General features: G+C 42.3%; 2 protein-coding genes across 24 annotated transcripts in view; both read right to left on the bottom strand.

The window, feature by feature from the left end:
* ARPP19 (cAMP regulated phosphoprotein 19) overlaps positions 1 to 390 on the bottom strand; it is a 12,378-nt gene extending 11,988 nt beyond the window's left edge. Inside the window, exon 1 of the mRNA XM_055809170.1 lies at positions 140 to 390. Within this exon, the coding sequence (XP_055665145.1) occupies positions 140 to 184 (45 nt within the window). The 5' untranslated portion in view covers positions 185 to 390. The remainder of the gene's footprint in view (positions 1 to 139) is intronic.
* A 4,192-nt stretch (positions 391 to 4,582) lies between these two features.
* ATOSA (atos homolog A) lies at positions 4,583 to 52,910 on the bottom strand. 23 transcript variants are annotated; one of them, XM_055809056.1, is made up of 15 exons: positions 52,061 to 52,910; positions 34,290 to 34,423; positions 33,276 to 33,372; positions 29,729 to 29,816; positions 21,484 to 21,668; positions 20,437 to 20,639; positions 19,862 to 19,987; positions 17,742 to 19,593; positions 17,124 to 17,240; positions 16,091 to 16,170; positions 15,192 to 15,300; positions 14,189 to 14,347; positions 12,239 to 12,307; positions 11,174 to 11,373; positions 4,583 to 5,828 (listed from the first exon to the last, which is right to left on the bottom strand). In XM_055809056.1, the coding sequence occupies exons 3-15, from the start codon at positions 33,288 to 33,290 to the stop codon at positions 5,675 to 5,677; spliced, it is 3,357 nt and encodes a 1,118-aa protein (XP_055665031.1). In that variant the 5' UTR covers positions 33,291 to 33,372; positions 34,290 to 34,423; positions 52,061 to 52,910; the 3' UTR covers positions 4,583 to 5,674. The 23 variants fall into 23 exon arrangements, with proteins under 23 accessions (XP_055665031.1, XP_055665025.1, XP_055665039.1 ...); XM_055809050.1 differs by lacking the exon at positions 52,061 to 52,910 and adding an exon at positions 40,810 to 40,902; XM_055809064.1 differs by lacking the exon at positions 52,061 to 52,910 and adding an exon at positions 40,810 to 40,902 and having other exon boundaries at positions 29,738 to 29,816.
* Positions 52,911 to 55,534: the final 2,624 nt, after the last annotated feature.

Raw genomic sequence — 55,534 nt, 5'->3', positions numbered from 1 at the left:
GGCGGCCCGCCAGGCTCCCCCGGCGGAGAGAGGGAGAGGCCCGGCCGCGGCTCCCCCGCTCCGCCTCAGCGCGCAGATGGAGGCGGGAGAAGCCCCGCGGGCCTCCTCCCGCTGCTCGGCGGGGCCGCCGGCCACCCACCTTCTGCTCCTCGGCCGAGGCGGGCTCGGGACTCTCGGCAGACATGGCGCCGCGGCAGCACGACGGCGGGGAGAGGGCAGCCGAGGGAGGCGCGACCGCCGCTCCTCCGCGCAGCGCAGCGCTGCCACCACCTCCCGCACAAGATGGCGGCCGCTCGCACGACGGCGCGCCGGCGGGACCAGACTTCCTCCGCGCTCAGCCTGCCCGCGGCGCAGCCGCGCTCCCAGCGCCGCCCCCGCCCCCTGGCGTCACGGCCGCCGCTGGGCGCTGCGGGGCGGCGGGTCTCGGCTCCGGGGCCCTCCTGGAGACCCGGGCCCGGCGGGCCCCGGCGGAGGGCGGCCGCCTGCGCTCGAAGCACAAAGGCTGACGCTGGCAGAGGCCCGCCCGCCGCCCCGGGGCACGGCCGCGCCCCAGCGGGCAGCCCGGGTGCGGCTACCACAGGCCGGGCCCGCACCGCCGACCGCACCCAGGCCCCGCCGCGGCCTGCGCGGCCCGCCCGGCCCCGGGGTGAGGGGGAACGGCCTTTGCTGCGTAGCGGCCGCTGGCTCGTGTGGCTGCTCCCACGGGTGACACGGGGAGCCGAACCCTCGGGGCTTTGCTTGGGATCTGCTTGGAATCCCAGATGCCAGCTGACAGGACGGGAGGGCTCAGTCCGTTGGAAGTTCTTAATGGCCTGGTATCGAGTTATGGGAAGTATTTGCTTCCCTCATCTACTTTTCACTGCATGGTTCTTGGCAGTACGATCACCTCTGTCGGGCTCCCTGGGGGCTTCAAGAACACGCAGGAGGGGTTTCAACAGCGCGCCAGTAGCAAACCTTCAGGGGTCCCAAATACAGGGCTTGTGAGAACACCAGGGCATAGCTTTTACTTACTAGTCCGTTCAATGGATGTACATTTCCACTTATTCAGCACAAAATGCCTTCTCCTAGCACCTTACACCGCTCTCCTGTGGTCCTGAGCTCCAGCCCTCCCATGCAGTGTGTATAACTGGCTCGCTGGTGGCGGTGAGCCGCCTTGGGCACGGCTCAGCAAGGGCGGCAAGGACAAGCCTGGGGTGGTAAAGGTCCAGAACGCAGGCCGCGACAGGTCAGGAAAGCCTCTCAATCAAAACAAGCTGTAAAATCAAGGATTTTGCCACAGCCAAATTTTACGCGTTGCTTACAACCAGCAGTTGTAAGCATTTTTTTGAGCAACTGAGTGATTTGTCCAGAGACCAGCATGGTGTAGTAGCAGGGAACACAAGGAACGCGCGTATCCCTTGTTCAGAAGGGGACAGAGCAGGGCAGATTGCACAGGAAAGTCATAGAAAGCACTAATAAGTACTTTCTTCCTAATGATAGAAAAAGCAATGATAAGAGTGGGTGTGCCACATTTGCCTCTAGCAAAATCAGGGAGAAATAGTCCAAAGGTGTGAAAAAGAGCAACGCATAGGAGATCATAAAAAGGATGAACTTCATAGATTTTGAAAGGAAGCAGGACAACAAAGCAGTGACAGCAGACAAGAATGCAAACTTCAGGAATTTCTTCCGAATCTCTTAGGAAATAGATGTGAGGGAAAACACAGTTTTGACAATTCAGCAGTTCCTTAATGACATTATTTCTTTAAGGGAATAAATGTAAATGATACAATACAAAGGAAGGATGGGAAGTAAATTAAGAACCTCAGGAAAAGCACAAGGTCTTCAATGGCCTCAAATACAAGAAAGCAGCATACAGAAACTAGGTCAGTGTTTTTAAGGATGCACATCTAAAGCAGATCATGAAGACAAAGGGGCAAGGAATCATTACTGGAAATTACTGAACAAACCTTGTAAAGACCAAAGGATTTAATCGTTCTTTTGTTCAATCTGGCATGACCAAGATAGCTAGTCTAACAGAGCATAACCTCAAGCTGGAATAAGGAAGGATAGGTTTATAGGATACTCGATTCAGGGTTTCTTTGCTCATCTGGTAAGTATTTCCAATTATCCTTGAGCATTTAGAGAACTGACTGAAGCAATCTCCAGGTAATTTAGTGGTCATCTATACAGAAGCCTGTAGAAAACCAGTGGGTTTGCAGGAGACTGATAGTTTGGCCACTTTTCTGAATTTAAATAGGAGTATGGGGAGGACAGAATACAAGCTATATAATTAAACTGTCTAATCAATAATTACCTGAGAAATCATCTAAAATAAGCACTCAAAGGAAACTGAGTAGCTAGACATAAATTCACAATTAAGAATAAGGGTTTCACACAATCTTGTTTCCTTTAACCAAAAAGTGGAGAAGTGGGTGAAGGTGGCTGCAGTTCCAGACACCTTCTGGCATTAATAAGGCTTCGGACACCCCCCCATGCAAATCAGGGAAACTTAAATAGATGAAACTTTAATGTGGTAGATTCAAGTTTTGATGGAAATGGATATCAAACAGCAATGCTGTGTTTAGTAGTATTTCACAAAGTGCTTCCCAGGGCCAATCCTGCTCAGCATTTTCACTGGTGACCCAGATAATGTAGTTTATAAATAAATAAATAAACTTTATTAATAATAGCAGACTGCCTTGAGTAAGAGAAGCTACACAAGCACTAGAAAATAATTGCAATTCAGATTCAAGCAGAAGATCAGACGCAAAATCTTGGGTAGTGAGAGAATGAAGTTCAATAACGACACATGCAGGAAAGCTACCATACTGGGAACAAGCAGGTAGGGCACCTCTGTTATAGTGGGTAACAAGACAAATGCAAGTCAACATCTCCAGATACTGAAACCCCAAGCATTATAATGGGATGTATGAAGAGGACTTTCATCCATCAGTTATCAACCAGTCTAACTGGCAGAGGGGGGCCCTGCTTGGGATGCTGTGTCCAGCTTGAGGCAATTGAAGACAGATTCAGACCAAAAGAAGAAAGCAAAGAGACAGAATGATTAGCGGTGCAGAAAATAAAAAGTCTGAGGCAAGGCTGACCGAACAGCCTGGGGTTGTCTTAGATATAGAAAACAAGACTGAGAAGGGGAATAACAAGAACTAAATTGGGTTTTTTTGCATATAGTGAAGAGGCCAGGTAGTACTTGACTTCAGCTGCAGCAAGATTTAATTGGGCATTATAAATAGCTTTCTCATTATAAGTATAGTTTAACACTGAGAGAGATAATACTTTGAGCGTCCATCACTGGAGGCCCTCATAAACCACTCAAACATTTCTCAAAAATAATTCTGTACGGTTGAGCCTATTGAGGAGTAAAGAGAAGAACCAAATGACCTCTCAAAAATTAGTCTCATTTCTCAACCTACTTGTAGAAGGTCATGTAGAAATCAGTTCATACTTTATGAACATTCAGCATTTCTCCACGTGTATCCCTAATGGAAAGTGTTTTATCTCAGATCAAGCTGTCAATGGACAAAGACAGTTAAATCAAAGTTGTGCATGGATAAGCTAAGGTCACTTTCATTCTGAATCCATACAGGGACTAAGTGCAGTTCAACTATTTAAGTCAATACAGATTTATTTCCTAGACATGATGTGTAATGACCACATATTCAAAATCCACACTTCTTTGCTGTTCAAAACAAATTAATATATTACTCTGAAGGGAGAAAAGAATGGCTTGAAGAAGTCATTTAAAGTTACCAAGATACAAACTTACAAACATTGCATATTATCAGTGCAGAATAAAAGGTTAATCTACTACAGGTGAATTGTGACTGTTCACTAGAAGTGTGTCCTTTTCTCATCCTTTTTTTCACCCAGTACACAAGCAAATGTGCACCATGACACAAATAAGTACTTTGAGGATACATGCTGTTTGCTTAGGACTCAATAGTAGCCACAAAGAAACTAGGACACAGTCTCATTACACTAGTCTAGATCCTAGTTCTGTACACAGTAAAACTGCAGTTGCATTTGACTTCTGTTACAAAAAAGAAACCTTTTCTTGGTTTTACAGGGCACACAAATGACTAGAAAATGCAAACAATCTCTTCCTGTACAGTTTTTCCAAAGTCTCTATAAAATAAATGCTAGCTATAACTTTTGAAAACCTAGTGTAACAGAGTGGAAAATACTGCAGAAGTGGGGAACAGACTCAGTAATATCTGAGCTTTGCCCTTTTGTAGCAACAGTTATTTGAATATACAAGATAGCTGATACGTATCATCTGGAAAGTCTGGTCTCCCTTACTTTCCCTGGCAGACCTCCTAGAGATTTCATGATACACTGACTTCTCGTATATTCAGCACTGCCCTTAGATAAGATGCACGTTCATTCTTTCTGAACAGCCTTCATCAGATAAGCACGTTATACCCCCAAATATGAAGGTCACCTTTCATATTACTGACACTCTGAAAACCTACAGGGATGTAAAGAAAAAAAAAACATATAAGCCAAGGTAAAACAATTGAGAAACTCTGAAATCTTTGGCAGATACTGTAATGCTTCATTTTCATTATTAAATATATACCTCAAATATAATGAAATGCTTCTAACTTTATTTCTCTCAGATACACAGTTTAACACTTAGCATAAACTGTTTAGCTGACTGTTTTGCTTGAGGAATACACATAAGTATTGGAAAATATTTGCCCATGTAGCATTTTCTAGCAAAACTTCCAATGGCCACCTAGTGGCCTAAATGGAATTGACCTATTAAAAATATTTAAGATTACATGAAGATCCTCCTTATCTAAAAAACAAAACAAAAAGTACAAGTTTCATAGAATTTGCATATATTTAAGATATAAATACTAATTTGCTTGCACAGTACATCCTTTAACACAATCTGAGAAATTAAAATGGGGGGGGTGTGAATTTTATGTGAGGAAAAAATAGTAACAGAAAGCAAAATCAAAAGTGGCCCTTAAGGAAAGAAAGAAACTGAGGCAGCAAAATATGAATCGAACCAATGATCTCAATGCATGAATAAGTAAATAAATAATCTGCATTACTGTCACAAGTGTTACTAAATCTGTGAGAAAAAATGGTAAAGGGTACCCCTGAAGAGAAAAAAAAAAGAAAGCTAAATGCTTGCATAGTATGAAATGTTATGGAAATTCACCTGTTGACCCCATTTTCAATAACTTAAATGAGTATCAGTTAAAACATCACACAGATTAAAGACATCTTTATATATTTCAGATTTCAATATTAATGCCAAAAATACATAGTATGATTTTACATAGGATTTATGCTACATTAGAACACTAAAGACAAACATCACTTGAGTATTAAATGAAACATTAAATATTAAATAACTGAAAAATAAAATAAAAAGTGTAAACACTAAACTAACTTGGGAATTTGCTATTGCAACACATCCAATGAAGTGGTTTTAAACAGTACAAAAAGATTACATTTAAGTATGTTTCCAGTCTACTTGGAATACACAAAGCTCATTCCAGAAACCTTTTAAAAACTGGTCCAGGATTACATAAGAACCTTCTCTCTCTCGAGCGCTATTTTCATTCCTTTACAGACTTAACTTTATACTGTCATCTCTACCAGTCTTTGCTCACAAGGAGTAATCAACAGTAAAATGAATACTTTAGTTTGCCATTGTTTGCTAGCATCTTGGTGAAAACTGAGGATTTGTTGGAGATTCAGTGTAAGATTTGAGTTCATATGCAGCGCCGCTATCAACTTCCATGGATTTCCGAGAGAATAGGAGCCTTACATCTCTGTGGAGGTAGATCTTTCCAGATTTAGAACTCTGGAACCTGAAAAGATATGAATATCTGTATTATCTAAACTAAAGATTACTCTTCAATTATTATTGAATAAAATGTGTACCTTTTCTTTCAGAGATTAAGGCCAAAAACATTTGAACATACAAAATTATTCAGTTAAAATGGAAGAACGAACAACCTAGCCTTTCCAATCTACTTTGTTTCCTTTGGAATGTAATGGGTTTGTTCCTAATCACCAATGTCGTGGCACAGCTTTGGAAGCGGCTTGGAATATTCGAAGTTCACACTGCAGTTCTGTACATCGAAGATTCAAGTTCTTGGCAATCTAGAATGGCAAAAAGTGCTCTTCAGTGAGCACTCCCAAAAATGCCCACCCAAGGGTGGCCTAAGCACAGGCAAAAGGGAAGGTTCAAATATCAACAAAGGCATATATACATATCAAATGTGTTTCGGTGCTAGCTGTCATACAGACAGATTGCATTGCTCCCTTCATGAATGTATCGGTAAGAAGTTTGCTACTGCTTTATACCACACGCCAAATTTTAAGTCCAACTTGAAAAGCAGTAGGTATAGGGATCTCTGCAAGGAGATCAAAAAAAGTTTTTTGCACAGAATATAGGGCCATTTCAAAGCGACTGTAGTTCACTGGCTCAGTCGCCAAAGCAAACAGCAGCCAATTCCCAGGCCGATTTATCTTTTATGCTGCGGCTAAACAGCCTAATTCAGGTCCTCCAAACCTGCCAGGAATGTGCCAGTTCCACTTTGCCTGACATTTAACAACTATATATAGAGAGACAAGATCTGCATTTGAGATAACTGTGTTCTATAGTCTTCATCTGGCAGAACTCCTTTAATTTCCTTCCCTCAACCAGGAAAGACAGGAGAGTCTAAGGAGCATTTCTTACGGCAACTGAACTTAATGTCACTATCACTGAGCCACGGTAAGGGACAAAAGCTATTCCTACTCTAACAGAAACAGAAAAGCTATTGCTGTTGTAATTACAAAACGATACCATTGCAAATGCTGAGACAGCAGGGCACGCTGTATTATCACATGCATTACAATTTGCACAGATTTTTAATGAGCATTTACTCACTGACCCCACTGAAGCAAAAGCAGTATCTCTAGAATAAACCTAGCCATAATCAGACAGAAATTCTGAGAGGCAGGAGAAAGACAACTACAGAAGATCCATCAAGGTTTCATCATCTAGGGCAGGCAGGTTGTAGAAATGGATTCTGTGCCACTGCTTTGTTCAGATGAGCGATGCAGAATAGCCTGTAGTCATCCTCACTGCCAGACAAAGGAAAATTCTGCTCCTAGATACAGCTGTCAAGGGCATTAAATGTGGCGGGGTCCAGCAGAACGCTCCTATACTGGCTCCTACAGAGCTCCCATCCGTCAGTATTTATTTGCTCAGTGCTGTCAGTGCAAAAGCCCTTTCCCTGGTAGGCAAAGGGGAAAAGATTCGATCTTATGACTGGAGGATAGCACAAGAAAGAAGAACGAAAGAGGCGAGGAACGACCTGAACACCACAAACAGTTAATTTGGCATGTAGCTCGTAAGACATTTTAAAAAGAAAAATTTCATGGAAGGATCTTCTGCAGCAAAAGTATGATTTATATTAATTCATATAGAACAGACAGATCTAGGTATCAAAGCACCATCATAAAGTAGAGCTCAATTCCCATTTTACACACAGATCTATCAGAAAATAATTAACAAGGTCTGTTTTTAAACTTCTCAAGCTCACTATTTTCTTGTAGTGAGAATCCTGCAAGACTCCCTTTGCCCAGTAAATAACTCTTCCCTCTAATGTGACATTTCTGAGCATGACATTTCACACTGGTTGAAGGAGGGCAAGCGGGAGACAGCAACAGAGCTGAAGAGACTCTTCTTACCTCTGCTTCCATGACCCAATTTTTTCCTTTGAGAAATGTTTATTTTTACTAACTGGGATTTAGAAATGTTGCTTTTCACACATGCAAATACATTGGAATAATCAAGAGACAACCATTACATACACCCTGGCAGGGTGATGTGGAGTGGCCAGCACGGGACCAGCTCCAGATCTGTGGCAGCTCCAGTAGTTTTGTGTAAAGGAATCAAGAAAAACACAGAGGTCTCTAACAGATGGTGTCCTAGGAACAGTAACAATAGACAAATACAGGAAGGCTTAAACAAACAAATATCAGATGAGCTAGAAAGCCTGGTAAAGAAAGTGACAAACATTACTGAAAAAATTACAAATACAAGCACAAAACGTATAGATTTTATAGGCCATAAAAATTGACAAAGAGAGTAAGCCACAGGAACAGGATACAGCAGGATGATCACAAAAACATATGTAGCAAGGTATGTTTTGCAAGTGGAAAAGACCATACAACACAATCTATAAAATCTGCAAGTAAAATCACTAGGGCAAGGATACAAATTTCTAGATCAGGAAAAATGCTGAGAGATCGGAAAGATCAAGAAATAACTAGTAAATCAGTAATAGCAGGCGTCTCCAGGTTCCACCAATAAGTGTATCATATGCCACATTTTTTAAAAAGTTTCTCAATACCTTGAGGAATCACTACTTTTAACAACCAGTTTCAAGTTTACTCTCCACCTAGCCTTCAGTAACAACCCGTTTTGCTGTTAAGCAACAATTACGCTCCCTGCAATTAAAAGAGGCATTATGTCAGTAACTAAAGCTGTTGACCAAGCATTAAAAACTTGAAAAATGCTGAGCTGTGGGCAGGTTAACTGGTTAATTGCCTTTTACAGGTAGGGGTGCCAGAATTTGACCTAGAAACCAACGGAGGGTCGTCACCTTCTGAACTCTGGGAATAAACGAGGCATGAGCAGAGCTGGACTCACAGCTCTTATGCTCATGAAGATTTAATCACAACACAAAAACCATTGCTTCACATGCAACAAAAAAGTTAAGTCATTTCTGGAAGATGCTTGGGGGATAAACTGCAGGTGCAACTCTTGATCTTCCTATATGTGAATAACTTTTGCTGCCCACCACAGCTACATTTGACATCGCGATACTGTACCTGTGGGTACCAATGTGGTTTCGATGGCATATCGATCAGCATCTCAAACATACAAAACTGTACACAGTAGGTCTGACACTTTTAAAGAGTCGTGTAGAAAATCTGGCTGCCAATGTCAAGTTCCAGGCCTATGCAAGCATTTTTGCCGAATTACCACTTGAAAAGAAGCTTTCATAACGTGAGTGCTGACAACTGTGATTAAGGCCTTGTAAGCAGATGCGACCACAATGCAGCTTACTGGTGGTGATTTCATTTGTTTTTTGGAGCAAAATTTCAACATGTAGGCTTAAGATGCTTGTTTTCAACAACTATTGCAACTAAAAGTGAACATTGTTCTAAGCCAACTAGAGTAACAAAAAAATTAATCTTCCCGATTTAAATATTTTCAGTTTATTTATAAGTTTTCAGTAAAACAGGTTTGAGGAAGCATTGCTGCTTTTAACAATGAAGATTTGAAACCAACTCACATATGAATTAATATACTACTAAAACTTTCTAAGCTCTCCTAATTAAAATCCATCTTTAGTAAAGAAGGCTATTACTAAACCGACAATTGAGTCTTTTGTAAAATCTGAAGTACTCTGTATAACGAACCACAAGACAGATCAACATAAGCTATGGTAATGTTTCAAGGAGTTTTGCCATTCTTCCATTATGAGAAAAGGACCCACTGTTTGGGTTCACCTTGAAGAAAAAACCTTCTGACACACTCTGCAGGTATTCTCTTTCCAAATTTCTAATTACACATTATAAATCCATGAGTTGATCCCTACCAGAGGTTTGAAAGCTGAGCTAAACGAAATTGTACAGGTATTTCAAAGCATCAGAACTGCTACATTCCTGCCTCTCAGCAGGTGTCAGAAACTGGAAGCTCATAAAAGACGACTTCTAGCTATGAAAGACAACAGAGAAGAAAGCAAGTTTGCCTTCAAATAGAAGTAATTATGGGGTCTGTCTACAAAAAAGTTTGCAAACTACATTAAAGCAGAAACTGAAAGAGGACACAAGTCTACTGCTCGTCATGCCTGTACACCAGACCCAGTTGGCCAGATTTCTGCCCACCTCTGCAGCTGATGCCTGTGTCCCCAGTTCCTCTTTCAGGTAGATGAACATTACAAATGTACAGAACCTTTTATTTGGGCTACACACTCTTGCAGAATGTACCCCGCAAGAAAAAATTTAGGAAGTGGTTAAGTTAGACATGGCACATTAGTGTGGCCTGAACGGATGAATTTCAATCCAGGCTAAAATTTGCAATGAAAACATAGTTTAACAGCCTCATTGTGATGATATTTTCACACTCCAGTAAACCATCACACATTTTTTATGACTGTCAACTTTCATTTAACAGTAAAGCTGGAATCACTGCTTTAGACAAAGTTGTGTTTCAAAAGTCTGCTGGGTAGAAATCAATGCTGCTAAACAGGGAAAATAATATGTACCAGAAGTAATTCTACAAGTTAAAAAGTGTAAGAGATTTGATTTTGTTCTGCTTGCTCGCTTCAGAATGTCAGCCACTGTTGGGTTTGCCAGTTTGGGTTTGCTGCAATGAAAGCACTGGGTCGGCACGTATGTGGGTTTGTTTACTACAACAATGCAGGCAAAGGTCTGCAAACTGCAGGAGGACAGAGTACATATATCATTCCTCCTTTGCTTCAAACTGCTGTCTCCAGAACATCCCCAGAGCAGCAGCACAGTATCTGGTTTCAGGCAGTGCTTCGTAAATCATTTAAGGAAGATTGTGTGAATATTTTATGAAGTGAAAGGCATTATCAGCGGTATTGCATCATGAAACAGGCATTTACATTTTTACCACTAAACACTGTATTTTTAGGAGGAATGCTTTTCATGTCGCAAGCTATTCTGGTGAAGAGGCATGTGTGTAGGACACTGGACACCTTCTCTACAGTGATCCTTAGTTTTGGCTTTCGCCCATGCAACATCCACACTCGCTATTTCCTGTAACCTCAAGAAGTACGTTGATCCAGCCAGAACTAAATCTCTCTTGCTAAGAAAAGAATTAAGCTTTACAAGGCTACACAAAATACTTCAATGCCAAGAAAAAGCTTTAATATTTTAACTTGGTTTCTCCCAAGCAGAATCCAAATTATTTATTAGCTCTTCTTCCTCTACTGTCTATCTTAAAGACCAAGTTAAAAGCATTCTTTTTTTAATAAAAAGTCTGTATACAGAAAGGCTGGCTGGGAAAGAAATCTTGAGATAAATTTGGGCATGTGCTTGACTTCTGTGGTTTTGGTTGGTTGGTTTTGGATTGTTTTTATCTGTTTTGTTGTGCTGGGTTCTTTTTTGAATCCAAGGAGCTTACCTCAGATGTATGAGGTAGCGTAGTAGCCTTTCTTCAGTCTGTTGACTATTTTCTTTATTGACAGTTCTCTTGATTTCTCGTCTCACAGGAACAGAAAAAGTTCTTTGCCGTAGGAATGTTTGATGATTAGCTGGCATTTCTCGCAAGTCATAGATCACCACAAACATCTTCACCACAGTTTTGTTAGGGTTAAATAAGGTCTGAAAAGACAGTTCAATACAATACTCTTTAGAAATGAAAAATTAAAAAAAAAAAAAAAACAAACCACAAAACACCAAATAAAAAACCAAACCCCACCTGCCAAAACAGTCACTGTCCTCCACTTTGTTCCAGTGCCATACAGAAACATTTATGTAAAAAGATTGTGCAGTTTTTCTGGTTTTCAACATTTCAGCTACTAGAAATTCCCATATTTAAATATAATACTAAACACAGCCTAATCTTAATGAAACACTATAGTATATAACCACTGTTACTTTACTAATCTGCATCCCCTTTTTTGTTTATTTTTCCAGTCAGCTTTTTGTTTACACTGTTTTCTAGACACAATATGCTCATAGGAAGCACAGTGGTGGACTCCACTTTTAAACCTGAAACTACCAATATGTTACCCCGGGTTGGGTTTCTTTTAAAAGAAAGGAGAAGACTGTTAGTTCTAAGCTGTGATTTACTTTCTGATTTTATTACAAAGAACAGATGAGGTCAAAAATCTTACGAGATTTAGATACAACTGAGTATTCAATCTTAATCCCTTTAGAAGGACTCCAGAATTAACACTGTAGCCTAATTACTTCCCCATTACTTCTTCAAAGCCATGATGCCCTCAACTATTCTGAATCTTCAGTAACTGATTTTAAGTCTCTTCACAGCACAGATGGGTTCAAAAGGTTGGGAGTCTCTTTTGTCCCACAAATTACACAAGATTTAACTTTGAATAACTTTACTACCTACGGAGATGCACATTTCCACTGATAGCTTCATGCTCATCTCCAATAACCTCACCGCCTCTGCATGACTTTCTTGGCATCAGTGGTTTCAAGTCACCCTTATCTGCTGAGTACGTACCACTTGTATTGTTCCTGAAGGCGGTACCCGATAACCCCTTTTACCAAGGGACTCTAAAGTAATTACACCCTAGGAAAAGAAGGCACACATTTAATTCACAGGGAGAGTTACATACAAATGCAAACGTTCTATTCCTATAATTCTATCTATTTGAAAAACAATCAGTAATGTATATATAAAAACTAAACCCAGAAGTCAACACATTTAAGATGCAGTTAAAAATCAGCAGCAGGGGCCTTACAGATACTTTGTCAGATCATTAAAAGCTGGGCAATAAGGGGTATGTTCTTCTCTTTAAACAAGAGCCAAGTTTCTGTATCTTTAAACTAACAGTTTGGGAGCTACGGCAAAACACAGCTTTCTTTTCAAAACTGCTCGTAAGTTAAAATGGAAGATTTGCCTCCTCCTTTCCATTTTTACATCACCTACAATTGCACCAATAATACTCCAAATCTCACAGAACAATTTATGCTTTTCAAAGGCAGCAGATGCACTTAATCTTCGCTTCTAATCCAAACTTTTACGATGACATCTGCTTTTGTACCAGCTGTAATCTACAGATGGGAGCATCCCACGCAGCGCTGTATGTAACACAGCTGAGGCCACCCACCCTGATGGTACTGCCCTAGAGCACATGTTCGATTCACCTGCAGCGCACAACTGTTGTACCCCACTGCGCTGGGCTTAAAAAAAAAAAAAAAAAAAAATTCAAAAACCCAAAACCAAACAAACACCAAAAAAAAAGCTCCCAGAGCAGAGAAACTAGCTATACAAACAGAAACAATGTTTCTGATGATGAAGGCACTATACAAATGTCTATTAATCCTGGGAGACTCAGCCGTAAAAGCATGCTTAGACCATGTGGAAAAGCCTGAAACAATGAAACCCAGCTAGGAAAACAAGCAATGCTACTTTAACCATTTGAGGAACATCAGAATCCCTTCAAGCTCCTGGAAAATCACATGAAATAATCTAGAAAGATTGAAAGCAAAACAACAGATACCTCTTTGCAGTGGTTCAGAAGAGACATATACAAGTTCAAACTCTATTAATCAACTTGCAAAGCCATGTCATTTTCTGAATACTTTTAAATTAAAACAGAAAGTCAGAAATATGGCAAGTTCTATGAATTTAAAATCTAAATCTTGGGATAATCAGATGTTCACTGCTTTACTTTCATGTTTAAACTGACTATTTAGCATACTTTAGACATACACATATGAAAACCTCTAAAAATTAGATTTGTCACCCAGGTAACACTGTTCCTTAACAGTCCTTCAGAACACACCTAGCCATCTGATTCAGTGCTAGCATACAAGACACCTTTTCCTGGTTACAAGGAAGCACTCTGAAACATCCAAAAATTGTGCTGTCACTGTAGAAATGTGGAACAGAACCAGCACGCAGATACCCAGAACACAAACACCGCGTTGATGCAAACATCAGCAAACCACGCAGCTTATGTGAGCACCGTGTGTCACGCTAGCTCAGCCAACACCTGCTTTAACAGGAAGGGCTGAATAACTTTGGAGTCTAAGGTCTCCATCAGCAGTTGTACCTTGGCCTGCACCTAAGGCACTGGCAGAGTGGTTAGCTGCCCAGGGCAGCTGCTTGTTGAGACAACAAAATGTATCCCATTAAGCCCAGCTATTGCCTCACTGCCTATTTTCAGTTAGATAAAGAGATATCTGGCAGGGGTTGATCAGTCCAGCATGGAGGGAGACAAGTACGTTCCATATCCCAAGACAAGAGCAGCTGGATGGTGGGGCAGTGCAATGGGAGGAAAAGCACTAGGTAGGGATAGAAGGGAACAGGAGAGTTCCATGATAAGCAGTTGAAAATAATCAGGTCCCTGCAAATCCCTGCTTCCTGACCCTCTACTCACCAAGCTCTTGTTCTTCACCTCTACCTATCAGAACTTGTTTAAAATAAACCCAACCACACACCTACCATGTAAGGAGAGGGTGCATTATCATCTGAAACACTGTAGAATGACACTTCAACTGGCAGAGTCATGTGCGTGGGACAAAAGACTCCACTTGCTCCCACTTCCGCTGTGAAACCTTCCACGACGCCAAGCGGGTCTAAGCGAAAATTCAGGACAGATTCCTGAAAAACAAAACACATACAGCTTCGTTTGGGAAAGCCTCAAATAAAACACAGCAAAACTAAGCAGCAAACAAGGAAAACTTATATAAGAACTTGGGTCTTTTGTAAGGTGACCTGTCAAAAATCAACACTGAAGCAAAAATTATGATGAACAGCAGAACATTCAGCAAGATGACAACGGTTTAAGAGAAAGCATCATCCAAATCCAGTCATCACTCTACTGAAACTGGTGCAAATGCCCACAGAGAATTTTACTGCAGCAGGATCTATGCATGATTTTCCTTGAGATATACTATCTGAAAAAATAAGTCTAGAATCTGTAACTTTCCTCAACATATTCACCCCCATATTTCACAAATATTGAGCACAACACAATCCATTCATGCACTAGCTATTAGTTATTGATAGCTGATAAGCTACGTGAAGTGAAAAGCTGGAGGCTATGCTTCAAACACATTCTGTTTACTACACTGATTTAACACTGCTTTTGTGACACATTAAGTAGACTTTAAGAGCAAAAATGTAAATCCTTTTTTCTAGGTATATGTTATGAACATGAACAATTACAGGTTGTTAGATCTCATTTATGTCAACAGAACTCCTCCTAACCTGACCACAGTGGGAAATAAAAGTTCTAAGCAATTCATTGTATCTGAACCTGAGACCGATGATGTCTGGGGCATGAAATGTGCCTTTCAGCTGGAAATTAAAACAAATTTTATTCAATTTAATTATGAACTTTTACATTGTGATCAGGCTGGAATTATTCACAGTAATGCACTTTTAAAAGCAGTACAGTAGAATACTAAAAATACCCACAAGAATTCTAGAGAATATGCAATACCTCAAAGTTTCCCAGAAGGCTAAGACTTGTTACTGGTGGAGCACTAGAACTTAGAATTGGTTTCCCATGGCTCTCTGGATCACTGTCTCTGTTTATACATTGTTGTGGGCTATTAAAAAAAAAAAAGATAGAATAAACATAAAGGCTAAAACCGTTTGCCTTTTTTTTCTGGGTATAAACAGCTCTATAAAGAATCGTTTACTTACTGTATTACAAAATGTCCTAAAGAAGTAACAGTTGAACATCACTTGCTAATGCTTTAGCAGAACGTTTTCTAGTAATGTAAAACTTCTGAAAGTTTTTTCAGTTAACAAGGGATAAATAAAGACAATAAGAATTTAGGTTGTTCATTAATTCCATTAGCAGGAATCAAAGTATCAGATTGTTTTCTCTAGTACGCAGATATTTTTGTCTCATACCATGAAGTTTCCAACATCAAACCACCCTACTAAAAGCTGTTTATCTTGTGTGTACTAATGTATAAAAGGTCATGGTTGGTCCCTTTTAAATGTTAAGTGCTCTGAACAAGTTAAGGCAAAATGTTTAACCTGTTCAACACCACAAACAAAGCATAACACAAAAAACCCACTGATCTGAAGAAGAATCAACTATTACTATCTGTTCTTTTTGAAAATTCAAGGGTATTTTTACAGCATACCTAGCCCTGCACAGGACAGAGTTCATGCTGGCAGCAGCTGTCATACCATGGTTATGGCCCAGAGCTAACCTGGACACTCCTGGGGCAACTCGGCTGCCAATACGTATTTAAAAAAAAAAAGGGTTTTTTTGAAAGGCACCCAATTTTTGGCTTTGCCAACATGCTTTGTTGTTGCATACAGGTATGTATATACATTATGTTTCCCCCAAAATTCTTAATAATTCTGGTAAATAAAACATACCTTCTTGCAGACAAACATTTCAACTGCAGCAGTGATGAATCCAGATCAAAGCACCCAGACTGCGTTTTTCTTTGAGGAACCTCAAGAGGCAAAGAAGATGCTAATTTGAAAACTGTACCACTAGTGAGGACAATTTTGCCAAGTGAGCACAAGTTTGCCAAGAATTTGCATTACATTACAAAATTACAAAAACAAAGCAGAAGAGAGTAATTCCTGTACATTCTAAACCTAGTGAAGAAAATTCTAAAATTATTAATGACAAGACTGTAAATTTTGATTAACAGCAAGTACTTAAATAAAGGCTCATTCGAGAGGCTGATGTCTCTTTGGAATAGTCCAGAGCGCTACTAATAAACAGGCTGTAACAACTTCTATCCAAGTTTCCCGAAAATATGATGGCCTTTACAAGCGCTGAAGAGTAAAACACATCACGTATTAATTACAGAACATCACTACTTCAGTAGTTTTTACTGTGACTGCCTTTTTCTTTAAAACTCCCAACAACCTACCAAGAACTGTAACATTCCCCAATGTCTTTCTGTCTTACACAGCATCTGTGTTTCACTTAGTGACATCTCTGATTGCTGAAGAATATCCAGTACAAACCGGTCACAGAAACAAAAGCTTTGGAATAATAGGCAATCAGGTATTAATAATTCACACAAAACCTCTTAAGTGACAAAATATATTAGCTTAAACTTAAAACACTAATCTCCAAACTTCTTTCTTTTGTGGCTCTAAAATAGCACCAAAGCATTTTTTTGCCGTAGATTTTTCTAATGTCGCCTTTTGTTAACCTTGACAGGATCTCAACAACTAGTTCTAATATTTTCGTTTCCAAAATTATTGTCCAATTTCATCTGAGTGTGAACTCTCAAATGTCTACTTGCAAGAGTATTCGCTCTGACACTGAAAGTAAACACACACACCCCCCACCTAGGTAATTTGCCAAATTTTTTACCATACACAGACACTAAACAAAATGCTTCCTTTGTCAGTCAAAAGGTAAGTTGTAATTTCAACAGTAACTTACAGGACTTGAAAGCAGAGGCAATCCAGTTCTTGGATGAAAAGCCTTGGTTGAAGTTCCATCCAAGGATCGAAAATTATGTTTCCGCCATATATTTGTGTGTTTTAGAGATGGTGCTCTCTGTCAGCAAAATAAATTTACTCAAGATATCAATGGGATATTTCAATGACCTACCACAGTAACGCTTTGCTTGCTCTAACAAAGACGACTTCTGAACCAGGTGGATCTGCATCACACCGGGATATTATGAAACATTCAGTGTAAATTCCCCTTGACTCAAACCTACAATCACACAAACTGCTCACTAAAGATCACATACCATATAAACACAGCAGTGTCTGAATAAAGCGACAGGGTGCCTAACTGCCTATGGAAACTGTCCTTCATAATGCTATCACCGTGAGCAGAATAAGACAATGTTCTCCTCAATGTTAAATTTATAATTAAGAAGGTATGGGGGAGGCACTACCAGCCAAACGTTACTGCAGACCAAGAAGACAATAGTAACATGCGGCTTCATACAAAGTCAGGCTTGAATTCCTCTTCATATTGGTCCTTAGGAGACACAGCACAAGCTATCTAAGCGCAGCTAAGAATTCGTCTTTTCCTCTGTGTATTTACCTGTACATCTGGGTTCTTCAGCCGCTCACACTTAACTATGCAGTCTTCTGTAGGTTTCTTCTGACAAGTGCTTTGGAAATCGAGGCTTATTGGGTCCTCATTCTCATCGTGTGCAGTTTTTGTTTTATCTTGTTTGCTTTTGTTTTTGAAACTGTCATGGTCTTTATTTAAATAATTTTCAATACTAATAAGCTGAGTATTTTGCTCATAAATATTTGGTTTTTTTGAGTCTTTATCTAAACACTTGAGCTCATTTTTGTGCAAAGAGTCAGATACCTGCATCACAGTTGCTTTTTTTGTACCTTCAAGTATTCTGCATTTATCTACCTGTAAATTGTTAAAACTGTCTATGCCATTGTTCTCACTAACAACTGTTCTTTCTTTTAGTTTATTTGTGCGAATCTGTTCATCAATGCTGCTCAAATTTGAACACTGTTTAATTCTGTTGGTTATCTGGTCTTTCTGTGCATAACCAGAACTTATCATTTCCAATTTATCTGGCAATTCAGATTTATTTTCTTTAACACACGATGATGATGTATGAATGTTAGTAAATGCATGAGAAGTTTTATTTGAAGTCTGATGAAATGCATTTCGGACAGCTTCACTGGGTTTTGCTAAAACCAATTTTCTTCTTGCTTGGAGTTTCAGAGAAGCCTTCAATTCTCCATCAAACCTAGAAGGACTGATTGGAGTATCAGGTGTCTTCATCCTTGATTTACTGCTGTCTTCTAACAAAGAAAAATCAGATCTAGCAAAAGAAACAGAAGATGATTCCTTGCCTTTCTTCAGCAAATTTTCACCTTCATATGTACTTCGGAAAACTTTGGAAGTAACAGGGCTAGTCTCATGCACTTTGAATGGACGTCCAGTGACATGAGAAGTAGCTGGATCACAATGAATCAAGTGTTGGGCAATCCTTGCTATCACCTCCTGCCGCTCCTGGAGCAGAGAATCGATCAGGGGATTACTCTCTCCTGCCAAATGACGGCCACAGTGGTTCACTGGAACACGGGCATCGAGCAGACTGATCTCTGGTACCGCTCTCGTTTTGCCTTCACCACCATCTTCTTGTACTGCATTGTCTAAGCTGGCAACAGAAACTGGGGAGGCTTCCTTGCCTTTCCTTGGCAAGTTTTCGTCTTCGTAGGTACTCCGAAAAGCTTTTGGTGTAGCTGAGCCGTTCTCATGTATGTTGAACGGGCGTCCAGCAACAACCGGTGAAGTAGCCGGATCACAGTGAATCAAGTGCTGAGCAATCCTCGCGATGACCTCTTGTCGCTCTTGAAGTAAAGAGCCTATCAAAGGATTGGTTTCTCCTGTGGGCTGGTGAGCGCAGTGACTATTTGAACCACGGGAATCAACTAGAGAAAAGGATTTAAAAGTTCTCACAGGTGTTTCACGAGATTTTGTCTTATTGTCCGCTGTAGCATTATAGCCCTGAACTTTAGGCTGTGACGCCCCAAAGTCAGATCCAAGTCCAGTAGATGGATAAAGTTTTAAATTTCTGATAGATGTAGTAAACTCAGTTGTCTTTTTTCCATTAAGTAGGCCTTCAGGTGTCATTGTCCATGTCTGTTTCCCACAGAAGCGCTGTGGACTGGAGGTACTGCATTGCTGTGCCACACTGGAATCGCTGCGCTGATGTAACTTACGCTCTTGCATTCGCTTTTCGTAAAAGCTAAGGTTCGTGTGAATACTACAGGTCAAAACCGGGTAATTCGATTGTCTGGGCAAGGACTGGACGCTGACTCTCAAGGCCACATTGTGAGAAACATTAGGAACAGGAAAGACATGCTCAGTCGGTGTCTGGGAGAATGTCCATTGCAAGTCCACATCTGCAGCGCTCACCCTGAAACAATACAGAAGGGCATTTACAGAAACATTTAAGTGAAGAGTCTTAATTATCTACTTCATCACAAATGTCTAAGAAAAAGCACTAGCGACACCAGCAACTGCTGTACTTTGTGAAGTATATGGATCCTATATAACTGTCACAGCACTAGGCCAACAGCATGGCACTTCCTGAGAGCACAGAAAAACAGAAGGGAAAAAGGTTTTAAGACAAGTTGAAACAACCTACAAAGAACAAACGAGGGTTTTTTCCACCCCAGACGCACCTGTACAGAATGTTTCGGGGAACAGCACCATGTGAAACGCTCAGCCACGCACTTAGCTGAGAGAAGAAAACAAAAGAGCGAACAGCCAATAAAAGGGTCTTCTCTTCAATAAATCGATCTCCACTCCTAAAACGTATTAAGAGAAACACATGGGTGTTGGTAAGAATATACACAGAGAACGGTTAGAACTAAAACTAGGACATTATCAGATCTTCGTTCTGAAAATAAAGCACAGCTCAATCAAGCAAAACAAATTCCTCAAACATTTCGATGATTACAGAGCCTGATTTGTTTTTATCCACATAATAATTTACACAATTTAACATAAATAACGTGTAAAAATGACCATTTTCAGCTAGGAGCATTTCATACTCTGCATTGTTCAATGTTCACTGCAGAAACTATGAGTAGAGGACTAAGATTAAAAGATGCTTCAATTTCACTGGCAAATAGTGGTTTTCTTAAATCAGTCCCCAAGGCAATGGGCCAGTTCAAAACCACTAACTGGTTACTTCAAGGACTTTAATATGACAAGATTCCCGCAACTATCAGCTTAACCCTAACATCCAACTTACTGTCGAGGAACTGGCTCCAAAATCCACCTTTCTAACAGCAATGCATCTTGTTTGATTGCAGGATCATTTAAATCATTCCCCTCGGTGGTGGGCCCTTCATCGCTATAGCAACAGTCTGGAAGTAGCATCACTTCTACCATGACTGGAATATTGTTCTTCCACAGTAGCATAACCTCAGATCTGGTTCGCCTGGCTTGACGACACTGTGGGAAAGAAAAAATGTCAACATAAGCAAGCCATAAAAATCCTAGCCAGATTTAGATCTACCTTAAAAACATGTTCCAAAGTACTGGAAAAGGGTAAGGGTCAAATTCTGTAAACTAGGTTTCACCAAATCAGAGATAAGATTCCAGAGCTATTAAATGAAAAATAATTAACAAATCCTTTATGGCTGCCATTTGAGCAGCTTCTGTAGAAAGTTAAACGAGCTCATAAATGAGCACTATACTTTGCTACTTTGTACCACTCTCAAGTCATCCTCTTGGATAGACAAACTCAAGCGGTATCTTTGTAAATTCTGTGTCTTGGAACGGGCTAATTTCTGTATGAATAATAACTTAAATTCACACAGCACTTAGGAACTTCTACTTGAGATGGGATTCTCCAGCCTTACTCCCAGATGGGCTAGATTTGATGTGCTTGTGGTTTTTGGACCACTAACTTTTCAAGAAAACCTGGAAAAGCAAGAAGTTCGGCAAGTTAGCCTAGATTTTTTTTAAAAAAAATAAACCAAAAACGAAACCCGAGACCAAGAATGCTAAGTATAGCACTCTCCATTTGCATAATAAAGACTCAAATAGGTACTGCATTCAGGTAGTCATGCAGAATTTCATGTTGAAGGATAAAAGGCTTAATGATCTCTCATTTTAAGGATGTATCTATTATTAGTACAATACTGAATTACATACTAATTTGAATGCAGGACTGACAGAAATAAATTGCTATTCATGCTTAACTGTGAATCTGCCACGGGGTTCTCAGCTGACTTTAATCACGGTTGCAAGGATGTACACCAACACACTTAAAATGACATGGGTACCATCTTACCTGAGCCAGTTTGTCGCTGCATTCATGCTTAGTTGTTGGCGGCTGACTTGACTGTGCCGGTGGGCAGTGAAAGCCCTCTGTTCTGCCCTTGATCGAATACTCAGGCGTTCGACCTTCGGTGATCAACAAGGCCAAGGAGACCAGGAACTCCTCAGCTTCATACTCAAAGTATTCATCCAAAGTATCTGTCATTTCAAAAGGAGAAAAAATAATTACATCTGCTTTATATAACAAGCTTACAACTGCTGTCTGACCCCGCGGTTTGTTTCAATTTACACTTAAAACGAGAGATATGTGAAATGGATCTTTCTATCAGTCTGGCTGCACCCCCCATAAGGCCCAAGTTACTGTACCAGCCTTCCTCACCTCACAACGTTGTCACTACAAGCAGATGAAATCAAAGATACTCTAAAGAAAGCTTCATGTAGTAACCGGTCAATGTACCAGATTTCAGTGAAGCCAAGAAACATGTTTGTGTTGTGAACCACAGCTGAATCACAGCTTCTCTGGAAGAAAACAAGTTTCCTGGACTCTAGTGGGAGACGTCTGATGGCAGTATGACTTGGCATCATTAGTATCATGTGACAGATAAAGAGAAGCCATGGTACATCATCAAATACATTAAAAATTGAATAAGAAAAAAAGGAAAGGTTTACTTCTATTAGAAAAAGTGGGACACAATGTTCTTAAGATTTGTATTGTGAGGCACTCCTGCTGAGAGGCAAGGCTTACTTGAGAAGTCCATTTTTAGCTACCATTAACACATAGGGAAGGTTCCCAAGGAACATACAGAGTACTTATTGTTTTGTACCACGGCCAGTCTATACTTGTGCAAAGAATTAAAACTCAACAAGTCTCCATAGACAAAGCAGCAGCTGGCATTGCTCTTCATGAATTACCCAAACACACGTGATTCCTGCAGAGGTAGGATGCACCAGTCCTCTGATTTTATCGTGTTTTGTAAGGCATCCTTGTCCTCCTCCTCCCTCATCACGAGGATGTCACACATCATTCAAACAGATACAAGTACAACCAGACTGTGTCATTCCCCTCTCTGCTTGGTAAGGCTTAAGTATCAAAATGATTTAGTTACCGAAGTGGTTACAGAAAAATCTCTTTTCTGAGAAAGCTAAAACATATTCACTTCAAAGTCTATTTTAAGAGCAGCAAAGAAAAGCAGGTAGAGGCAAGGCTGCTGAGATTCTTTATTTTAATGCTTTAGGGGAACAAAAGCACATGACATCTTCACAATTTAGCTTAAGTGTCCTATGTCATCTACCAAAACAAAATAGCCACAGGGATACAGTTAATTTCTATTTATCTTTTGATTACCATGCACAAAATAATTTTCAACTTGGAAAAAAAGAAAGAATTCAGCAGTCTTTTTTTTTTCTTCATTCCGTAATAGCAGAGCATTTGGCAAACATAGCAAGACAGACCTAAGAGATCAGTACAAGAAGGGATGCATGAAACAAAAGCTCCAATTAAATGTGCAATTACCTGCACATGCAAATTGTAAAGTGTGTAAAACTAGCTTCTGCATGTACATGTTTGCCTAGCCCAGGCTTGTATTGCACGGACCCCAGGGCTTCCAGCCTATTTTGAGGGAACGACATAAGGCAAATAAGAGAAGCCAGCCCACTGCCAGGGAACTCTGTTCATTGCACAGGAGTCCTCACCTTCACTGACTCTTTTCCCCCTTTTTAAAGGGATGCACTTACAAAGCTGCTTTGGGTGACAGGGATGGGCTATAACTGGGAGCCTCTCCCCACCATGCACCCACACCTGTCCGTGGCACACGTGGCCATACACCACATCTGCATGCACGCATCTGTGCGTACTACACTGGACTACCACAACCTGCACAAGTCCCATGGCTCCACCATCCAGGAGGGAGCAGGGAAGGGGCTCTTCCAAAACAGCCACCCCTGCCAGCTGCCTGCCCCTACCCCGGGAGCACCCCGACCAGGAAGGGACAGCGGGCCCTGGAAGAACAGGATGCTGCCAGGACAATTCATCAGGCCACCACCTGCCCTCAGGCAGAAGAAAATCCAGAGGATAGATGAGTTCCCCTGGAGGACCCCATATGGCACATGAACAATACGTTAAATCATTCGGCATGAGTTAAAATGGTCATTCATCTGACGGATGGCAGAAAATGACTAATAAAGAGTGCACGAAGGATTAAAGGAATGGTAAATAACAGAGAGGACAAGATACTTTTGTAGGTGACTCATATCACTACCAAATTAGGCACCTGCACATTTTTTCCCCCCTCCCCCCCAGCTAAAAGTCAGGTGAACAATAGGCAAGTCATACTTCGGGAAACAGGATTTGGAAAGGCTCCGAAAAGGATTTGGGTATTACAGCTGACAAAAAAACCCAAAACCCCAAAACAACTGCAGCATTATCTTCCTGCTAGCGCAAGCACCATGCTCATCATTGTACGTCTAAAGGCCACGGTAATGCTAAGAAATCCACACCAGGAAGGATCACTACTGGAGTATTTTTCCTACTCTGACACAGAAGTTCCAAAAAACTAAGAAGTGTTCAGCAGGAGTGATACTAATTTAAACAAGAATTGCCTCATGCTTAGCAGACTAAACAGAACAGGAATTCATCCTTAAGAAAATGTGTAAGAGGAATTCCGCTTAGTTAAAATATGTAGAGACGTCTATCATTTTAAAGAAAAAAAATTAAAGAGCTTAAGACATGCAGGTGTTTATGCAGACAGATCCCATCCCAAACGTCTTACTGTAGCAGAAACATGCACAGTAAGATGCAATACCTCACCATTTACACTACAGAATTGTAAATGGCAAGTAACAGTAAAATAAATAGACATGCCCTTCAATTAACATTAGCAGCTTACCATGGGAAACAGCAGACATTATTTATTTGGCTTTTTCAAAAATCATGCATTTTTGATCAAAACCTTCTGGACTTGACACAAATTCATTGTAAATCTGATGGCCTGAGTGCTTCTGCTGAACTAGTTAGATTCAGGTAAAAAGCCACCCACTTTCTGCATTAAAAACACCCTGATACCAAAGCTTATATATTAAAATGCTCAGTATCTTTACAGATAAAAATCACAAATCTGCATACAAGCCATAGATAGTCTAAACATGTCCAAATGCGAGATCCAGTGAATGCAGTAAATAAGCAAGATCTAGTGAATAAAGCAAGGTAAATAAATCTGAGATAATCATTACTCAAGAGTCAGAATACATACATATTACTTAATGTAAACAGATGAAACTTACTTTTAAGTTAAATTTGCAAACACTGCCTCTGTTCCTGTATCAGACCTATTACTTCAGAAGCAACCAGTTCTTTGCCTTAAGGATGGAGGAGAGACCAAACTAGCTAGAGACACACATTCGTATTGGCTGCAGTTACAAAAACACAATGTTGTTTCAAAATCAAAACTGCATCTTATTAAAGGATGATAAACAGCAAGTATTGAACTAGAAGATGCTACCGTTTTCTAGCAGCATTACAAAGGCAGGGCCAACACTTGAAAATTATGTCAGCAACGTTACAAACGAGGTATTTGATCTGAACTTTAAAAAAAAGAAAAATTACAGCACAAATAGCCATGGGTGTTGAGAAATATGTTTTCCTACGAAGTTTATGTGGCATACTGACTTTTTTTAGCTCCACTATATTTCCATATCATTTAGCAACTTCTAAGAATTTTCATAAAGTAAAAAACCCTATAAATATTAAGGAGCCTGGTAATTGTTCCTATACAACAGACACAGATGATGCAAGTTGATGTAATTGAGGGCAAGGGTGGAAAGACATTTATAGAAACAGCAAACTCAGTGTTTAGTTTAAAGAAAGTCTTACTCTGTGTGCGCGCGCTGTAACTGTTTGCTTTTGTTTATGAATCAGCCCTGTTTAAGACATACATCATATACTGTGCATAGAACAACATCAATCCTACAATCTAACTATACAAATATGATGATCATTCTGCTTCATGTCTAGCAACAGAATATGCAGGCATATAGCATAAAATATGCATCCCAGCAGCGTCTGGGGTTTATTCCCCTTAAAATAGTTAAAAAAACCCAGTTAGTTGACACAAGTACATAGGAATTAAAGTAACAAGGCACTACAGCCCTTTAATCAATACATTGAAACTAAATTTTATTGACCAGGTGGTCACAAGAAATAGCAGCAGATGTCAAGACTACTCTAGAAGGGAAAAAGAGACAAGTATAAATTTAGACTTGAAGCTACTACACATAAACCAAAACATACAAAACTGGAGAACTGAAACCTGGAGGCACATCATTTTGTCTTCCTTTTGTTTCCTGCACATACCAACCTCAACAGAACTGATGTTCTACACCTTATAGACAAAGAGAAAAGCCCATTTAACCAACGTCACAAAGAAAGCCTTCAGATCCTCGTCCTCCCCCGTGCACAATCACTGAGGCAAAGAAGTCACCCTCACCCCAAAAAAGTTGAATTGGCTCACATCCTACACCACCTACGGAAGTTAGGTACGTGGTACTAGTGAGTCACAAATCCACTTAACTGTAACTCAAGGATTCTCCCAACACTTCAGTTACTCCAGTTGTGCCCATCTGACTCCTTTCCCAACCAGGTCACATTTGTGTGGACCAACTCCCTTCCCTTTCCTTTCGCAGCATTTTCTGTAGTAATTACAGAAAGTGTTTTCCTGAAATATGTATATTAGAAGAGCATTTAATCTATTTTCTAGGCTTAGACAGGAAACGCCACCGAGTATCACGTAAACCCCTTATGTTCCAGCAGCAGATCCAGCTGCAAGCTGCTGCCCTGTCCTGTCCTGTCCCAGGAGAGCTCCTCCGGCTCCCTGCCCTCCTCCTGTCACCACTCCACAGTGCCAACACGTCACCTCTCTCAGTCCACGCTTATTCTGGTGTCCTAGCACCTTTCATACTGCACTGGACACCACAAATATAGAATCATAGAATCGTTTAGGTTGGAAAAGACATTTATCTACCAAGCTTGTCCTCCTTTTCTCAGGAGGAGAGCTCATTTTCATAAAGTGCCCTTCTTCAAAGACAGACAAATTTGTTCAACTTGAAGTATCCATTAGTCCTGGCCTCCACTGATCTGGAGAGCTATTTTCTTAGAGAAGCCATGAAACAACTGCTAATTGCCTTTAAATATGCTCGGTAACAGTCCAAACCTTCCCTGGAAAATCTTTAGGCATCCATAATGGATTTTGAAGGCCACCGATCTAAAGTAATCAGATTTCAACTTCACTTTTTAGAGTTGAAACCGAGCAAGCGAAACACTAAACAGAACACGGAGGGTATGGTCTTGGCTGCCTGAATTCCCAGCTGACACAAGCCCTGCTCCTGCCCTGCCCCAGCTGTCCAGCAGGCATCATGGCATGGTTGCCCACCTCACCTCTGCTTCCCTCATCTGCTACAATTTTTTTGGAAGGCTAAAAATACTGCTTAAGTACTTGGATCTTATTTTTTTGAACTCTTAGTACAGACAGTTCGTAAGGAGATGCTTCAGTCTAAGAGTCCCATGGCAGGAAAGTCAGGTACACCGGAGAAAAAGCAGCTGCACTGTCAGTATTCAGAACCCATCACCTCCTAGCAAAGGCATCACTCCGCATTTAAAAAATTACAGCAAAAGCTCTCTAGCCCTTCCCCCAGAACAGTCAGCTCTGAATTAGTTTTATTATCTTGCTATTCCAAAAAGTAGGTTAAAGGTAGTTCCGTATTTTAAAAGTAAGGCAGGGATTCAAGAAACTACTGTAAAGGAAATGAAACACAATGTAAACATTTGACTAACAGCTTCTCTCCTGGAATTAGAAACACCTACGGATGCTTCAGCTAACTAATTCCACCTTGCGCTTCACTTCAAAAGAAAGTTGCCCTTGAACCCCCCAAATTCATGATTCTCTGAATGAGCAGTCGTGTTGTGTTTGCGTATTACAAACCTGTAATTATATCTGAAGTCACACGCTTCAAAAGCCTTGAAATATTAAGAGTTTAAAAAGTCATGAGATTGTCTACTTGCTTCATGAAATGAACTATTAGTTAAGTTCACTTAAATTCAAGCAAATGCAATGAACTGGTGACTCACCTTATCTTAGGAATACCCCTATACAGATTTTTGCCCCCCACATTGACTGCTGTCTTAGATTCTTAGGGCTCAAGAGCTCTGAGCTCGGGGACAGCCATTATGAAAACATGAGAGCAGCACAGTACCTCATCTCACTCTTGCTGTCTCCTTCCTTTTTCCAGGGTACCAAACTGAACCACTACCTGATCAAAGCAGTTCAGCTGCAGGCAAGCAATGGCAGCACAGGAACCCAACACTAGGATCGATGCATACCTGCCATAATAAAATTGCTGGATCTGCTTGGTTTTGTGCATGAGAATAGGAAGAAATCCACTTCCTTTTGTGTTGTTACACCGGTTTATAATTAGAAAAGCAAAACAAAGCACACCATCTTATAAGTACAGGGGGATTTTTAAAAATCAGGACACAGCTACATGGCAGTTGAAGTTGCTCCAGAGCAATAAAAATCAATCAGCTCCAATCAGTGCCATCAGCTCCACTCCAGACTGCAGTGCTGCAGTAACTCCCTTGGTACATGTGTACCACTGTCTATCTACTGCGTGCTGCTGCTGGACACCTCTCACAGCATCCAGAGCTAACCTCCAGGCAGCCTTACTGTAAACAAAGTTACCAAAAAGGGATTGTCTTACAGTTGGACTGGAGGAAAAAGCCAACAAACTAAAAACAAACACAAAAAAAACCCCAAAAATATACAATTCACATTTTACTAAAACTTACCCACATTCAAACAGCTTAATAAGTGTAGAAATACAATCCAGTTACATTCATTTAAAGCTTAAATTTCCTGCAGTAATCTTTGAAACTACCACTCTTTGAGAGTGTAAAATACAGACTGTTAAACTGATCTGGGTGTTCCCATCTTGTTTCCTGCGTTTTGGCTGACATCCTATTTTGCCATCACCATACTGCTTAGTGAGTCACTTTTCTTCCAACTGTAGCTTTCTATTTTTACCTAAGCAACAACAGCGTGACCTGCTTCTTTTGATTTTTTGGCATTAAACCAAATTCTAGATCCAATATTTGCATTTTGATCAGGGAAACTGGTTTTATTTTCTCTTAACTGGACAAAGAAATTGAATACTTAAGAACAAATTATGTAAGCTGATTTGTTTATAGCTCCACAAGAAAATCACAAATTGTGAAGCAGGGTTGATCGTTATGATTTCATTGTCTGTATTCAAAAGGAGAGCAGTAGCTGAAAATGTGAAGTTTGAGGCTCGTTTCAAACCACAGTTCACCGACAGTTGCAAGAGAACTCGTATATTCTAAAATACAGTTGTTCCACTGTATCCTGACATGGGTAAATAAGTGCTGAAATGTCAGTGTAAAGCTGGAAGATTATCAGTGCTGCAATCTTTAGCATTTTAAATATAAGTCAGTTGGAGGAACAGAACATGCACTTTTTGCTGATCCTTAAACTTACTTGTCTACAGAACAGGTTACAAAAGACGCTACTTGCACCGACATGCTATAACTGGACAGGTACTGAAAGCAAAGAGGACTTGTCTCAGCTAATGCCCTTACTTAAGCACACATTCATTTGTTTTCCTTTACATTACAGTTTCCTAGATTGTAATTTTGTTAAATGTGACTACACAAAACACTCTGATGTTATAATATAATGAAACAAACATGCCTACCAGGAGCAGACTAAGCAATTTCTGAGGTTTCCATTCATTCTTCTCTAGCTTTTTACATTTTCCCCTTGATTAGCTGATGCTCTGCCTAAATTAGATTATGTTAGAACAAACTGTGTGATTCAATAAGTGTACCTGAACAAAAAAAAAAAACAACCACCACTTAAAAAACCTGACAAAGCAATAGGATTTCTAATTCTGCAACTCAAAACTATTTTTTCAGGTATTTCTGCTGGTTCATAAAAGAAAACAATTAGGAGAAAACATCTTCTGTAAGTAATATGTGCCACTAAGGTTAGAATGGACACTCTGCTGCAGTTGGAAGGGAATAAAGGGTCTATATCAAGCCTTCACTCTCACCATCAATACAGTGATTTACCACCCTCGTAAATAGGCTGATACAAATTTTGCAGAATTATATTGAAAACCCATTACTGAAATGCTCTTGTTTTCAATCCCACCCTAGTTCACAGGAGGAAACAAGGGCAATGTGGAGATCAGACCTAGGCTACCTTCACAGTCACCGCTACCATAATGTGAAACCGCGTCCAACATGCTTGGTTTGGCCAGCTGAAGGAGCCGTGTGTCACCCTAGAACAGAAAACAGAGCGCACTTAAGCTTACAGAATACGTGAACATTTCTTCCTAAGGTATTTCTGGAAAAACAATTAAGACCTTTGATATCAATATACAGATTTTTCTAATATGGGATTTCTAGATATATACACAACCATTATTTTTTTCACGCTTCTTTCACTGACATAGATGACGACGACTGTTTCATCTTTCATCAAGGCTTCCCCAAACTTTGTTTGGAGATGAGGATGAAGACAGCTGATGACCATCTTCACTATTGTTACTCGCTAATTCAAGAACCAGCTCAGCAGCAACTACATGGCTGGAGACTCCCAGACGGAAAGCTTTCATCAGTTTACTCACTTTATGCTAGCTGTAAACGTCATACTGCAGTGGCTCCATAGCTGTTGCTTTCTTTTCAAAGGAAGCTCAACGTGAATTAACAATGAAAAAGCACATATATATGGCTAAGCCTCATCTCTTTCTGAAGGCCTATCATCCATGACAGTTGCAGCAATTGAGTACTGGGAAGTCTAACTCCATTTGGAAGCCAAGATATCCCTCCCATTAAACAGGTTGACAGCAGCTCTGCATTAAATTCCAGCTGTGATAGCGTTTTTATAATACATAAATAAAAACGCATGCCAGATAATTTGAGGCATTAAACACAATACAATTCAGGATGACAGACGTAAGTTTCCTCTTTAATTTGTTTAACAATCCAGCTTGACAAAGATTAAACTATTTGCAGACTTCTGCAATATTTTATACAGAGATTGGTTTAAAGATGGAAAGTGGTAATTTGTGATAATAAATCATTCTCAGATGTTACTGGAAAACAGCATGGGACTGCTTAAAAATTCTACAGTAGGTATTTCAGTGCTTCTGAGAACTGCCAGAGAGCGCTTGCCCTCTACTTAGAACACAATATGTTTGCATCTTGTGCCGACCAGATTTCTGCTAAAGCGTTACTCAGTTCATTCCTCCATAGCTTATCATCTTCACAATATACTCAAGTATCTTTGGGAACAGTACAGTGATGTAGGGTTGCACTTAAAAAAATGTTGTGTTTTTTTTTTTAAATTTCCTCACCAACACCAAAACTTAAATCTGCTAGGAGTATTTCACGCTTTATCTCATCATCTTAAATATTTATTGTGCTTAGAAAGTTTTGACAATGTATTTTCAAGTGTTCTTGTGATAGTACCAATAAAACTACACTCCTCCTTAGAAAAGAAGTATCTAGCAGCCTTCAGCTTTCAAAAAGATTTTGAGTAAGAGTCATTAAGAGCCTGAACAAAACTGTAATAATGGGAGCACACAAAACTCCTGCTGGGGAAGGCCAGCCACACTGTGTGTAAGCACAGGTTCCACTTTGGTTTATAATCCCTAAAACCACTGCAAGACAAAGAACCGTTAGATATCCCATTTGCTTCAGACTGCAGTCAGAGCTCTTGAAAATAAACCAGAGTGAACATAAAAAGTACAATGTGAAAGCACTGACTCACTTTTGGGTGGAATCAGCAGGGATGCCACAGCCGCTGGAGTCAGGGAAACCCCCTGGAGAAGTACCATGTTGACTTATGGGATCGCACATTACAGAAACCCTTCACTAAGCACTCAGCCTTCAACGCAATGTTGTTGTCAAAGCATGCGAAGTTACTAAAGCACTTGGCCTTCCACAGTCTGAAACATACAGTAACTAGTAGCCAAAATCATCTTCGCGCTATGATAAGGTGCCAACAAGCCCAGCTGATGGTTTTTGATAGCCACAATCTTCAGACTCTGAAGTCAGGAACTACTGACTTCAGTTAATTTGAACTTGCACAAATCAGACATCCCTGGTAACTCCTCCCTGCTTTTAATCTCTTGAAAAATATCTTTTCTTCAATGTACAAAAAGATACAACTGTTTGTAAAGACTGCTGAGGAACGTCTCACGTTGAAAATCTCCTCAAAGCTACCTATCAGTATCTATTTTTAATAGATACTGCAATTTCTCAGTTTTACTGTGGTAACCAGAAAAACCCAAAATAAGAGTAAAGCCAGAGAAGGCTGTGAGATGGGGGTGAGCATAAGTCTAGATGTTTTGGGAAAACAAAACCATCGATGACCTAGTCCACTTCTTGGTGACTGTAATCTACACTATTAAGACTATTAAAAAACCTGAGGCCTCCCACATGCATCATTCGTATGTTCTTTCTTCAGGGGCAAGACTTTTGATCCTCATCTAGAAGTGACACATTTTCAAAAAGTTTTGGTTTCGTTACTAGCATTACAAATTCAGTGACAGTGCTAAAGAGGTGCCGTCAGCAACTCACCAGCACAGCGATAAGCCCTTCATCCACTCAAAAAGCAGCTCCTCCACCTCAGGGGTGCACAACACTCAATTTCCAATATTCTGTTGTCTTAGATGAAGTTATAAAAACTACAATGTTATGAATCAGCAGAAAGGTCTGAGAATGCCAGCACTATTACCCCAGGTCTGCTGATATCCCTGTTTCAGACAACCCAAGATCCAGATAGCTGAAGTTTATTTTGCTTTATTTTTAAATCCTGGAGAAGATGACAGACTGTGCAGTTTTCCATGAGGCTGAAGACACCTCATGGGCTAGGAATTAAAAAATCTGCAACTATCTAGGCAGTAATGAACTTTTTGTTTAACCCAAACCATCAGAATAGTCATTTTACATGTCTAGACCTATTTCATCTGTGCAAGTTCTGAATAGCTTGATGGATGCAGGCTTTGTTCCTCTTTGTTTTCACATAATTTGAAGAATTGCCAGGATCTAGCTGAGTGACATTTAGCTTGTTACAGTTCAGATTTACTTTAAGATTTTTAAAAAACAATCAGACCAATGAAATTCTGGAGCATTTAGACCTTGTTAGGTTTTCCCTCCAAACATACACGCATCTTGGAATGTACCTTTTCAAAAACTGGGGCCACCTGAACACTGAAATTTCAAGTAACACACTTGTTTGCTTACAAAATAAGTGTCTGCTTTCCCTCTCCCCTTCATTCAACCATTGAGGCAGGCTTGCATTGCAGCCTTGAAAGCTACCAGAAACACCCAGCCACTGGGCACCTCATGGAACAAAACAAGTTTATAACAATCCTAGATGCAAGACACCCACACAAAGTGCCAAAATTAACACTACTAGAGCAAGAATAATAGTGGTGTATTCATAACATATCTGTTCAAAACAATTCTCCCTTCAAGGGAAAAAGTGAGTTCATGGATGACTGCGCCGTTGCTGGCACGGAGCAAAGACAGGCACGGTGAGGGCCAGCAGGCAATAGTCTCCCTGCACAGCGCTGACCTCGAGTCACCCATCATCCCTGGCCTCTGCTCCAAGTTTATTGGTTGCACGTGTGTTTTGTAACACCCTGTACTGTGTATTCTTAGAACATACTTTCCAGAGAACCGAAGGGACAGGGCTCACCCCTCAGCGACCACTTCCAGCCCAATCTCACCAGCAGCAGCACCATTCTGCTCCTCAAGATAAACCAGCAGTTTACAGAAAAGTAAAGGGTCCAGACTCTACGCTTGCATGCTCTAAAATCAGGTGACCTGTGAGTCAAGAGACAGAGCAATAAATTATTAGGAAAAACAAAAGACTACACTAAAAATAGTGTACACTAGCAGCGTATGAAGAACAAGGTTTTTATCTAGTCAAAGCTCAAGGCCCTCCACAGCCTCTTTTGTATTCTGTGCAAAGCTAAGCTGACATAAGCTAAGACAGATACACAAATAAAGGCCCGCTTTAGTTCTTCCCTGATAACTTGCAAACAGATATTTAATCAAAAGCACACAACAGGGAAAAAGAAAGTTGAATTTCGGACCAGCAGAAAAAAAAAATTAAATGTCCAAAGTAAATATTCAAGGACACTTAAATCAGAAGATGTCAAAATTACTTTCTTTTACAAAAAGTTGCTCCAAGCTGCCTTCAGCTCAGAAATACCAAAAAGTCACTATCTGCTACACATCATCTACTAGCATAGTTCAGGCAACATTAAGGATTCACCTACCTGCCAGTTTTAATAGATTTAATAAATTATTTGGAATTCTCAATTTGAGCATCAAGCAATTAAAAAAAAAAAAGAAAGAAAAAAAGCCCCTGCAAACATTACAGAATCCAAGTGCCTGACAGCCATACTGTGTTTTGTCAACCCTCTCAGTTACCAAAAAGATTGTACGGAGATTTTTTTTATTATTTTTTTTTTTTTTTTTTAGAAATCAAAGAAAACAAGTTTCATTACTATCAAGTGACAACAATGCATAATTTTGTTGGAGGAAGGGGATCTTTTTTTAAGTGATAAGAAAGAAGTGTATAAGGGTATAGTCAAAAAGATTTTAAGTTTACATTTAGAAATATATGACTACATGGGTTATTACTGTAAACAGCTGGGTTTTGCAATCACTTATCTTCAAGAACTAATTAAAAAACATATCTGAGATATTCTTAGCACAGAACATTTTATTCTTACCATCTGAATTAGTGGCTGATCTTGAAAGGACCAGAATCTGGCATTGGAATGCAGACAACAAGCAACCTGCCCTCTTCATCCCCAGAAAATCATGCAAATTGTGTTCACTACACCCTTATTGCCAGGCTGGATCCCTAGGAAATAGCATTTAAGAAAGAGAATTGCTTTCAGCATGCAATGGTTTTACTCTTGACTACGGAAAAACACAGTCCAAAGTCCCAAGATTTTCCTCAGAGATAAATTCTTCACAGTCCAGGCTGCGAAGCTGGAAACATGCCCTGCCAGTGGGGACCTCTGAGCCAGGCACATCCCACACGAACGCCACTTGGGCTTCGGCTAACAGATGGCAGCGCCTTATCTGCCTGCTGGGGGAGATGCCAGCGGTGCCTGCAGGATTGCTCATGGAATTCATCACCAAAAATGAGCGTGAGAGAGACAGAAAAGATTATGCCTCATCAGCATCCAGCCTCGTGAGGAAGGTACGTCTGGTCAGTGTCCGACAGGAAACCGTATTTTCCTGTAGGGTTTTTTTTTTGCCTCTCCAAACACCATCTTTCATAACAAACAAGTTAACTTTTTTAAAAAGCAAAACGCTTTCAAGATTATCCATGGCTTGCCACCATTCCTGTTGTCTCCCACTCACTATTGCACTAAGCTTCCAATTAGCCTCTGATTGCTTTAATTACTTGCACTTCCTCCTCCCTGTGTTGTCCTATAGCAGGGAAGAATACACTCGATGCAAAACGACCCTGCTTTCCAGCCTCTCTGTTACGTGATAAAGGCTTGTTAACCCGTACCTTGTTAGCCTGTACCTAGGAGCACAGTTTATCTGTCTCATCAGTATTATCCCTTTGTTTCCTTACAACCCTCTGTTAGAAGTCATTGATTTTGTGTTTGATACTTGCATAAGGTCTGAGGTGAGGACAGTCTTTTGTTCCATGCCTGTATAATACCCAGCAAGATGTGATACCTGGATGTGCTTCTTTACTTGTATTACAAGTAACAAATAATAATCTTCAAGTAAGAACTCCAGGAATTTGCCTCCCTTCCCTTTAGAAGTAGTATTATGACCAAGTTATACACCTGGAGGCTGAAGAATTCCTTGATCCCTCTAGATAATCAAGCACAGCGATATGATACACTCTGGAAATACAGTCCGAGAATACAACAGCTTGGTACACATCTACATGAAGGACAGACCTGATTCTGTAAAGCAGCCACTGTAGTGGTGCAAGACCCGCAGGCATAGATGCACCTCTCAAAACCAGCAAGAGCTGAAGGAACTGTGTGTTCTTAACAGCATCAATAAAACAGACTTACAACAGGTTGTTTACACTTTATGAGAAGTGACCTGCATTCAGTAACATACACAGGTCTGGTTCACAGCTGTCCCCGGGAAGCAGATCAAAAGCCACCTCAGAAGCACTTCCCCCCAGCGGTTTCAGTGCAAGAAGGTTCGTCTACATGAACACTCCTTCAGGTGTCCTACCTAAAAAGAGATATTGAACCTTCCACCTTGAATTTAACTATAGCAGGTACAGGAACTGTAGGGTAACTTGGCTATCAAAATAATAAAGATAACACTCGGGGCCCTCCTAGCACCCTGCTCCCAGCACCCAAACAGCAAAAAGAGCACAGACAAAGAAGGGCTGGAGCAGTGTTTCTCCAGAACAGTCTTTAGCAACAGCACCAAAGGGGCAGAGAAGGTCCTACCCTGGCCAGTGGCAAACAGCTTCAGCCCCCTCTGTGGCCCTCACTACAGGCCTCCACTATCTTACGGCCACATTCCCTGGTCCCACCGAGGAGGATAAACACCCAGCTGCACGCACAAGTCAGATGAAAGGCCACGTCCACCCCACGAGCTACACAGGCTCTTCCTTGCTCCTCTGTGACCTCCAGACCTCCAGAGCTTCCGACCTTCTTCTCCTTTTCCCCCTTGCAACACTATTCGAATGGCAGCAGGTAATTTTCATGTTAAGGGAAATGAAAAGGATTCAGATAGATCTGCTCATATTATAAACTTCTGTATTTAAAGTAACGCTTTAACTGCCAGCCATTTTAAAGTATATAGTACTTCAGACATCTTTTAGAAAGATCTGACAGGAACTAAAATACGTGAGGCCTCTAGGAATTCATATCCACATTCTCTTGGTTTACATTTTCGCCTTCTCCAGCTGGTCTGCTTTGCCTTTTAAAATTTTGAAGTTGTAAAACCAACAAGTTATCTTCAGTTTCATAAACTCTGCTAAAACTGGAGAGAAAAAAAAAAGTGTTAGTTGCCATGGCAGCAGTGAGGAGTCCCTGGGTCAGGATGCAGAGAACTTCTCTTGTTCTGGCTGATCATTTGCATCAGAAGTTCAGCCATCTGTTATTAACTATTTAACAACAGTCTTGCTTGTTAGTGCTGGTACTTGCTATTTCAGTTTACAGAATCTATCTCCTCACCTTCAGCCCTTTTGTAAATCCCCTAATTAATGTGGAAATTCATCTGAGGGCTCAGTTATCTTTCAGGTAGGATGACCACCATTACTTAAACTTGGTCAATATTCTCCTTTCTCACCAAGGAAAAAGCATACACTTATGCAGACACCAACCTCTGAAAGCAGCAGCTTTATTGCTAGAGACATCAATTTGATAAGAATTTCATCAGAAGTAGATGATGCAGCTGAACTTCAAGACAGGCTATAACCTTCCCATTTAAGCACACTCGACTCTATGTTACATTCCCAAGTACCACAGCATCCCTTGATCTTCTATGTCCCATCTTCTCAACATTGCAGAAAAAAACAGTGTGGTAATTTTATTTCAAAGTAAATAGCATAGATTCAGCCATGTGTTACTAGCAAGGAAATACTGCCTCTTATTCCCTACAGGAATCTGAAATATATTCATCTACTAGTTGTATATATTAAGAAAACAGAAAGTTCTCACGCTTCCAAGCTCAGAATTGTGGAGTTAAAAATCTTCCACCTTATCTTGACTTCACTATCTTCATTCAAATCTGTATGACCTAAAAAGCAAAATACTCTTTCTGAATCTAGTCCTAGGAAAGCAGGCCAGTCTTGTTGCTCCTCACTCATCATGCCCTCAGAAGAAAAAGTGGGAAGCTATACAATGACAAAAGGGAAACAACATGACTGCTTCTTTGCCTAAAACTACTTCACCAAAACAAAACAAAAAATCAGTACTATTAGGAGCAAGTAAGAGGCCTTCAGCAGGGAGTCCTTGTTTCAGCCATTCAACACTTTAAACACTGCATCACATATGCTAAGAGCACTCTGCACACAGGTACAGCCAGTAAAACTCAGATCCTCTGAACTTATAAAGTGGAAGAAAAATGTGAAAAGTATTTACGTGGGAATATGGAAAGAGAGTTACAGAGCATCAGAAGACTAATTCATACATCCAAATAACAAGACAGTATTTTCCAGGCTAGTCTTCCATTCAGATGACAAGCAGACTGGCAGACTGTTACATGCACCAGCAATCTCAGTGTGGCAACACCTGGTGCAGAGGACAGCACATGCCTTCTCAGATTCTGCAAAGATGAGAGATTTGGTAAATACAACCACACGTGCATAAGACAGATCTGATAACGCAGCGGTTTAGAGACCCACGTGATATTGCATCAAAACAAAAAGGCAGTTTCATTACTTCTGGTTCCAATAAGAGCGATGCAACTGAACAGTCTAGAGGTGTCTGAAAAAGTTTTTCTTTCAGCATGTTCAGGAAAAGTCTCCATTACAGACACTCAACTTCACATGCAAAGGCTTGGTGAATTACAACCAAGGCAGCTTTCTGACTATCAAACCACGTCAACTCCAGAGACTTGCTTCAGCTCCAAGAGGCTATGTGAACACTGATGGCATACCTAAGCCCAAGATAAATACAGTCACACAGGGGAAGAACTGTTAAGCACGTTTTCTACCTACACGAGGCACCTACTAATGCCACTGCACTGCCTTTTTAATTCCCCAGAATAACTGAAAAACAAGAAAATAAGAAACAAACCAAACAGCGCCAATGCACTGTTAATAATAAAAGCTTTTAAAGAATATTCACAAGGAGAAGAGATAGAAACACTCAAGAATTCAAGAATTTTATTTTAATGGACAACACATTAAACATTAGATATATATGTGTTCAGGTTAAGTAGGAGCTGATACTCAACTTTATTACAACATCATGTCAGAAATCACACCTACAAGCTGGAAATTTCTGCAGTGCTGCTGCTAGAACAAAACTATCAGGGTACTTAAAAAAGCACAGGAAAAAAAGCACAGGACTTGTGAAGAACTGTGTCCTCAGGTGAGGAATGTAGATTAAGAATCCCATTATTTTATCTGAAATAAAGAAAAAGACAAAAAGCCCAGAGCAAACTACTTCCGTGACATCTGACCTCTTCTACTGCAGTTTCTTTCTGTATTCATCTTCTCTTTGTGCTTTCCTACTTCATCTCTCAAAACTTTGATGTTACAACCTGTTCATTGTCATCCAAGTGGTGGGTAATTTATCTTGTGGAACCTTGTCAGAACACGTTTGACCACCCAAAAATCCTCCTCCTAGCTAGTGAGGCTACCTCCAGCATCAGTAGGTTTGCTTCACCATTTGCAGTCCGGATTATTATGAGGGTGGGGTGGAGGGAAAGGAGTAAGGCTAGCAGACCAAAGGCAGAGACTGCACTTCTTCATCAGAATTGCAAGGGGCTCTGAAAGAACTGAGGTGAAACTGAGGATGGTGGAGCAGCATGAAGCTCCTCAGGTAAGTTTTCCAGTGCTATTAACCTTCACCTACAAGGCCTGCCCTTAAGCGGTTAAACAGTAACCTGCAAAAGTAAAAAAGTTACAAGAGAGACAATATACGCTTCTCATTTAAAATTCTGGGAGAATGGCCAGGCCCATAAAATTGTTTTTAATTTGGGAGGATAAATGAGGACATCACAACTCTCAAGCTGTGTAAAAGACTGCTCATTTTAAAATGGACACCAGAGCCTACTACGGAACTTCAAATGCACAAAACAAAAGAATGTTTTTGATAGTTTTAGAACTGAACTGTGTCACACAGCACAATTCAGCTATTTACAAGTTTCCACATTATAAGTCATGTTATTAAGCTTTAATAGTATTCTGGTAAGCAAAAGAATAAAATGTTACACAAGGTCAAAATTTAAAGGCTTAACAGAATTTCAGCCAAGAATCTAGTTTGCTTCCCTCTGTCCTAATATATGGCAATTTTCTGTATAGCAAAATGGCAGACGTGAACACGTTTAAAATTTAATATATGTAATTATGAAATTTTGCTTTGTCCTCTCAAAAATTCCTTACTACTTCACAAAGCAGTGCTTCAGTGATTCAAAACCAATATTCCCACACAAACCACAAGACTACACTAGTGGAATTGTTCCTCCTCCTTTATCGGGAGGTGAACATCTAACATCAGCGGGCTCACTGAAGCTAGAGCTCCAGTACCTTTCGAAGGACCACCAACAAGCTCTAGACCCAGGATGAAAATACATGCACCTACTTGGCTGGAACAACTTTGCATTTTTAGAGAACAGGTTTCCATAAAAAGGAATGGATAATCCTCCATTCAGCACCGAGTTCAGTATGCTATTTAGCTTTAAACACAGCATACAGTTGAGCAGCCAGCAAGTTGCTAATTAAAAATATGTATTTTTAAGTTGTCCCCAAAGCTTCATTTGCCCCAAGACAAACAAGTGGTGGCAAAGGGCTGATAATGCTTTCATGCATTGTTTCTAGCAGAAATCAAAATACTGTAATAGTTTCCTCCTGCTGGAGGGAAAAAAAAAAAAAGGAGAGAGAAACTTGACCTACATAACAAGGCACAGAAGAAACTCAGTTAAGCTTCAGCGTGTTTTTGGGAGAGGGGAGAGGTTTTTTTCCTCCCTAACAATGAAAAGTCAAGCAGTTACATATGGCTACACTAACTACAACTGTTAGCAGATCTGACATTGAACTAGATGTCTCTCTTGTAAGACTTAAAAACATCCTGCTCCTGTCCCAGACCATTTAATACCCTTGCCCTACCCTTGTAATGGATTAACAGAGGTATAATTTGTAGGCTGTCCATTACTTTCAAGAGAGGTTGGAAAAGATATATATATATATAAAAAAAAAAAAAGGCCTCGAAAAGGCTAACGTTTCATAGGCTCAGTATACGGCCCAAAAGGAAGAACATATGGTGAAAGTGTTTGGGTTTTTAAAGGCACTATTTACAGACCAAGTACAGCACGCTCCCCCGGCTCGGCCGGGCAGGCAGCATTCAGCACTGCCGGACTGCAAATCCCCCTTCGCATCAAACCACCGCCAGCCCCCACCGAGCCTCCTACAGCCACACAGCTCGGCTCGCCTCCAGCCCGGGAAGCCCCCCCCGCCCCCCCCGCCGCCGCCCCCCCCTCGCAGTCATCTCGGCCCCATCCTCCGCGGGCAGCCGGCGCCGGGTCCCGCACCGGGCCGAGCGCGGGGAGCGGCGGGGGGCCCGGTTCCCCGCCGGTACACACCTTCTCTGCGCGGCCCTGTGCTCCCGCAGCGCGCCCCCGCCGCCGCGCCGCCGCGGGTGGGTGCCCACGGCATCTTCCACAAAGGAGGCAGAGTAGCGGCGCGCATAGCAACAGGGCCGGCGCCGATTGGCCCCGCCGGGCGAGCGCCGGCCCCTCGGCGGCCCGGGCCGGCCCCCCCCCCCCCGCCCCCGGCCGGCTCCGCCGGGGCAGGTGAGCGGGGGGGACCCGCGGCTGCAGGCGGTGCCGAGGTGCCGCTGCCAACCCGGCCGGGCGCCAGCGCCACGCGTGCCCCTGCCCGGGAGCGGGCTGCCCACACGCGTGGGGGCGGGCGGGGCCGGGCACCGCGTCCCCGGGGCACAGCCCCGCCCCCCCGGCGGCAGCGCAGGGGACCCCGCTGGCACCGCTACCTGCACCAGCGGCTCGCCGGGCGCCCTGGCACGGCGCGTGTAACGCTCACGGCCGGCACCGCGTCCCAAGGCCAGCCCCGAGCGGCGCCGGCTGCCAGGCCGTGTGCATTTAGAGCTGGAGTGGGAAATCACGGCGGCCGCCCCCACCCCCCCACCCCTCAACCCCCCCGGCAGCACTCGCTGCCGTCCAGCTGCGGCGCCGCGTCCCCCCGGCCTCAGCCCCCCGCCCCAGCCGGAGCGACCCACACACACACACACACTCCCTCAATTTTATATTTATAATTTCATTTATGAAGCTGTTTCAAGAGACTACCCTCAAGGCTGTGCACATCCTCCTAGGTGCAGTCTAAGCAACGTCACCCACACTCATTTCAGCCAGTTCTTACCGATTTACAACAACCAAAGTCAGATGGCATTCACTGCATTAACATCATCGCCCCCTCCCCCCCCCAAAAAAAAAAAAATATGAAAGGCTTACACTCAGCCTAACCACATCACAAAACAAGACTAAAACTCTCGTTCTGTAATTAGATACCACAGAACTCCACAACCACACCGAAAATCCAGCAGCACTAACCCCTTCAAGAGCATGGAAAACATGCTGCATACTCCACAGAACTGCGACTTGTCCCCACTCGCATTTTATACAGCAGTATCATTTAGCTCTGGTTGCAAGAAAACATCACCTATACAAGACTTTTAAGTAGACATTTTATCCAAGGACAGTTGGGTAACTTTTAGCTCTTGGTCCATTTCACGATTGTAGATGCAGATAGCGCCTTACAGAAAGTTACACACAAAATAGACCATTTCATTTGTCACTATGACATTCAGGCTTCCTGTATATTTTACCTCAATTTGCTTTCCAAGTATTTTTCTTTCATGGAACATTTACTTCTACAAAAACACCCCAGTCTTCTGAAAAAATAAAAAAAAAACCCCAAAACAACAATTTCCAGTTTTCTTAACCAAGCAACCACCTAGCCTTTGGAAAAAGTACTCAAGATTCTTTTCTGTGAAACAGTTATTCAATACCTATGGGAGGAATGGGAGGGGTAAGAGGAATATTTATCACACTGGTAAACACAGTGTGTCTAAAAGTTTTGCTAACAAGAGGCAGAGGCAGCAACCCCGAATCAATTCCCATGGGAGCCGGCAGAGACAATATTCAGGAACCACCAGTTGTTTTTACAGGCCAACTAACAATGCTTTATTGATGAGCAGCTGCCTCTAGCCGACAGGCATACCCACCCACCACAACGCTCCCCAACAGTTTCGCCACATTGGGCTACTGGGGGGCAACCACAAAGATCCTTTCCACACCTGATATTCTTCAAACGCAGGAAAAGCAGGACAGCACGTTGACACTCCAGCTTCTAAGCTTACAGTCCTAAGCCAGCCATAGGTATGCAGAACTCTGCTCTGTGCCTGTTTGTGGAAGAACACCCCAGAAATGAATGCATCTGGCCTAACAAAATGCTAAATTTAGCAACTGCAATATTAGAAATTCCACCCAAAAACCCCATCTTGAAGCATGGTACTCATTTATCAGTTTGATCTCATGCTCTTCCACAAATTCCAGCAGAGGCACCAGATACAGATGATAACATTGCTAGCCTGAATGAACATAAGAGAATAGAGTAGCACATGGAGATATACATAGGACTTTATCCTAAGGTGTGTATTCCATCATCATAAAGTAGCTGCACTTAAAATACTACTAATACCCCTGCAGTTTTAATACTGTGCAAAATGACAAGTAATAAGCAAGATGAACATACTGTACTTTAACCCACCTTCTGCCACAAAAATAACACTTACCAAAACACCAAAAAAAAAAGAGCTCTTGAGAAAAGTAGATTTTATCCCAACGCAAACCTTAGGAATAAGCAGTCCTACACATTTGACAAAGCAGGAAATCACAGCCAAGGATGGTTCATCTCAGTATCAAGTCAACTACACATCAATTCAGAGGCACTTGCCAGTAGACGTAACTGGCACCATCCCCACATTACAAAAACCACAGAACTTCAGCCTTTGGAGGCCTGTGCCAAAGCACAGGATGTCTAGTAACATGCTAGTTCAGTTTCTAGCCCTGCCTCGTGCAAGAGAAGTGAGGTACGCACATGACCCCTAAGGAGCAACGCGTTAAGTGACTTCACGGCACCTCACGTTTGCACAGGCTAGTTGGAGAGAGAAGCTAAAAACAAAAGCACACTCCTATCAATGCACCCCTTGCTTGAAACAATCATTTTGGATTAAGTTATTAATTTGCAGGATATAAAACTACAAAGCACTCTCACACTGACAACCCTGCTCCCCTTTTCCCCCCCTCAGATCCACAACTCCTCAGAACAAAGCTGAGGTCAGTTCTTGATGCTTGCAGTGCATGTTGAAGAGCTGGTAAGACATACCATTCAGTCTTCATAATATATATATAGTTTTCCTTTTTCTGATGTTTAAACTCGAATTTCTTGAGTGAGAAAGACTACATATAGTCTACAGCAGACCTAGAAAAGTTGAAAGCATCAGATTCTAAGTTCCACTATGATTTTAAAACAGAACAAAAAAAAATAAATCAGTGCATATCACAAAGCTGCTCAAAATTTCATACTAGCAGCTTAACTGAGGATGAAATACAGCCAGCTTACAAGTGTCCTAAAACATTTATGAAAGGTCATTATGTATTCTCAACACAAAAATGGGATGAAAGAACATACAATGCATATCAAGCACCATCACTTAACCTTTTCTTTCTAGTGGATCCAAACCACTTTCTCATAGAAACTTGTTAATTCAGTGAGACTACCAGTAGGAAACCTCCAAAGGCAGTACAGTAATAGCCAGGTATGTCAATTTTAGTTAACTTAATTGCACAATGTAAGATGAGGCAGACAGATGTGTAGTCTAGCAGTTGTGTATTGATCTCCTAATCTCTACTCTCAAATTTTCTAGTATTATCAACTATTCCTCCTGCTTCAGCCTTATAAACTGGCTACTTGGTTTTACTCATTCACTTTTTAACATCATGCATGCTTCTAAAACAGGTCCTCCACACCGTGCTTGTGTTAGCATGGTGTAAAGCAGTTACGTTGTGACTACTGCTACTACTGTAGTTATGGTAGAAATTACCTAGATGACTCCTCCAATTCTAGTCCTCCAGATACTTTGCCTTTCAGGGCTTCTCCACAGTAAACAAGATTTCTTTGGCCACTCAAATAGCATGTGCTTCAAAAGGAAGAAGCACCAACCTTTCCACCCCTCCAAGTCTGCAAAGCCTTCTACCAAACTTGCTGACCTGCCTGAAAGTGTCACTTGGAGCCAGTTTCTTTCACTTACGTTGTTGGGCTACTGCCCTGCCAGGGAACCAAGGAGAACAATACCTGGCAGGGAGAAGGGCTTCCCATCACTCTGTAAAAAGAGCGTGCTGACCCCAGCAGTTCTTCCTGCACCTCTGCTTCTCCTTCCCAACCCTCAGAAGAAACCACCACCACCCTACCACCTCCTGCCATGATACTGACTGTATTAAGGATATGGGCTAATACCATCCTCAGTTCTGCTGAAGTACTCTCCCTCAGCCCTTCCCTCCTCCAGTATACCCAACAAGACAATACTTGCACAACACCCTGAGAAGCTTAATTTACTACAACACACAGAAGTGTAAAACCTGCCCTAGAAATCCTGAAGGCTCAGCAGCAGGAAAAGGAATCCGTGCACAGCACCACGAAGTTAAACTAGCACAAGCAGTCAGTCACCTGCTTGTAGTCTCACTAAGGAAGTTCACAATCCAAAATGGACTGACTTACCAACCTGGTTCCCAGGGATCTTAATGGAAAAAAAAAAAAACCCAAACAAAAAACACACCACTAACTTCACAGGATACGCAATGTAAAACAGATGACATGGCTCATGTGCAACCAGAGGTTCCTTATTTCAGATACATTCTCTTCTGTTTTAATTATACCTCAGAAGAAAACCCAGCTTGCTTTTTCCCTGGGAACAAAGAAGTCATACTTGGCAATAGGTTTGGGAAATGCATTGACCACTGCTAAGAGAAAAGTGGAAGTGCCCCATGGTTACTGGGTACTACACATCCGGACAGAGAGAAATCAGATGCCTTCCCACAAAATGTAAAGTGGTCAAATCAAAATAAATGTGTATGGGGGGAACTGAAGAACTCCCCTTACTGCTCTTAAAGAAACAAAGTTGTCCAGAAGACTTCTTAGTAAGACTAGTTTGTCCACCTTCATTCATAACAAGGATTCTTACATTCAGGACAGACATGAAGCATCACTAGTATTTCACATGTGGAGCGCTTCACACAGAGCTCTCCTCTCCAAATCATCCCTGACAATGTCCTCACACTATCCTGTTACATCTTTGCATTTTGCGTCAACACAATGTAGTAATACCATCCCAGAGAGCAACTTTAAATAGTTTTGGTCCCAAAGCTAACATTAAAAGGTAACACAACAATCACTAGCCAAAAGAATTAGTCAGGCCCATTTAACAAGGAAGAAAATGCATTAATACAAATGAGTTTGATCTGATTTGGCCAGAACAACACTAAATTGTTAAGAACAGCGGGAGAATTTTCATGACTATCTTACAACTCAATTATACTGCTTACAAATAGCCTTTCTAAAACAATATCTCTTCCAATCTTAGTAAAGTTATATGTGCAGATCAAGAATAACCGCACATGGCTTCAGCTGCGTGCTTGTAGTTACAGTCATCCCACCCTGCACAGGACCAGCAGAGAAAGGAATATGTAATGAATGAGAAGTCTTCCAAAGTCCAACTACCTACCCAAGTCCAAAAGGCACTCTTCTGTATTTGCATTCACCCAGGTTTATAGACATCCTTAATTGCCTACTTATAATGAAGCTTTTGTACTTGGTAGTACAAAGGTAACCATGCAATTGTACATGCACTTCTAAAACAATTCCAGCTTAAAAACTGGCTTCTGTCTAAGCATTAAATAAAAATGACCTGCAAAGACCGAACAATTTACTACCACTTTGAAAGACAATGATGAGACACCTTCAAAAAAATCTAAAAAACATGTTTACCAAGTTTCATATCAAATGGAGAAAGCAGTTCTTATAGCTATACTTAAAACTGCAAGACCTTGTTGACTGCAAGAACTGCCAGTAACTGCTGGACTGTTGCTCCAAGCTTGTTGCTGATAGGATAAAACGCTATGGCTATTTCACCACCATTTAACAGTTGCTTTTAGTAGATGTTTGTCAAAATCACAAAGAAACATTTTGTAAACAGCGAGGCAGACAGAACAAGTTCTTTTAACAAATGTCATATAGCTGGTTTGTTCCCGTCAGTTCCTCTGTTTTCACAGAAGATTTCTAATTTTAATAAGCAGAACTCTATTTGGCAACAAACTCACATCTCTCATGAGAATCTGTATTTATGAATGCTAGCTTATTTTTAAAAACATTTAGAAGCTGGCAGACCTCAGATCCAGTAATAGTTTCAACACTGCCCCTTAACAACAAAATTCAACCTCACATGCTTCAGCCCTAGGATCTGATCTGGTATACCAAAGTATTCTTACCTCAGCAAGTAAAGAATACAGTCAGTTACATAGCCCAAGCCTATGGGCTTGGCATATCCACAAGCCCCAAAATATCCACCTAAATGCCACTCCAGCAGCATCTGTTTTAGTAACGAGTCCCTCTGAAGGTGGCTAGTACAGACAACGCCAACCACACAGAAAGAAAATGGCACAGTTGTTACCAGCATGGTTCTTCTCTCTGACAAACCCACACACAGTGAAGAACTCTGGCTGTTGAACACTGATAAAAAGCATTGCTCCAACTCAAGGGCTACTCCGGCAACAGGACTTGCCTCACTGTCGACATCTAGGTACAAGCTGAAAAAGCTAAGGATTCTTCCAAGTTAAATTTTTGTGGTAATAAAATTTATATTATTAATAATAAAAGAACATCTATTCCCATTTCTTCAGTGCAAGGACAGAGCTGTATTGAAAGCTCCCAGGTCCTACTCTCGATTTAAAAATAAAATAAAACTTAAAAAGGCTTATATTCCTGATCACTCATCCTCATTCACTGCATCTATATATAATGTGTTATCAGGACAAATCTGCTCTCCCCAAAGATTAAAGCTAGATGGCTTCATGCCTTATAAATGGAATCTGAGTGTAATATCCTGACCACCTGTCAGTTTGGTTGATTTGATTGGTTTTTTTTTTATCCTAAACAGTTTTAGGTTTTCTTTCTTTTCAATAATAAGTTGGGTTTTTTTATTTGAAAGTAATCCACACAGGAAAAGCAGGCACACCTCCCTTTCCTGCCCATCAGAGCTAGCCTCCCTTGCCACACACCCCTCCTGGCACGTGTCCCAGCGCGGCACCGCGTGGCACCAGCACGCCTCCCTCCCAGGCCTGGGCGCAGCGTCACCTCCAGCTCATTATCACCCAACCTGCACTTACCTGTGGCAACCAAGCCCGAAGCATCGCCCAAACACTTTTGGAGTGACAGCTCTACTAAGCAGGAAGCACCTCATTTCCACTTTATTACTTTGTTTACTGGCTACGTTGTTCCACCATGGAAAAGTTTATGTGCTTTGCGACATTTCACTGAGAAGATATTATAAAATTAAAGTGCCTGTATCACCGCACAATGCAGGACACTAAAATACCAGCCATCCTTTCCCAAAAGGTATTTTCACTTCTTGATCTGCATACTCTGTAGTACATCTTTGCTAAAAAGTTTTCGACAAAATCCTTCACAAAGTTAATATAGGGCATAAAACTAAGGCTTATTTTTAATAACAAGGATCTTCTCCAGATGTCCTAACTTAACAACTAACTCCACAGCTCCCAAACACCCTGGCTCAACTCTCTTCCCCCAACCCTATGCCTCCTCATCCTTCCTCCTACGGATTTGAAGAAAAAGCCTTCTATCAATTGTTTGTCTTCATTAATCTCTCCTCCAGCTTTCCTCAGAGACACATCCAGAAATCCTTCAGCCATGTTTCCAACAGGAGGTAGTAAACAGACTTTCGTTGAACCCAAAGAGTTAGCTCCTTTCCATACCAAGCCACCAAATAAGGTGGAAGAAAGTCTCCTAACCCAGTTACCACATACAAACAGACCCAGAGGCACATACCAGAGTTTGACTTGCAAAGAAGGAAGGAGAAGAGAAAAAGCAATCTTCAGACTGATTGTTCCTCTCTTGTAGACAGAAAGCCTTTTCTTCAAATTAGGATAATCTCAAGGAGGGAATTAATGCTTCAGAAAGTAAGAGACAACTGCTTTTTGCTTAATTTGTATGTGAAAACACAGCAGCCTCTACACAAAGAGCACACAGCCGAGGAATAAACAAAGCAAGGTAATAAAAAAAAGTAAGAAGACACTAGTATAAGAAGATAAAAAATAGCCAGCATGCATTTAGAGACAAACGAGCTTGTCTTCCTCCTCTAACTGATCATTCATGCAGTGAGGGGGAGGGAGGAGGAAGGAGCAGTAACTGAGCTGTTTAGACTATAGTAAGACTTTTGATGTCTTGTAACATTCCCACAGTAAAATGACTATACTGTAGATTCATCTAAACCACAAGATTTTTTCCAGTTGTGCACCGAGTGTACTCTAAGAGTACATAACGAGCCTTCCGAGTTTGGCAGTAAGCTATCACCCTGACATTATGCAATGTTTTCATTAACTCCGATGGTGAAACAGTGTGTTTATACAGTTTATGAACAAAGCTGAACTGGAACACTTTGCAAGCACTCTTCTACAAAGCCTAGTTCTGCCTTCCAAGCTCAATAAACTGGCAAAGCGATCAGAAGTCATTAGAACTAAGTTCAATAGAAGCAAGAGCAAAGCTCTGTACTTGAGAAAAGGAAACGGCGGTCCAAACATGCAACGCGAAGCAGCTGACTAGGCAGCTGTACTGCAGCAACTAAATCGTGATGATATCATGGATCAAAGCTAGGTAACTGATATGTTGTTACTGCAGAAAGACAAAAAAACCTCCACCAAAACTCAAAACGTCACTCCAAAAACACTATGTCAGAAAGGGAGATAAATCATTCCTCTCACTGGCACTGGTGAAGCCTCAGCTGAAGCAAAGTGACTGCTGTATTGTAAGATGCTTCAACACTTCATTTTAAGAATGGCAGCGTAGGAAAGGTAAAGGCAAAGAGCAGCCATGGGTATTTTAGTTACTGCATTCTCTAGATGTAGTATAGAGGTAGTTATATGATTGCATGAGAGCAACCACTGCCCTTCCACGCTGACACCCCAGCCGAGGGGCAAGTCCAGAGTGATTCTCATGAGACATGTCCTGTGAATGCCCTGTGCCTTTGCATGGCAAAGAAATAAGTCCACATTCTAACCTGCACTTTCAAACCTCTCTTCCTCACTTGCAAAACTGTTCCATGGGTTTGCTATGCAACACTCCACATTCCATCTCCTCTACTGCTCTCATATATCACATGCTTCTATTTGCAATTTTCAAACTTCCCTTATGATAAAGGGAGGTAAGTACCTTCAGGCCAAATTTCCCTTTTTTCTTCATTTCTGCTCATGCTTTTTACCTCCTTAAATTAAAAATATTCTTTAACATTTTGCACTGTTAAAGAAGTGGTTGCACACTTGGATCTCCCCTTTCTTCTGCACCACCCATTTTTGCTGGCGATAACCAGAATCTTATCAGTAGCACGACAAAGGCAAAACCGTACCTTCTTCCAGCATGCCTGGGCATTGCAACAGTTTTTAACTTTAACTAAATAAACTACAGCTCTCTGCTCCGAATGGATTCCCATATAATTATTTGTAAGAATGAAAAAAAAAAAATCCAAAGCACTTCAAGCCACTTTACGTCTGTTTACATGTCACTTTGTGCATGGATTTGCAGTCTTCTCAGTATTTTGAGGGTCTGTAGAAAAGCGAAGACTGCGGCAAGCAAAGTGGTCTGCTTCTCCCCCGTCCTTTGCTATTAATTTGCGACGATTAGAAGCAGGTGACTGTACAGCTGCTATGCAGAAAGCAGCACATGTAAACATTTGCATGATTCCTGCCTCCTAAGAGTCTCTGTGGGCTGCATGTGGCATTTAGGCAGCACCTTCACAACCCCCTTTGTGCACCACCTTCACACACGGTTAAGCTGGAGCTCTCTGCTAAAATGGCTGGAGATACCCTCCAATGTTTGGCAAGACTGATGATTTATTTCAAGATTATTGTTAATTATCTTAGAAGAGTTTCAAGACATTACTTCTGAAGGGTTTCACCCAGTTTGTGACAGACATTTTACAACAAATAGAAATCTCAATTTTTTAACTGTCAGCTTAGAAAAAAAACACCACCAAAACACTCAAAAACCACAACCACCCAGCAAACTAGTAACTTGTCTTCTTTATAAATGTGGTCCCCTCTATACCAGGATGGTTAAAAACAAAGCATCTGATCACCTATATAGCAACTAAAAATGTTTCCGATGTTCTAATTTGTTCTGTCTAAAAATTAAAGAAAAATAATAGACAAAGTTCACATAGAGGTTTTGAACTGCTACTGCAGAACATTTTAAAGCCACAGTGATTTAGGTTTCACCTGACTATTTTGAAATTTTTTTTCACCTTGACAGTAAACAGCTTTCAAACTTCAGGGTTTGGTATTAAAATCTAAAGAAATTCCAAGACGAACCTGCCTTGCTGCAATCACTCAGGTAAAGGTTTAGGCAAGTAAGAAACAAGGAGGAAAGCAAAGAGAAAAGCCCATTTCAAATCCCTAGTGTTTAAACCCCATTAATTTATGTATATGTTTATGATAATTTCTGTACTATCTGTGCTCTTGTCACACCATGGTAAGCCTTACAGCATGTACATACAAGAAATCCACCTAAGAGTGGTCATTGACGTGGTGTCGCTATTAGCAAACGTGTCATTAACACACTTAATTAAGACGTGCATGTCATGTAAGTGTTAGCATTTAACACATGGGTATCTAAGTTATATTAAAGTATTTCTCAAGACACCAACGTGACTATAACACCAAAAGAACATGCTTTTTAAACTCTTCATTTTAAAAATCATCATTTAAAAAAATCATCAGAACTTCGAGAAACTCCAGTATCTAAGCAGGAATTATTATTTTTTTAATTATCAGAGTTCTACGATAAGCGCTCATAAGATTAAAAAAAATCTTGCTTGAACTAACAGAAATCAATAATCACTGCCCATGTGGATTAAAATAGAAGTCATGCCATATTTTCAACTCTAGGGGCATCAGCAGCTGTTGCTATACTGCAAAAGAGCTGAAGTGTCATAAACATATACGTAGACGGCCGACTTTATTTTTCTGTACAACCAGGCGTCAGTAATCCGGATAAGACGTAACCCAAGGACGGCGAAAAATTCGGTGTCAGCGTGCTGGTTACGATCCGCCCGCTTCATAACTAGAACAAAAACCACCGCGGGGTTATAAACCAACACCGAGGGAAGTTACGGTTATTTCCAAGGCGTCTTTCAGCTGCGCTTTTGCTGGGTTTGGCCCTGTGCGGGCATTGTCTGCCGGTGCCCCGGGCCCGCAGCGCGGTGCGGTGCGGGCTCGCCGCCCGCCCAGACAATGGCGAGCCGAGGGGGCAGGAGGGGGCTGGCAGCCCGGTGGCACGGCACCTGCCCGCCGCACAGCCCCACCGCCGGGCTCCCCCCCCGCCCCAGGCGACAGGGGAGGGGGTAAGCAGCGGTAACACCGCTACCCAGCACCAGGCTACCTCCCATCGCGAAAGGGCACAAACTGACAATAAAAAAAAAAAACAAACAACAAACCCACCAAAAAAAGGAAATAATGTCGATAAAGCGTTTACCTCGTTCCGGCTTCATCTTCTCCGCTTCCTCAGCCAGGTCCGCGGGCAGCCGCGGTGCGGTGCCTGCTCCCCCCGCCGAGCCGCCTGCCGCGGCCCCCGCCAAGCGAGATTAATGAGTTTTTTCGCGTGTCACAACACGGAGCCGGAGGCCGGGCGCGCCGCGGCGGTGGCCCGGGCCCAGCCGGCAGGGGCAGGCAGGCTGGCGGCGGCCGGCCCGGGGAGGCTGAGTGCCGGCGGCCGCTCCCCGCGCCCGGCCAGGGTGTCCTTCCGTGACACGGCGCCCAGCGGGGCTATTTATAACCTGCCGGGGAAAAAATCCCACAACAACAGACCTCGGCTCACCCCCGGCCGCGCCGGCTCTGAGTCACCGCGGCCCCGGGCGATGGCAGCCCCGGCCGGAGTCCCCTCCCTCCCGCCGGCCCCGAGGAGGGCAGGCGAGCGGCCCCCCGCCCCGCCGGGCCCGCGGCCCTGCGACCTGTCACCAGCCGGCGGCTGGCGGCGGGGGGCTGCCCGGCACCTTCATCCCCGGCCCCGCCGCTGCCGCCCGGGCTGCCGGGCGCTGCCCCCCGCGCTTCGCCCCGGTCAGACCGCCCGCCCCTCCGGCCGCCGCGCAGCGCCGCGCTCCATGGCTCTGCCTCCCGCCCTTCCTCCTCCTCGCCGCTGACTAGCTCCCCTCCTCTCCGCCGGGCACTCCCCGCCTCCCGCCGAGCGGGGCACACACATCACAGCCCGGCGGCAGCGGGCAGGGCACAGCTCGGCCGCGGGGGGACCCGCCACGCTCGGCCTTCGACTGGCCGGCGGAGGGGTGGGGGGCACGGGGGGGACGCGGGACACACGGCCCGCTGCAGCCGCCCGCCGGGACCGCGGGACCCCGCTCCGCCCCCGCCCCGGCCGGGCCCAACCGCACCGCCCGCCGCCCGCCCCACGTGCTCCGCGGCAGCCAATCCCCTGCCATCACTTCCGGCCTGGCCCCCGCCCGCCGAGCAACTCTGTTGCCATAGCAACAGCGCGCCGGCCTGGCCGGGGCCTGCCGGCGGTGGCGAGTACGGCCGGGCTCGGCCCGGCTCGGCCCGGCTCGGCCGCGGCTCATCGGCTTACCCAAACGGCACCCTCCCCCCGCCCTGCAGGCTCTTTGGCGGGCAGGTTCCCACCTCGCTCACCCGGCTCTGGCGGAGGCTGCCGCGGCCCTCAGCCCGCTCCCGCGAAAGGCCTCGGCACTGCTGCTGGCCCGCTTCGCCCCGCGCAGCTACGCGGGGACTCCCGCGCTGGCCCCCCCGTACTGCCACACGAGCGCCTGCCCATCTATGCGGGTATATATAGGCGCCTGCTGAGCGGTGATTCCAGTGTGAACTGCCGACCCGGCGGGAGGCCTTGCCCCGCCCGGCGGCCAGAGGAGCTGCGAAGGGCGGGGGGCGGCCTCGGCTGTGCCCCTGGCCCGGGGGCGGCCACTGCCCCGCCGCCTCCCCCTCACAGGCCTGCTGGCAGCCCTGCGCGGCAGCGCGGCGCTTGGCACTCACTTGACGCTGATAACTATTTTGTGCGGAGAAACAATGGAGCCAGCTGGGCTGGGGTTGCACAACCGCCTTAATCCAGCAGAAATTCAAGTTTCCCCGAGAGGGACGGGCCGCACCATCCCGCACCTCAAGGCTGCCAGTGCCCACGCTGCCAGTGCCACCACGGAAAGTGGGGGAACAAGCTGCTGTGATGATGGGGCTCCCCCTTTCACCAGGGGCCCGGATCTATGCAGGCTAAAGCAGCGGCAGTGCCAAGGCCTCATGAGAGCAGAGATTTCTTTCAGGGAAAGGCCCTATCTCACCCGGCGGCTGTACCAAGGCCAGGCAGGGCCCCGCAGACAGCTCTATTGCTCTGAGTCGGACTCAGAAAAAGACAGATGAGATGATACAGGCCTCTCTTGCTTTAATGTGGTCCTGTAGTTGGGCTGTACACAGACACCATCACACCTCCAGTCATTACACTGGCAATTCCCTGCCGCTGTGATTGTTTACAAATCCTTCCATCTTACAGACCAGTCCCTATGGGGGGCACTCACTCCCTACAACAAGATCATTTAAAAATACGCACACCCTCTGCCCTTTTTATACAGAAACAATACACATGGATCAGTCAACTCCCCATCCTTTCTAGGGTGCTAGGATCCCCGCAGATGCATATACACCCATGGTCTGTGCAGCCACCCTCTGCTCACAGCTAGCTAAGCAGCCATGGAAGGTATTGCGAAGAATGTGAAACTCCAGAACAACTCAATTTGATGCTGTCTGGCTCATACGAACTGCACCTATTTCTCTCCCCATTGATCAGTTGTACAGCATTACACCAGGAGGGTGCTTCACAGAATAAACCATCCAGTAAACATCTCTCATTTCAGTCATACCCTGAAATACATAAGCAAACAGAAACGTGTCACATGCAGTGCTTTGATATTACACTCGTAAGTACATGAGTGTCACTTCTGTTGCTGTGTGACTGCTGTAGATGTGTTTGGTAATTACAGATCTCAGAGCTCTCTGCCGGATGCAATATAATTGCAAATGTGGCAATCCAGGATTATAAAAGGAGGTATTTGACTGAGCAATAAATACTGTAGATGTATGCGTATGTGAATTTCAGCATTACTGCACTGGGTGCGGTGATTCAGCCACCTGTCAGATCCTCCTACCGGTGATAGTCATCCTAATGAAAAGTCACATCCTTTAGGCCACTAATTGTTGCTGTAAGACATTGCAAATGAGTTTGTAGCTTGTTCTAATATTGGTTTTACAGTCAAAATCAAATCTGCCTTTCTACTGTTTAACTACAACTGTGACTATTTAACTGTTATGCTTCATGTAGTATTTTTTAATAGTTTTTAATCTCACTTTGGCACTTTTTTTTTTTTTTAACTGCTCACCAGACACAAATAGACCCAACTTCCAAGAAAACACTCTCTCTTCCATAGTGTTTTCTTAATGAGCCAGACTGTAAGTGCACAGTTTCCCATTACTTTGTAGTTCCTAGGAGTTCAAGCCAACAGGAAATGTAGGTGCCAGCCTGAAAACCACTTATAAAAAAGGAAAGCTCTAAGGGATATGACAAGAGTAAGCCAGTCCGGTACACAGCCCTACTTTATGTGACTGCGTAGGAGATTCCAGGGTCAGCTTCCCCTCTGGAGTCAGACCATTTCTCGACAGAGAGCAATGGGTATGTCTGAGATACCCTGCTTCACTTCAGACAGAGAAGGATGATTTCACTTTTGACCACGTAGACAAAGAACAGATCTTGAAAAAGCAGAAGAGAAAACTGAGAATTATTAGAGAGATCTAATTATACAATATTTCATGTATACCATTAAATACAAAATAGGGATAAACATCCCAGAGAAATTTGCGGACTTAGTTAGGCTAAAATGGCTAAAAATGGCCTTGAACTCATAACTTTCTTGCCAGTCACCAGCCAACGATGAGCACTGCACGAATA

The sequence above is a fragment of the Falco peregrinus genome, chromosome 1 (assembly GCF_023634155.1).
Source record: "Falco peregrinus isolate bFalPer1 chromosome 1, bFalPer1.pri, whole genome shotgun sequence".
NCBI lineage: Eukaryota > Metazoa > Chordata > Aves > Falconiformes > Falconidae > Falco > Falco peregrinus.
The sequence above is the reverse complement of the archived record's forward strand: the minus strand, read 5'-3'. Positions and strand labels throughout refer to the sequence as shown.

What these genes read in the sequence shown, in the direction of transcription:
- ATOSA (XM_055809056.1), bottom strand. An exon ending in GCAGCGACAAACTGGCTCAG is followed by an intron (nt 20,640 to 21,483) that starts GTAAGATGGTAC and finishes TCTTTCCCACAG; the next exon opens with TGTCGTCAAGCCAGGCGAAC. An exon ending in CCCCGAAACATTCTGTACAG is followed by an intron (nt 19,594 to 19,861) that starts GTGCGTCTGGGG and finishes GTATTGTTTCAG; the next exon opens with GGTGAGCGCTGCAGATGTGG.